At 46.7% G+C, this 72,089-nt stretch overlaps 2 protein-coding genes and 1 long non-coding RNA gene across 5 annotated transcripts; all 3 read left to right on the top strand.

Moving 5' to 3' along the window:
* The first annotated feature begins 42,699 nt into the window (after nt 1-42,699).
* On the top strand, nt 42,700-44,764 carry LOC141041581 (uncharacterized). Its single transcript, XR_012202121.1, has 5 exons — nt 42,700-43,107; nt 43,231-43,357; nt 43,708-43,854; nt 44,422-44,521; nt 44,634-44,764. It is a non-coding gene; the product is annotated as an uncharacterized lncRNA (long non-coding RNA).
* Nucleotides 44,765-44,851: 87 nt separating this feature from the next.
* On the top strand, nt 44,852-49,194 carry LOC141041580 (uncharacterized). Of its 2 annotated transcripts, none has more exons than XM_073508236.1 (2): nt 44,852-45,109; nt 47,765-48,933. In XM_073508236.1, exon 2 carries the CDS (start codon nt 47,771-47,773, stop codon nt 48,821-48,823), a length of 1,053 nt encoding a protein of 350 aa, XP_073364337.1. In that variant the 5' UTR covers nt 44,852-45,109; nt 47,765-47,770; the 3' UTR covers nt 48,824-48,933. The 2 variants fall into 2 exon arrangements, 1 of the variants encoding a protein (XP_073364337.1); XR_012202120.1 differs by lacking the exon at nt 47,765-48,933 and adding an exon at nt 48,998-49,194 and having other exon boundaries at nt 44,995-45,109.
* A 7,927-nt stretch (nt 49,195-57,121) lies between these two features.
* On the top strand, nt 57,122-60,513 carry LOC109731479 (MFP1 attachment factor 1). Of its 2 annotated transcripts, none has more exons than XM_040398496.2 (2): nt 57,122-57,743; nt 60,104-60,513. In XM_040398496.2, the coding sequence occupies exon 1, from the start codon at nt 57,248-57,250 to the stop codon at nt 57,740-57,742; it is 495 nt and encodes a 164-aa protein (XP_040254430.1). In that variant the 5' UTR covers nt 57,122-57,247; the 3' UTR covers nt 57,743; nt 60,104-60,513. The 2 variants fall into 2 exon arrangements, with proteins under 2 accessions (XP_040254430.1, XP_020146239.1); XM_020290650.4 differs by lacking the exon at nt 60,104-60,513 and adding an exon at nt 59,123-59,397 and having other exon boundaries at nt 57,123-57,743.
* Nucleotides 60,514-72,089: the final 11,576 nt, after the last annotated feature.

Genomic DNA, 72,089 nt, shown 5'->3' with positions numbered 1-72,089 from the left:
TCATGTAACAGTCATAACATAGGGTGACATAGAACTAGCTCCAATTCATCAATGTAATGTAGGCATGTATTCCGAATATAGTCATACGTGCTTATGGAAAAGAACTTGCACGACATCTTTTGTCCTACCCTCCCGTGGCAGCGGGGTCCTAATGGAAACTAAGGGATATTAAGGCCTCCTTTTAATAGAGTACCGGACCAAAGCATTAACACATAGTGAATACATGAACTCCTCAAACTACGGTCATCACCGGGAGTGGTCCCGATTATTGTCACTTCGGGGTTGCAGGATCATAACACATAGTAGGTGACTATAGACTTGCAAGATAGGATCAAGAACTCACATATATTCATGAAAACATAATAGGTTCAGATCTGAAATCATGGCACTCGGGCCCTAGTGACAAGCATTAAGCATAGCAAAGTCATAGCAAGATCAATATCAGAACATAATGGATACTAGGGATCAAACCCTAACAAAACTAACTCGATTACAGGACAAATCTCATCCAACACATCACCGTCCAGCAAGCCTACAATGGAATTACTCACGCACGGCGGTGAGCATCATGAAATTGATGATAGAGGATGGTTGTGATGACGACGGTGATGAATCCCCCTCTCCGGAGCCCCGAACGAACTCCAGATCAGCCCTCCCGAGAGGTTTTAGGGCTTGGCGGCCGCTCCGTATCATAAAACGCGATGAATCCTTCTCCTTGATTTTTTTCTCCCCGAAAGTGAATATATGGAGTTGAGGTCGATGGAGCGTCATGGGGCCCATGAGGTAGGGGGCGCGCCCTCCACCCTCGTGGACAGGGTGTGGGCCCCCTGACGTGGATTTTTCTTCCGGTATTTTTCTTATTTTCCAAATAGATGTTCCATGGAGTTTCAGGTCATTCCGAGAACTTTTGTTTCTGCACATAAATAACACCATGGAAAGTCTGCTGAAAACAGCGTCAATCCGGGTTAGTTCCATTCAAATCATGCAAGTTAGAGTCCAAAACAAGGGCAAAAGTGTTTGGAAAAGTAGATGCGACGGAGACGTATCAAGCACATGCTTTCCTTATTTTGAAAGAAAAACTTAGGGATGTTGTCTTCAGCCTCACGTCAGCGCCGTCGTCGATCTATCTCGTTTTGCTTTAGGGCCTTGGAAACACGGTAGATCCAAAACTTTGCCGACAAAAGGGCCCCGTTTTTAGGTGTGTTTTTTAGTTTAGTTAGGTTTGTGTCTTGCTCAGAAAGACGAGACGAAGGTTTTTCCTGTCTAAGCCCTGTCCCGGTGATGCATCTGGCATTGTCGGAGGGCATGTGTGTTATTGTAGAACTGCGCACTAGCCAGTTCAACCAAAAGCTCAAGCTATGGCATAGGGTCAGACATTATGCTCCAACACTCTCCTTCACGTCTATGCTCATTTGGAGTTTATGACATGGGCAGCGGGAGCAAGGGCAGGCCCCAATTATTTATTGCGTTTACTAGGTGTTGAACTCCGAATCTCTTAGTTGCAACTTTATGCACCTAATTAGTTCACCCATAAGCTCGAGCTGATGAGGAAAGGTAGGCTATGCATTTACACTTCAACACTTTCCCTCACGTCCCCCAGGCCTAAACGTGGACCGAAAGTGGGTTAATTTTTTTTAAATTGCGTCAGCCGGGTCTTGAACTCAAGACCTCTCGACTCCGATACCATATAGAGATGCACACACCAGAAAGTTAACCCAAAAACTCAAGCTATGGGAGAAGGTCAAACATTATACTCCAACAGTTACATTGTATGTGTGCGTGTGCGTTGTGTTGTACCCCTTCTGTCAGGAATTACTGGTCGCGGAAATGAATAGAAATGGATGTATCTAGAACTAAAACACGTTTAGATACATCCATTTCTACAACAAGTAATTTCGGACGGAGGGAGTACAAGGCTGGGATCAAGACTACCAACAACCTGCCGCACATTGTAATCTTGTCAATCTATTTAACACACACATGTCCGTGCTGGTGATGCATACGCCTCACGTATAGACTTTTACATGGTAATCAGAGCTAGCCTCGCAATCATCTATGGCTAGTTCTTCAAGTTCCTTCCCCTCCTCTCCATTTGCTCACATCAGAACCGAGAAGCTCACCAAGGGGAATCAAGTGTTGTGGCGGGTGACAGTCCTCTCTGGTATCAGAGGAGCGCATATGGCGAACTACCTCGACACCACGAAGAAGCCCCCTCCCAAGACCATTAACGCCACCTCCTCCGACGGCAAGACGATGTCCAAGGTGCCTAACCCCGACCTCCAAACGTGGTATGTGCAAGATCAACATGTTTTATCCTACTTGCTGACCACGATGCCACGAGAGATGGCGATCCAGGTGGCTTCCTGACACACGGCGGCAAAGATGTGGAACACCATGGAGGGCATGGTCACCTCCCAAACCCGCACAAGGACCATCAATGTCCGAATGGTGCTCGCAAACCTGTAGAAGGGCAATGCCTCCATCACAAAGTACGTGGGTAAGATCAAGTCTCTATGTGATGAACGGATGGCCGCGTGAAAGAAAGTAGAAGAGGAAGACATCGTGTCCCACATCGTCCTTGACGGGCTCGATGAAGAATTTGACCCGGTCGTCACCACCACGTGTTTGAGGGTGGAGCCAGTCATCGTCCCGGAGTTGTACTATTAGTTCCTCAACTTTGAGACGCGCATGAACCTCCGCGACAGGGGCTCTCAATCGTCCGCCAATGCCATTGCTCGCGGCCACTTCACCAAACAATCCAGCGTCGGCGGAAACGACAGTGGCCGTTGTCGCAACTTCTCCAAGCTAGGCGGCAGCGGTGGCAACGGCAGCGGTGTTGGAAACTACAACGACAGTGGTGGTAACTACTAAAACAATACCGTTGGAACCAAGGTCGTCTATCAAATTTGTGGCATGGGAGGAAATCTAGCATGGAAGTGCTGGAAAAGGTTCGACTCTTCCTACCAAAGAACGAAAGAAAGGTCAACCAATGTTGTTGCACCCTAGTACGGGGTAAATACCAACTGGTATAGGATAATGGGGCGACTGACCATATCACCGACAATTTGGAGAAGCTAACGGTCCATGACAAGTACACCGACGATTCACACATCAGGTGGTTCAGGTATGACTATCAATCATATTGGTCATTGAACTAGTCATGCCTCTGATTGTGATCTTCATCTAAACAACATACTTCATGTACCTAAGGCTACTAAGAGTTTGACTTTTGCCAGTCGCCTTGCCATTGATAATGATACTTTTTTTAAATTCACCCTTATTATTTTCTTGTAAAGGATCAGGGAACGAGGATGGTTATCCAATAAAAGCATCTTTACATTTGGTCCAAGAATCAATGCTATTTTTAGGTAAAGACACTAGCCATTCCTTAGTTTTGTCTCTTAAGAAAAAAGGAAATAATTTCAGTTTTATAATATCATTGTCCACATCTTTAGTTTTTTGCATATCACAAAGTTGAGGAAAAGTATTGAGATGAGAAGTAGCATCTTCATTGTAATTTCTAGATAATTGTTTTTTCATAACAAGATTTAACAAAGCAACTTTAATTTCATAAGACTCTGCACTAGTGGCGGGAGGAGCAATAGGAGTACTAATAAAATCATTATTATTAGTACTAGTGAAATCACATAACTTAGTATTATTAGTAGTAGACATGATTGCAACAAGACAAGAATAATAACAAAAGGTATTTTTGAAGATTTTTTGGCATGCAAAGATGCAAGCAAACAAAAGAGGCAAAAGTAACTAGGCAAGATAGATAAAAAGAATGCAGTGTGACGGTACGAAGGTGCCTATTCATTAAGTAGAAGACACGCCGACAACTATGCTAGAAATCTTGCTTGCTCCCGCAGAAGTTGGTGGGATTCCCCATGTGTAAGGGTGAAGCAGAACGGTAGCAAGTATTTCCCTCAGTTAGAGAACTAAGGTTATCAATCCAGTAGAAGTCTCACAAGCTTACAAAGTGAACATCACCTACACACACGACACAAACACACTGGTCCCCAACATGGCAATAGGGTTTTCAAGCTCCTTGTCTTGCTACCAACATCAGTTGTGTAGAAAAATTCAATAATGGAGAATAGACCCAAGGGACCATAGGTTCACTAGTGGCATCTCTCTTGAAAACAAGCAAATGACATGATAAACAAATTCCAGTTAGGCAGCTATTAAATTGCAATGTTAATGACTATGATCATTCATGCTATAATCTCATATAGTCATTATGTCCGTGATAAGTAGACTGTTAATCCAACTGTATCTACTACTATACTCCACCCCAAAACCGCTATCCAGCATTCAACTTGAGGTATTAAGTTCGCAAGAAACACATCATTGCAATAAGCAAGATGACATAATGTAGACAGAGTAACATCAATCAATATGACGAGACCCCGTCATTTTGTCCTTAGTGGCAACAATACAATATGTGTCTTCACCCTTATTGTCACTGGGTTAGAGCACCGCAAGATTGAACTCACTGCAAAGCACTACTTCATTTGAAGATAAATAAACCCATCGAACTTTGCCAAACAAGATAGATAGATCAAAGAGTATGCAGAGCTATTTAATTATACAGAAGGGGAAGTAGAAAGATTTAATTGATTTCAATAAACAATCTGATCATAAAGTGAAAATTCATCATATCCCAATAAGCACACCACTGATTACATTGAATTGATTCCGATCATATGAGGCGGCTCACGGGAACATTGTATTGAAGATCCAAAAGAGAGAGAGAACCATCTAGCTACATCAATGAACCCTAAGGTCCTAAAGGAACTACTCACACATGGTCATGGAGGAAGAAAGGTTGATGCAGAAGTCTTCGGCAATGGATTCCCCCTTTGGCAGAACTCCGGAACAGACCTGCAAATTGGATCTTCACGAAACAAGAACTTGCGGCGGCAGAAAAATTCTTCTAAAAATACGTTGGGAGGTTTCGGTATTTATAGGGATTTATGGCGGTGGAATCAACTTAAGGCGGTGCAGGTGGGCCCCACACGCCCTAGTGGCGCCCTAGGGCATGGGCATGCCACTTGGCCGTGTGGCTCCTCTCATTTCTTCCTGAAGCTTCCTGGGTCCTTCGTTGCCTGAAAAAATCGTGTAAATTTGGCACTGTATTTTGACCTTCCTAGATATTGATTTCCTATGAAACCAAAAACATAGAAAACATGAAGTTGCACTTGGCAATAAATTAATAGGTTAGTTCAGAAAAATAATATAAAATAGTATAGAAAGTTTATAAAAATAATATTATAATAGCATGAAACAATCAAAAATTATAGATACATTTGAGACTCACTCCGCCATAGTTGGTATTGCCCCCGCCACTATTACGTGGGGTATCCACCACATAGATGTCGTACATGGAGGTTGTTGTCCACTTGCCCGTGGGCGCGGTGGCCGTCGACAGGCTGCTCGAGGACTCTCCTATTTACTCATCCATATCCTCGATTGACTTCATTTGAGCTTCTTGTGAGGACCTTAGTTAGGTTTCCAACGCTAGCGACAAGGTCGATGGTGGGTGCATCGAAAACTTTGACATTCCCGGGTGAGTCCCGAACCCAATCATAGACAAAGGGCTGGTCATCTGATATTGCAAGCTTCTGAATTCGATATAACATCTTGTTTAGGAGGGATTTCTTGCACTCCTCCTGGGATCAATCTGACATCGATGCCAAGGGTAGTTTTCCAAGGATCCGGTCTGACATGGATCCAGGGTCTTCACACTACTACAGGATGCTACTAACGCGACACTACGATCAGAGACCCTTTGACAAAACTATGTGTGATGCATTAATCGCAAACGGGGACGTAAAAAACCGTCAAAAAAGATGCAAAGCGTTTGCGATGGCGGAGACATCAAACATGGTTCAGATTTTAGTTATGTGCACGATGGGGGGCATACGGTTGATCCAGAAGAACTATTTGTGATGAGTCAGAACAACAGAAATGGGCAGCCATATCAATGTGTGCGCGATATATGGCATACAGTTCACTCCGATGAACTGTGTGCTATTAGGGAATGCAACAGAAATGGTCAGCCAGATCAAGGTGTGTGTGATATACGGCATACGGTTCACTTGGACGAACTATTTTTGATTAGGGAAGAGAACAGAAACGGATCAACTTAACAAGATGTGTGTGATATGCGGCATACAGTTCACATAGATGAACTATTTGTGATGAGCCAAAAGAACACAAACGATTCGTGTAAACAAGATGTGTGTGATACGCAGCTGATACGTCCATTTTGCATCATGCTTTTATATCGATATTTATTGCATTATGGGATGTTATTACACGTTATGTCACAATACTTATGCTTATTCTCTCTTATTTTACAAGGTTTACATGAAGAGGGAGAATGCCGGCAGCTAGAATTCTGGGCTGGAAAAGGAGCAAATATGAGAGACCTATTCTGCACAACTCCAAAAGTCCTGAAACTTCACGGAGGCATGTTTTGGAATTAATAAAAAATACTGGCGAAAGAATCAACCAGAGGGGGCCCACACCCTGGCCACGAGGGTGGGGGGCGTGCCCTACCCCCTGGGCGCGCCCCCAATCTCGTGGGCCCCCTGGCAGGCCTCCGGTGTCCATCTTCTGCTATATGAAGTCTTTTACCCTAGAAAAAATTGTAAGCAAGCTTTCGGGATGAAACACCGCCGCCACGAGGCGGAACCAATCTAGGGCTCCGGCGGAGCTCTTCTGCCGGGGAAACATCCCTCCGGGAGGGGGAAATCATCACCATCGTCATCACCAATGATCCTCTCATCGGGAGGGGGTCAATCTCCATCAACATCTTCACCAGCAACATCTCATCTCAAACCCTAGTTCATCTCTTGTATCCAATCTTTGTATCAAAACCTCAGATAGGTACCTGTGGGTTGCTAGTAGTGTTGATTACTCCTTGTAGTTGATGCTAGTTGGTTTATTTGGTGGAAGATCATATGTTCAGATCCTTTATGCATATTAATACGCCTCTGATTATAAACATGAATATGATTTGTGAGTAGTTACATTTGTTCCCGAGGACATGGGAGAAGTCTTGCTATAAGTAGTCATGTGAATTTGGTATTCATTCGATATTTTGATGAGATGTATGTTGTCTTTCCTCTAGTGCTGTTATGTGAACATCGACTACATGACACTTCACCATTGTTTGGGCCTAGGGGAAGGCATTGGGAAGTAATAAGTAGATGATGGGTTGCTGGAGTGACAGAAGCTTAAACCCTAGTTTATGCGTTGCTTCGTAAGGGGCTGATTTGGATCCATATGTTTCATGCTATGGTTAGGTTTACCTTAATACTTCTTTTGTAGTTGCGGATGCTTGCAATAGGGGTTAATCATAAGTCAGATGCTTGTCCAAGGAAGGGCAGCACCCAAGCACCGGTCCACCCACATACCAAACTATCAAAGTAACAAACGTGAATCATATGAGCGTGATGAAAACTAGCTTGACGATAATTCCCATGTGTCCTCGGGAGCGTTTTCCTTTATATAAGAGTTTGTCCAGGCTTGTCCTTTGCTACAAAAAGGATTGGGCCACCTTGCTGCACCTTGTTTATTTTTATTACTTGCTACCCGTTACAAATTATCTTATCACAAAACTATCTGTTACCGATAATTTCAGTGCTTGCAGAGAATACCTTACTGAAAACCGCTTGTCATTTCCTTCTGCTCCTCGTTGGGTTTGACACTCTTACTTATCGAAAGGACTACGATAGATCCCCTATACTTGTGGGTCATCAACAGCAAACAACCCACTCGGATGAACTGTTTGCTATGAGAAATTATAACACAGGCGGTTACTATAGTTAGTTCGTGTGCGATTCTGTTCGTACAAAAAGCTTTGAAAAATGCAAACTAGTTGCTTGCGGAGGCTAGGAGTATCGCACATGATGCGTCTGCGAGTACTCGTGTGCGATGATTAGTAAGTTACACATATGTTTCCTTATGTTAACACGTGTGTGATAAATAACACGTGTCACCATACGGTATTCGGGTTGTGTGTGTGCTCCACTTAGTCTTCCCGTGCTCCAGCGAATGCTTCCCGTGCACCACATGGGTGAATTGTAAAACCCATGCCTCTTCCCTCATCGGTTTCCCGCCACCAGCTAATGGCTTGCTGCATATAACCCAGGCGGCAACGCACCGTCGCGACACTCTGCGCAGATCTAGTCCTCACCCATCTACCATTAGTTATTCCAAGCATGCCAGGCAACGACCAAAGCTTCGACGTCGACCCCTATACATGCGTTACATCTTCGGTGAGGAGAATTTGCCGGAGCAGGTCGGGGAGTAAGAGCTTCATCGGTCGGTGTAGGCACCATGGCCCATCGGCAGCAATATCGGCGTGACAGACCTTGGGCGCACAATCGACATATTGCAGAGGAGGTGTGATGAGTAGTTTGCCATCCACCGTGCAAAAGATCCAGAGCTGCTCGGCGGCATGATCGATGACCCACCCAAAGAGCCGCCGTCACCAGTGCTCATCGAGAGCCTTATGCCCAGCAAGGAATGGGCAGAGGACCTCTGCGATACAGTCAAGACACAGGCAGCCTGCGGCTTCATCATTGCACTTGGCGGCCGTGTCAACCTCGATCCCGATGATGTGGTGGCCAGGCTCGAGCGCATCCTTGGCGGATTTGACGTCCCCGATGAAGTAGAATATCGCCAACGTGATATCTTGAGGATGCAGGTGATGGACGAAATTTGCTATCAGGCCAGAGACATGGAAATGGAGCGGTTCCGCAAAGACATCATGCGCGCGATTACACGTTGTGAAGCTCTTCTGGAAGAGGCCCAGCAGCCCCAAGAGCCTCCCAGCGCTAGCAACACTGTAGGCGGAGGCGGGTCAGGACACTTGGAGTGAACGGCCGCAAGGGTGCTATGCTGATCATGGAATCCGAGAAGACCATCGTCGGAAGGCCGCCAGCTCAACCCTTTAGCCTATATTTTATTATAATTATATGCATATGTAGGTCGTGAGTGTTCTGGGCCTTGCGGCATGTGGCATTTTAAATTATCCTGAACGAGCTCTCATGGGCACGCGAGGGCTCTCACAAGCGCACTCGCCTCGTCGGCGATCACGATGAGCTGGCATTCCTGAAGTCCCTGGCCGGCGATGGTGACATTCTCACTGGCCTCATTAAGCAGCAGGAGTTGGTCAACAGCTTGATGAAGCTTCTCGAGATCAGCGATGCCTCAGTTGACAAGGCGACCGGCCTCGTCGAGCAACTCATGGGTGACAATGCGAAGCTTCTCAAGGCGCTCTCCGAGAAGGAGGAGGAGGACGCCGGCCGGAAGATGCTGCATGAGCAGAGCAATGCCTCAGGGATCACGCTGACAGCGGTCATCGAGGAACTGATGGGTGACTTGAGGAAGCTCCGGATTGAGTGCGAGCAGGAGGTGGAGGAATCCGTGGCTGCTTTCAAGAAAAGTCGTGAGGAATTGAAGAAGGAGCTGGAGGATGTCGTCGCCCGGCGATCCATCGACGAGTAGAGACCATAGCGACCCAGATCGTTGTCTGCGATTTCCTTCTTCTCTTGCCCCCGTGTCTTCCGGGCTTTGCCGCATGTGGCATTTTAAATTTTCCGGAATATGTAAGACAATTATTACCTGCGCCATTATAAATTTGTCATCGTATTATCCGTTGCCATTTTATTTGTCGTCATATTATCCGTTGCCCTATGTGGCAATTTAAATTAGGCCGGAATACTAGTTGAAAACACGAACAAAGCAAATGTTGCCATGGGATCACAAGCAAACACCCTCCATCCAGGTGCTTTAATTAACCCATTAATGGAGAAGTTGTGAGCGAGCCGGGCAGCGGCTGGTGCATGGAGGTCAAAGAGCTCGCTTCCCAGTGAGCATGGGTGGCCTTGCTGCTCGCACATGTCCCGTCGAGCCTGCGAGTTCGACATGATGCACGCGTCCCATCGAGCCTGCGCGGCGGACTGCTCGCACGCGTCCCGTCGAGCCTGCACGGCAGACTTCTCGCGCTCATCCCGTCTAATCAAACAGCTGCATGCACGCCACCGAGTATGGTTTAATTTTGACACGGTTCATATAATACAACCGTTTGCGATATTAACGTGTCAGCTATTTGTTTCAAAAAGGACTTCGTTGGCTATTAATGTGTGCGCCTTGTCTCAAACTGGACGATTTTTTTTACCACGGCATATATGTGCCATGTCATGAAACCATGCCAAGTTTCATGTTTTTTGGGTGAGTTTTTGATTTACTGGGATTTAAAAACCAAAATTCTTAATGTTTCAGGACGACGAGAAGTTTGTAATTCATTCCCATTCCTTTAATCAGACCTAAACATGCACCCAATGACACATGTATGATTTCCCACCCATTTTGCTTCACTGGAGCACGTGCTTGTAGTTCAAATTTGAATTATGGACTACATTAAATGCCTAGAAAACTTAATTAATATATACAATGGCCAAACGAACCCTGAACAGTTTCAAATTTTAGCACGACACTCATATTATTCTATGTTGCCTGTAGAAAACAAAGTTCAAGGCGAGAAGAGGCACCGATTATCGTTTCGCCCACAAGAGGGGCATGTTTCCCTACCGGAAGCACGAGGGTTGCGAGAAGCTTCGGTTTGTAAGAGGCTTGTAATATAGCTTTGCCCAAATTGGACAATTATATGTACCATGTAGTGACACCATGCCAAGTTTCATGATTTCCTAATGAGTTTTGGATTTACAGAGATTTAAAAACCGAGATTCGCAATGTTTGTGGCCAAGCCAGGACGGCGAGACGGTTGAATTCATTCCCATTCATTCCATGGGACCTAAACATGCACCCCAAGGACACATGTACGTTTTTTCTAACCATTTTGGTGCACTGGAGCATGTATTTGTAGTTCGGATTTGAATTATGGACATTAAATGCCTAGCAAAATCAATTAAGAATAAAAAAGGTCAAACGAACCCTGAATAATTTCAAAGTTCAGCGCGAATCTCCCGTTGTTCCGTGTTGCGTGTAGAAGAAAATACAAGGCTAGAAGAGGGAAAGATTATCATTTAGCCCACAAGGGGACACGTTTCCCTATCAAAACCACGAGGGTTCTTGCGACAGGCTCCGGTTTGTAAGAGGTTTGCAATAAAGCTTGGCCCAAATTGGCAATGTTTTTACCAGGACATATATGTGCCATGACGTGACACCATGCCACCTTTGATAACTTTCTGGTGAGTTTTGGATTTATGGGGATTTAAAAACCGAGATTCCAAATGTTTGAGGACGAGCTAGGACGCCGGTACGGTTGTAATTCATTCCCATTCCTGGCATGGGACGTAAGCATGCACCCAAGGACACATGTGTAATTTTTCTAGCCATTTTGGTGAACTGGAGCATGTATTTGTAGTTCAAATTTGAATTATGGACATTAAATGCCTAGGAAACTCAGTTAGTGTATAAAAAGGCCAAACAAACCCTGAATAAGTTTAAATATCAGCACGTATATCCTGTCGGTCCATGTTGCATGTAGAAAAAAATACAAGGCGAAAAGAGGCAGTGATTACATTTCGCCCACAAGGGGAACACGTTTCCCTATCGGAACCACGAGGCTTCTTTGAGAGAAGCTCCGGTTTGTAAGAGGTTTGTAAAGCTTGGCCCAAATTGGACAATGTTTTGACCACGACATATATGTGCCATGATGTGACACCATGCCACCTTTGATGACTTTCTGGTGAGTTTAGGATTTACAGGGATTTAAAAACCGAGATTCCAAACGTTTGAGGACGAGCCAGGACGCCGGTATGGTTGTAATTCGTTCCCATTCCTGGCATGGGACCTAAACATGCATCCAAGGACACATGTATAATTTTTCTAGCCATTTTTGTGAACTAGAGCATGTATTTGAAGTCCAGATTTGAATTATGGACATTAAATGCCTAGGAAGCTCAATTAGTGTATAAAAAGGCCAAACGAACCCTGAATAAGTTTAAATTTCAGCACAGATATCTTGTCGTCCATATTGCCCGTAGAAGAAAATACAAGGCAAAAAGAGGTAGTGATTAAGTTTCGCCCACAAGGGGGACACGTTTCCCTATCGAAACCACGAGGCTTCTTTGAGAGAAGCTCCGGTTTGTAAGAGGCTTGTAATAAAACTTGCGCCAAAATGGACGAAAAATTCCTCGACTTATGTGGCATGTCGTGACACCATGCCAAGTTTCACGATTTTTGGGTGAGTTTTGGATTTACGGGGATTTAAAAACCGAGATTTTTTCTCACGAAATGTTTTCAAATAGCAGGGTTCACTCACGAAAGTTGTGTGCCTACCAAACCGTGGCCAATGCCCCCTCCCCCTGCTGCGCGCGCGATCTGAGTCGTGCGTTCTGATTGGCCAGAACCCAAACCCCACGGATTGTACGTCTGCACCGTTGGATGCTCCCAGATCGAACGACAACCCTCAGCCCTTTCGACAGCACATGCAGTACATGGATAAGCACTGTGCGCATGCCTCGTGCTAGCTCACACTTCCTTCTCTACTACGTTTTCTAAACTGGCTACCGTTTTCCGCCACTCCTCTCATCGGTTTCCCGCCTCTTCTCCCATTGTTTTCCAGCTACCAGTGTCAGTGCTCATTGACGGCTAGGCGGCGACACACCGGCCATGTAAATATCGCACACAGTTTGTAAAAGCACAAATGTGCGTGATAGGAGGGAGTAGGTCCCATGGGGTGACCAGCGTGAAACGCCTTAAAGGCAAAGAGGCAATTCCTATCAGCAAGGGGCTGCTTTCCATCCGCTAGCCTAGTCAAATAGAACGTAGAAGTTAAGCGTGCTCGGGCTGGAGTAGTGATATGTCTCCAATGTATCTATAATTCTTGATTGTTCCGTGTTGTTTTATTATCAATCTTGGATGTTTTATAATCATTTTATAGTCATTTTATATCTTTTTTGGTACTAACCTATTGACATAGTGCCAAGTGCCAGTTGCTGTTTTTTCCATGTTTTTTACATCGCAGGAAATCAATATCAAACGGAGTCCAAATGCCCCGAAACTTTACGGAGAATTTTTATGGGCCAGTGATGACCCACAAGTATAGGGGATCTATCATAGTCCTTTCGATAAGTAAGAGTGTCGAACCCAACGAGGAGCAGAAGGAAATGACAAGTGGTTTTCAGCAAGGTATTTTCTTCAAGCACTGAAATTATAGGTAACAGATAGTTTTGTGATAAGATAATTTGTAACGAGCAACAAGTAACAAAAGTAAATAAAGTGCAGCAAGGTGGCCCAATCCTTTTTGTAGCAAAGGACAAGCCTGGACAAACTCTTATATGAAGGAAAACGCTCCCGAGGACACATGGGAATTATCGTCAAGCTAGTTTTCATCACGTTCATATGATTCGCGTTCGGTACTTTGATAATTTGATATGTGGGTGGACCGGTGCTTGGGTGCTGTCCTTACTTGGACAAGCATCCCACTTATGATTAACTCCTATTGCAAGCATCTGCAACTACAAAAGAAGTATTAAGGTAAACCTAACCATAGCATGAAACATATGGATCCAAATCAGCCCCTTACGAAGCAACGCATAAACTAGGGTTTAAGCTTCTGTCACTCTAGCAACCCATCATCTACTTATTACTTCCAAATGCCTTCCTCTAGGCCCAAATAATGGTGAAGTGTTATGTAGTCGACGTTCACATAACACCACTAGAGGAGAGACAACATACATCTCATCAAAATATCGAACGAATACCAAATTCACATGACTACTAATAGCAAGACTTCTCCCATGTCCTCAGGAACAAACGTAACTACTCACAAAGCATATTCATGTTCATAATCAAAGGGGTATTAATATGCATATAGGATCTGAACATATGATATTCCACCAAATAAACCAACTAGCATCAACTACAAGGAGTAATCAACACTACTAGCAACCTACAAGTACCAATCTCAGACTTAGAGACAAGAATTGGATACAAGAGATGAACTAGGGTTTGAGAGGAGATGGTGCTGGTGAAGATGTTGATGGAGATTGACCCCCTCCCGGAGGGAAGTGTCCCCGGCAGAACAGCTACGCTAGAGCCCTAGATTGGTTCCGCCAAGGTTCCGCCTCGTGGCGGCGGAGTCTCGTCCCGAAAGCTTGCCTATGATTTTTTTTTCTTGGACGAAAGACTTCATATAGCAGAAGATGGGCACCGGAGGGCCACCAGGGGGCCCACGAGGCAGGGGGCGCGCCCAGGGGGGTAGGGCGCCCCCCACCCTCGTGCCCAGGGTGTGGGTCCCCTCTTGTATTTCTTCCACTCAATATTTTTTTATTATTTCCAAAAATAACTTTCGTGGAGTTTCAGGACTTTTGGAGTTGTGCAGAATAGGTCTCTAATATTTGCTCCTTTTCCAACCCAGAATTCCAGCTGCCGGCATTCTCCCTCTTCATGTAAACCTTATAAAATAAGAGAGAATAGGCATAAGTATTGTGACATAATGTGTAATAACAACCCATAATGCAATAAATATCGATACAAAAGCATGATGCAAAATGGACGTATCAACTCCCCCAAGCTTAGACCTCGCTTGTCCTCAAGCGGAAGCCGATAACGATAAATATGACCACATGTTTAGAGGTAGAGGTGTCGATAAAATAAAATACGTACATGAGGGCATCATGATCATTCTTATAACAGCAACATATATGGATATTGTCATATGATTTCTTATGCTCAAGTAATAATCTATCCACAATGTCAAGTATGAATCAGAAACTTCATTGAGAACCAACAAACTATAATCTCAGTCATTGAAGCAATTGCAATTTATCATAACATCGGAAAGAGTCTATGTAAGAGCTTTTCAGCAAGTTCACATACTCAACTATCATTTAGTCTTTCACAATTGATAACACTCACGCGATACTTATGGTTCTGGAGTTTTAATCGGACACAGAGAAAGATAGGGGCTTATAATTACGCCTCCCAACCTTTTACCTCAAGGGTAATGTCAACAATAATAGTTCATGCTAACTTACATCCAATTAGATATATATATCAGGATCTTTCCAACACACTGTGCTTGCTAAAGGATAAAATGTAAAAAGGAAAGGTGAAGATCACCATGACTCTTGCATAAGGGTAAGAGATAAAAGTGAAAGATAGGCCCTTCGCAGAGGGAAGCAGAGGTTGTCATGCGCTTTCAGGGTTGGATGCACAAAATCTTAATGCGAAAGAACGTCACTTTATATTGCCACTTCTGATATGGACCTTTATTATGCAGTTCGTCGCTTTTATTTCTTCCACATCACAAGATCGTATAAAGCTTATTTTCTCCCACACTAATAAGTCATGCATATTTAGAGGGCAATTTTTATTGCTTGCACCGATGACAACTTACTTGAAGGATCTTACTCAATACATAGGTAGATATGGTGGACTCTCATGGCAAAACTGGGTTTAAGGTTATTTGGAAGCACAAGTAGTATCTCTACTTGGTGCAAGAATTTGGCTAGCAAGAGAGGGAAATGCAAGCTCAACATGTTGGATGATCCATGACAATATACTTTATTTCAGATATAAGAAAACATAACCCATTACGTTGTCTTCCTTGTCCAACATCAACTCTTTAGCATGTCATATTTTAATGAGTGCTCACAATCATAAAAGATGTCCAAGATAGTATATTTATATGTGAAACCTCTCTTTCTTTATTACTTCCTATTAATTCCAACGATTACCAAAGCTATGTTTGTCAACTCTCAACAACTTTTAATCATCATACTCTTTCTATGTGAAGTCATTACTCTCCATAAGATCAATATGATCTCTCTATTTCTTTTTAATCTTTCTCTTTCTTTTATTCCCTCAAGATCATAGCAGAATAATCAAGCCCTTGACTCAACACTAATCTTTATTATATAGCTCACGGACTCGATTACATAAAGGGATCATAAAGCAAAACTCAAAGCTAGATCATACTAAAAACTTTATTCTACTAGATCAAGATATTACTAAAAGGATCGAACTAAGAAAAAGGTAAAGGTAGGAGTGTGATGGTGATACGATACCGGGGCACCTCCCCCAAGCTTGGCAGTTGCCAAGGGGAGTGCCCATACCCATGTGATTATATCTCCTTTGCTGGTGAAGGGGTTGTTGATGACGTAGGCTTGTCGTCCATCTTCCAAGGCATAGGCTCACCATCATAGAAGGATGATCGAGTCTCCGGGATCCTTAAATCTGCAGCCAAACTCATCCTCTTGAATCTATATTCATACTCACAGTTTTGATTTTGCAGGTCATAGATTTGGGCTTGGAGGTGCTCGATTTTCTCGTGGAGCTTGAAGATGGCCTCCCCAATGTCCTTGGCATCCAGCTTGTGGTTGTTGGTGAACTCCGTGATCATTATGTGATTGGAGTCAAGTCCACGCTCCACCATCTCCTGGCACTTGAAAACTTGTTGCTCAATTGCCTCGAGCCTTGTCTCCACGCTTCTGGTCCTCCTTGGTCCCTCGACATCGCGGATGTGCAGAAACCCATCATGCATCTCAATGGTTTAAGGGTGTTGCAGCACCTTCGCGAGGTAAGGGTTGATGACCTTCTCGAAGAACTTGTCCTTGGGGGCGCTGGGAGACGTCATGATGATCCATTCCTGTCAGAAAAACAGCTCGAAACGAAAACAGAAGATATTTGCGTGATACAGGAGTCAAAACCTTCGGGAGATTATATAATGAATTTTTACCAACCAAAATACGTATCGTGCAAGAAAACGGAGTCCGGAGAGCGCACGAGGTGCCCACGAGGTAGGGGGCGCGCCCTCCACCCTCGTGGAGCCCTCGTGTCCTTCCCGAACTGCTTCTTATTTTTCTATTTTTCTAAATATTCCAAAATGGAGAAAAATTGCCATTAGAACTGTTTCGTAATTTTTACATAGGATTGACTTTGCATCATAGACAACTTCTGGATTTTGCCGCTAAAGGAAATTTTATTGAACTTGATGCAAACGCTGCCTATGAAATTTTGGAAGGAACTTTGGGAATATCTCCTCAAAAGAAGGGGTTTTCCTTTACCCCTGAGGGAGTTCAAATGTTGGACAAACTTGGTGATTTGCATAGGCATATGGTTGAAATACAGAAATATAATGAACCCCTCAAGCACCTCAATGGTAGTATCAATCGCATGAATACTTTGATTACTCTTTGCAACAAGCGATTGGATATTTTGGATCTTAAGATGGTTTCTTTTCTGGAGAATTTAGGGAAGCGTAAAGAGCCTCCCGTGTTTGAGAAAACCCTTACAAAAGTTGCCTAAACTTCGGAAGACAAAACTTAGATCCTTTCTTTATGCCTAGCTAAGGGCGTAAAACTATAGCGCTTGTTGGGAGGCAACCCAATGAATAAATTTTATTTTTGCTTTTTTTTCTTTCTGTTCTTGAGTATTTACACATTTATGCTACCGGTATGATTGTGTTTTTTATGTTTTAAATAGTGTTTGTGCCAGGTAAAGCCTTTAGGATCTTCTTGGGTGATATTTGTTTGATCTTGCTGAAAAACAGAAACTTTGGTGCTCACGAAAACAATTGTTAAAAATCACCAGAACTTGATAAAATGTCAATTCTTTTTGCAGAAGATCAATATATGAATTATCCTGGTCGTCCTAATTTTTCAGAATTTTTGGGGTTACAGAAGTATTCGAAAGTTCCAGATTACTACAGACTGTTCTGTTTTGACAGATTCTGTTTTCTTTGTGTTGTGTGCTTATTTTGATGGCTCTATGGTTTTCTTTGTGTTGTGTGCTTATTTTGATGGCTCTATGGTTTTCTTTGATGAGTTTTTGGCATAGAAAAGTTGGAATACAGTAGATATAATACAAAAACAAAATATGAATTGGCTTGATATAGCACTTATAGTAGTGGTTTGCTTTCTTTTACTAACGGATCTCGCAAAGGTTTTGTTGAGTTTTGTGTGATTGAAGTTTTTAAATTTTGGATTATCTTAAGATGGACGAAAGAAAGATAGAAGAGCCCTAAGCTTGGGGATGCCCCAGCATCCCAAGCTATTATCCAAGAATGAGCAACCAACTATGATTTGTGTCTTTGCTTGTTTTATTTTGTGTTTTAAGTCATCAATCCTTGATGGACACACCTATTTGAGAGAGCCAAAATTATATCATGACTTGTTAGAATTGCTCTCTGTGCTTCACTCAAATCTTTTATGAGCTAGGACTTGCTCTAGTGCTTCACTTATATCTTTTTGAGCACGGTGTGCTTAGTATTTTTTGAAGAAATGCTCTCTTGCTTCACTTAGATTTATTTGAGAGTTAGTAAAATTTTGAAGAAATTCTCTCTTGCTTCACTTAAATTATTTTGAGAGAAAGAAAATTTGTTATGCTCATGATCTTCACTTATATTTGTTTGAGCTTATGAAAAGCAAAGCATGAAAATTAGTCCCAAAGTGATAGATATAGATGTGTGCCATGCTAGACCAAATAAAGTTTGAGCGCATGCGTGGGACGACCCCCCCCCCCCCCCCCGCCGCCTGGATGTTGGGAAACCGACATCGTACGTATTGAACCAAGCTTGGAGTCATGTATGGTGTTCGGTTTGTAATGTAGTTGGTGGCCCATCGAAGTTGTGCATTCGGGATTTAAACACATCACACACCACCGTACCCATACATATTTTCGGGCCGCTTGCAGTGTATACGGGGTCTCTGATCGACCACGTCATCCTTGTGCAGTTTTTTGTGACAACACGCATATCTGTGGGCTCCCCGAGTATATATATATCATCCATTTGACCGATAACGAGGGGTATGTGCTGGCCATGAATGGATTCCTCCTAGTTTGTGTTAGGGCCCGTCACCGTCACATGTCGCTCAACCAAAGCTTGAGCTCATGCGTTGTCAGGATTCCCTCCCACATTCTCGGATTATTGGGTTTGACCTACATCGTACCCTGCGTATCTCGTTGAAAGGATCGATATAGTTGACTAGGGGGGGGTGAATAGGCAACTAACAATTTTTAGCTTTTCTTTACCAAATTAAACTTTGCATCAAAATAGGTTGTCTAGATATGTAACTAAGTGAGCAACCTATATGATGCAACGACAACAAGCACGCAAGCAAGTAAGAGATATAACACAAGTAAACTAGCTAAAGTAAAGGAACGAGATAACCAAGAGTGGAGCCGGTGAAGACGAGGATGTGTTACCGAAGTTCCTTCCTTTTGAGGGGAAGTACGTCTCCGTTGGAGCGGTGTGGAGGCACAATGCTCCCCAAGAAGCCACAAGGGCCACCATATTCTCCTCACGCCCTCACACAATGCGAGATGCCGTGATTCCACTATTGGTGCCCTTGAAGGCGCCGACCGGACCTTTACAAACAAGGTTGGGGCAATCTCCACAACTTAATTGGAGGCTCCCAACGACACCACAAAGCTTCACCACAATGGACTATGGCTCCGCGGTGACCTTAACCGTCTAGGGTGCTCAAACACCCAAGAGTAACAAGATCCGCTAGGGATAAGTGGGGGGAATCAAATTTCTCTTGGTGGAAGTGTAGATCGTGGCCTTCTCAACCAATCCCGAGCAAATCAACAAGTTTGATTGGCTAGGGAGAGAGATCGGGCGAAAATGGAGCCTGGAGCAACAATGGAGCTTTTGGGGGAAGAGGTAGGTCAACTTTGGGGAAGAAGACCCCTTTATATAGTGGGGGGAACAAACCAACCATTACCCCACTTCTGCCCCGAAGAGAGCGGTAGTACCGCTGTGCCAGCGGTACTACCGCTTGCCACTATAAGCGGTACTACCGCTCCTCATCGCGGTACTACCGCTTGGCCCACAGCGGTACTACCGCGGTGGGAGGGCGGTACTACCGCACAGGAGCGGTACTACGGCCCCCCACAGCCGCGGCCAGTACCGTAAAACCCGACACGAAAAAGGAGCCCTCGAATCGAGGCGGTACTAGCACGAGACCACCGCGGTACTATGGCTTGGGGCCACTAGCGGTACTACTGCTCTGGAGCGGTACTACCGCTCCAAGAGCGGTACTACCGCTTGTGGCACCCAAGCGGTACTACCGCTCCGTCCCGCGGTACTACCACTGGGACCAGAGTTAGTACACACATGGGGGCTACTAGCGGTACTACTGCTCTGGGCGGTACTACCGCTCCAGAGCGGTACTACCGCTTGTAGCACCCAAGCGGTACTACCGCTCTGGCCCGTGGTACTACCGCTGGGACCAGAAAGGGCACAACAAGAAGAGAAACAAGCCCATCATCGAAACGGAAAGGCTCGGAGGGAGGGGCAAAGGAAGTGTACGTGATGATTCCGCCCTAGCCTTTCCAAAACGGACCCCCTCTTGATAGTACGGTGATCCCTATGAAACTAGTCCACCAAACTAATCCGAAAGGACTACACCGTCTTCGCTGCAAGCTCCGAGGGGAGGAAATCGTCTCGTGCCAAAAGGATGAATCTCTGAAAAACACTCAACGCACACGATTAGTCCGCAAAAGCATTGTCATCAATCACCAAAACATCTTAGGGATAAATATGCCCTTACAATCTCCCCCTTTTTGGTGGATTGATGACAATACGGGATTTGCACAACTGGGAAAAGACAAAGGACATAAGCAAACCCCAAATCTCTAAAATATAGACGGGCTCCCCCTAGATGTGTGCCATCAAGATAAGTGCTTTGAACTGCACGACACACATACTAGAATCAACACTCCCCCTGTATTTTAGAGACCAACAACCTAAGCGAGATACAAGATAGCAGGATATATAACATAATGAAGCATATAACTCATGAGATATCAAATGACTAGAGACAAAGATAAAGATATGATAACATAATGAAGCATATAACTCATGAGATATCAAATGACTAGAGACAAAGATAAAGATATGATAAGGATAGGGTAGCATATGTCTCACACCATATGACTCGAACTAAAGTCTCACTGAACACAAAGCCAAGCAAAGCACAAGGTCCAAGCAAAGCACACAACGAAAGCACAAGTTAAAGACACACTCGCAACACAACGACGCAAATCCCTAAACTCTCTCCCCCTTTGGCATCGAGACACCAAAAGGGGCAAAGAGCTAACCTACGGCTCCAGGTGAGAACATGCTGAGGATCTCGAACATCAGGACTCTGCGTGATCATCTGCACTGCCGTCCTCGCCCGGAAACTGCTCGGCATCTGAGTCGGTCCACGGACAGTGCTGCTGGATCCACTCCTCCTCCTCAGTAATCTGACCCTCAGAGCCGCTGGTGACTATCGCACCCATCTGACGCATCAGCTCCTTGTGACGTCCTCTTGCCTTCTTCTTAGCCACATGAGTCATGTACTGACCATGAGACTCCATGCAGAACAGCTTCTTCATCTTGCGTTTGAGCTTCTTTGCCCAAGAGGGCTCTGCTGCAGAAGGCTCTGTCCCAGGAGGCACATAATCCTCATCATCATCACCGGCATCAGCCTTGTCCTCGGTCTCCATGGCAGCAGCAGAAGATGGAGCTCCAGATCTACCCCAATTATCCTTCTTCCTCAGACGCTTGATCTCATGAGAGACCAACTCTCCAGTTTCCAGCTGCTCCTCAGGATAGGTATGTCTCCAGGCCCTCTCAATAAGCAACATGATGAACGGACCATAAATTGGGCACTTGCGCTCAGAAACAGCCGCCAGAAGCTCAGACCACATGACGTGAGAGATGTCCATGGACTCGCCGGTGTTTGCGTCCTTCTCACCCTGGTAGAAGAGAAGCATGTCCACAAGGTAAGAGTGTACCATGTCCAGATTCCCAATACGAGGGAAGAGAGTCTCACGGAAGATACGGTGAAGGATGTCCAGATAGGTAGACAACTCATAGGTTTCCTTCCTGCTCTCAGGGTGGACCTTCCGAGTACAGTAGGGCCAGAGGGCTTGCTTGTGAGTGGAGGTGACATTTTGGTGAGGACGAAAACCAACTGGAGTCTCGAGCCCTTGATCTTCCACCTCAAGCAGCCCCATGAAGGCCTGCCACTTGACAGCTAGCACCTTTCCATTTGTCATCCAAGTCAGAGTCCTGTCTGCATCAGTTCCTAGGTGAACAGTGGCAAAGAACTGTGCCAGCAAATCTGCATCAAAGTCCTTGTTGAACTGCATGATCCTGAGAATGTTCAACTGAGAGCACATCTGTAGGGCATCACCAAAGTACTCAAGGTCCTTCTCCATAGCATCCGTGTTGATGGAATGAACATTGACAAAGAGATTCTTCTTAGCCTTGATCACATCAAAGTATGTGGCATACTGAAACCGGTTCTAGAACGGGCGATTGACAAGATTGGGTTCTTGGTCTTCCTCATAGGGGTTGCGCCGACGCCTGTCCCAGAATTCCTTGCTAGACATCTCAGTCACTTTCTTGCCACTTGGCTTCGGTCGGCTGGCAATCTTCTTCTTGCGAGGAGGATTAGCACTTGAGGAAGCACCCCCTGCCGGCTGTGGAGCACTGGAAGAACCACCTGCAGTCTCAGATGAGCGGTACCGCTTCGACGTTGAACGCCCGGGGTTGACACGGCGGACTTGCTGCTCAGGATGTTCATCACCTGGAACCAAACACACGGACACAAGAAACAACCAGAAGGAACGATCAAAACCAAATAAACACAACAAATATGGATCAACATGTGGTAGGAAACAATGGAACTGGGCATCCAGCGGTAGTACCGTGCCTGCTCAGCGGTAGTACCGCTTAGCCACATAAGCGGTAGTACCGCTCGGTGGAGCGGTAGTACCGCTCCAGCGGTAGTACCGTGCCAGATGGGTGGTAGTACCGCCCGAGACGGGGCACGGCGGATCCCTACTGCCGTGGTCAGATCCGGCACTACCGGGGATGCCAAATTCAAAAATAAACCTACCAAACATCAATCCAAATAGTCTAGTTGCCTTCTCCAACCTACTCAAGCCTAGATTTGGCCAAAAATCTAGAGATGCAACTACTATTGCCCCTAAAACGCGAGATCTGAAAACTAAACAAGAAGAGAAGAGGAACGGGGGCAATACCGGCATCCATGGCAAGAGGACGAGGTGGGGATCGACTCCACCGAAGGAAATGGAGAGGAACGGTCCGGAGACGGAGGGCCGCCGGAGCCTTCCCGCGGCGAGATGGCGCTGGAGAGAGAGGAAGAGGAACCAGGGGACGAAGCAAATGGGTATGGGGTGGAGGAAACCACCCCTGGCCACAACTTAACCCCCTGGCCCCGCCCCGCAGCGGTAGTACCGTGGTGAGGGGCGGTAGTACCGCTTAGCCGTATAAGCGGTAGTACCGCTCCGTGGAGCGGTAGTACCGCTCCAGTGGTAGTACCGCTCCTGCACAACGGTAGTACCGCCCAGCGCAACTCAAACCAAACTCAACACATATGGTGCAAAACGAAAGACAGGAAACAACGGCAAGAAGACCAACAAGAGCACTAGCAAGAGAACAAGAATCACACGCCTCTATACGAGAGGGCGGTGGCCGAGGCCACCTATGTTTGAGTCACTTGGTATGGCACCGTGAAGAATTATCCTTGGGCCCATGACCAAAGCTCGTCTTTGAAGCACAAGTACCATCAAAAATGGCTAATGTGAAAGAGTGAGATCAGTTTATGCATTGTGGGGGGAGGGAAAGTTCATTGAGAGAACAACACTCCCCCTACGTCCATGCCTACACCTAGACAAGAATGCACAATGAATGTGAGGGGTGTGCAAAGGTTCAAACCACATTGCTCGAATCAATGATATTTAGCTCATGCCTTAACTCGCGAAATCTTGCTTCATCCAATGGCTTCGTGAAAATATCTGCAAGGTTATCATGAGTGTTGACATAGTTGAGCTCGATCTCCCCTCGCCTAATATGATCCCGGATGAACCGAATCTCAATATGCTTTGTCTTGAAGTGTTGCACCGGGTTGAGAGAAATCTTGATAGCACTTTCATTGTCACACCAAAGAGGCACTTTGTCACAAATGACACCGTAATCCTTTAAAGTTTGCCTCATCCATAAGAGTTGTGCACAACAACTTCCGGCCGCCACATACTCCGCTTCGGTGGACGAGAGAGACACACAACTTTGCTTTTTAGAAGACCAACTTACCAAAGAGCAATCAAGAAATTGGCACCCTCCGGAAGTGGACTTCCTATCCACTTTGTCTCCCGCCCAATCGGAGTCCGAATAACCTACAAGCTTGAAGTTTGCTCCTCTTGGGTACCATAGGCCAAAGTTTGGGGTATGAGCCAAATATCGAAAGATTCGCTTGACCGCCACAAAGTGGCTTTCCTTAGGTGCGGCTTGAAACCGTGCACATATTCCCACACTCAACATGATATCCGGTCTAGATGCACAAAGGTAAAGCAAGGATCCAATCATAGAGCGATATACCTTTTGATCCACCGCTTTACCATTGGGATCAATGTCAAGTTGGCACTTGGTGGGCATTGGAGTGGAAGCCGGCTTGACATCACTTAGCTTGAATCTCTTTAGCATGTCTTGAGTGTATTTGGCTTGGTTGATGAAGGTTCCTTCTCTTCTTTGTTTGATTTCGAATCCGAGAAAGAACTTCAACTCTCCCATCATAGACATCTTAAACTTTGAGATCATGAGAGCGGAAAATTCTTCATTGAAGGCTTTGTTAGGGGAACCAAAAATAATATCATCAACATATAGTTGGCACACAAACAACTCCCCTTTGACCTTCTTAGTAAAAAGAGTGGGGTCGATTTTCCCGATTTCGAATCCACGATCTTGTAACAACTCCGTAAGATGCTCATACCACGCACGTGGGGCTTGTTTAAGGCCATAGAGCGCCTTATGGAGTTGATACACATGATCGGGGAAATAGGGATCTTCGAACCCGGGGGGTTGTTTGACATATACCAACTCATTTATGGGACCATTAAGAAAAGCACTTTCCACATCTATTTGTTGCAATGTGAAATTATGATGAGAAGCATAGGCAATCAACAAACGAATAGATTCAAGGCGAGCGACGGGGGCAAAGGTTTCACCGTAGTCGATACCCTCGACTTGGGAGTAGCCTTGTGCCACCAAACGAGCCTTGTTGCGAACAATAATTCCATGAGCGTCTTGCTTGTTCTTGAATATCCACTTGGTTCCAATGACATTATGATTCCCGGTTGTCCTTGGCACTAACTTCCACACTTGGTTATGTTCGAAGTTGTTGAGTTCTTCATGCATGGCGTTGAGCCAATCCGGGTCCTCAAGCGCTTCATAAACCTTTTGGGGTTCGACACAAGAAACAAACGCATGATGTTCACAATAGTTTGCTAATTGTCTACAAGTGCTTACCCCTTTCTTAGGCTTCCAACCACATTCTCCATGAGATGACCTTTGGTGGTGAGCTTGGAAGCGATCTTAGCGGCACGACGCTCCAATTCCTCCTCGGAAGTGAAGTGAGGAGGGGTTACTTGAACATCTTGAGCGTCGTCTTGAGCTTGTTCTTGATCTTGAACTAGCTCGAGGGGAAGAACTTGACCTTGGGCATCATTTGGTGGATCACCACCATCTTGAGGTTGATCTTGCCCTTGATCTTGTTCATGAGGTTGAGGGCCTTCACTTTGTTCTTCGGAAGCATGTGGGTCTTGGGTTGGTGATGGCTCCACTTGAGTGGGGCATTGTCCTTCTCCTTCGGCCACAAGGGGTTCCTCAATGGGTAGGATATATCCAATACCCATTCTTCTTATGGCTTGGGGAGGAATTTCATCACCTACATCACAAGTACCACTTTGCTCCACTTGGGAGCCGTTATTTTCATGAAACTCCACGTTACACGTCTCCTCAATTAGTCCCGTGGACTTATTGAGAACACGGTAAGCATGGGAGTTTGTAGCATAACCAACAAATATGCCCTCATGAGCTCTAGTCTCAAATTTAGACAAACGAACACCTTTCTTGAGAATGAAACACTTACACCCGAACACCCGAAAGTACTTGAGGTTGGGCTTGTTACCGGTGAGGATCTCATATGGAGTCTTGTTCAAGCCTTTGCGAAGATAGAGCCGATTTGAAGCATGACACGCGTTGTTGATGGGTTCGGCCCAAAAGTTGTATGGAGACTTGAACTCCGCCATCATGGTCCTTGCCGCATCCATCAACGTCCGGTTCTTCCTCTCCGCAACACCATTTTGTTGAGGGGTGTAAGGTGCGGAATATTGATGCTTGATCCCCTCATCACTGAGAAACTCATCCAAGGTGTAGTTCTTGAACTCGGTGCCGTTGTCACTTCTTATTGTCAAGATCTTTGCATTGTGTTGACGTTGGGCTTCATTTGCAAAGTCAATGACGGTTTGTTGGGTCTCACTTTTTCTCTTGAAGAAATACACCCACGTGTATCTAGAATAGTCATCCACGATTACCAAGCAATACTTTCTACCCCCAAGACTATCAAAGGATGGAGGCCCAAAGAGATCCAAATGAAGGAGCTCCAACGGCCTCTTCGAGTAAATAAGAGTCGTGGGAGGGTGAGCCTTCTCATAAAGCTTTCCTTCGATACAAGCACTGCAAGCACGATCTTTGGCAAAACTAACGTTCGTTAGTCCACGGACATGGTCCCCCTTGAGAAGACTTTGCAAAGATCTCATATTGACATGGGCTAAACGGCGATGCCAAAGCCATCCCACGTCAACTTTAGCCATTAGGCATGTCGCGGTCTTAGTGGGTCGCTCCGAAAAGTTAATCACATAGAGACCGTTCTCGACATGCCCAACAAAGGCTACCTTAAGAGTCTTGCTCCACAAGAGGGCCACGGTATCAATATCAAAGAAGGTGGCAAAGCCCATGATAGCAAGTTGACGAACGGAAAGTAAATTGTATGCAAGGGACTCAACTAGCATGACCTTCTCGATCGTGGGATCATGAGAAATGACAACTTTGCCGAGTCCCAATACCTTAGAAGACGAGGCATCACCCCACTCGACATTGGTGGGCATAGATGGAATCTTGTGCACGTCCACCACCAAGTCCTTGCTTCCGGTCATATGATTTGTAGCTCCACTATCGAGCAACCATGATCCCCCACCGGAAGCAAACACCTACAAGAGATCAATGCTTGGTTTTAGGTACCCATTTTGTAATGGGTCCTTTGATGTTAGTAACAAGGGTCTTAGGAACCCAAATAGAGCATTCAATGTACTCATGAGGAGAACCAACGAATTTGGCATAAACATGCCCATCACTAGCACGGCCAAGAAGGATTAAAGTCGCCGGCTTTGTTGGAAGGAGTGGCATTGCTCTTCTTGACACCGCCACCCTTCGCATTGTTCTTCTTCTCCTTGGAAGCACCCTCTCCCTCCTTCACAAAAGTTTGCTTGAGAGGAGGAGGTCGCTTGGTCTTGTCATTCTTCTTCTTGTTCTTGGGATTGGGTGCGAACCCAATCCCCTCCTTGGCCACAACTTCCTTTTGATTGCTCAAGAGGTCGTTGAGGTTCTTCTCACCTTGTATGCATGACACAAGGCCTTTCTCAAGTTGCTCCTTCAACTTAGCATTCTCCTCAACAAGATGCACATGCTCACAACACGGGTTAGTAGCATTTGCATTATCAATTAACACCATATGAGGAAAGGTGGCTTTCTCCTTTGTTAGCTTCACTTGGAGTTGATCATGAGACTCCTTGAGGCTAGCATGAACACCCTTCAAGACTTTGTGAGCCTTGTCGAGAATGCCAAACTCCTCTTTGAGTCTAGCAAGATCAACCCCAAGTTTTGCCTTCTTGGAGTTTAGCACACGAGACGCAACAAGAGCATGATCAAGATCTTTCTTTAACTTAGCATGATCATCGTTGTATGACTCCTCAAGAGCCAAACGAAGACCACGCTCTTCGTCAAGAGCATTGGAAAGATCCGAAATCTCATCGGCATAGTCACGACTATGCCCCTCCATCTTAGAGATGGTATCTTCGTGAGCCTCGATCATGTCATTGGCTTCACCAAGTTGTTCCAAGAGAGCAACGAAGTGCTTCTTGGATTTACCCTTGAGTTTACCCATAAAGATCTCAAACTCATTTTCCTCCACATTTGTCCCCTCATGTTCATCAATGCTATCCGTCGAAGAAGGATGATTAATGATGGTAGTTTTGATGTTGGAGGTTACCTTATTGGTGTCTTTAGCCATGAGGCACTTGGCGGTGATGTTCTCATTGGGTGAGTCGAAGAGAGACACCCGTGGAGTCTTCGCAATGGCAACGGAGGCCATGGCAACCGACTCACCATCTTCATCATCGTCATCATCCTCATTGTACTCTTCTTGAACCACCAACGCCTTGGGAGGAGTCTTCTTGGTGAAGTTGCTCTTGTTGGGGAACAACTTGGCCTTGTCTTTTCTAATGAGCTTGCCACCATTGTCTTCCCTCTTCTCGTAAGGGCACTCCGCAACAAAGTGGCTCACATTGCCACAATTGAAGCAAGTCCTCATCCGTTGCTTGCCCTTTGCGCCACTTGAGTTGCTTTTGTTGAAGTTTGGCCTCGTGTTCTTCTTGCTCCAAAATTGCCTTGAAGCAAGAGCCATGTGTTCATGATAGGCATACTTCGTATCTTCGAGGTTGCCCTCCTCTTCTTCCTCTTCTTCCTCTTCCTCCATACTAACCTTGGCCTTTAGAGCAAGGTTGGGCTTCTTAACTCTTTGAGAGCGAAGAATCGCATTGTCGGCGGTCTTGTCCAAGATGCTCATAGCCACAAACTCATCCAACACTTCACTTGAGGACAAGGTGTGAAAGTCCGGCCTTTGACGAATTACGGAGGACATTGCTTTGTGGTAGGGCATCATTGCCTTGAGGAATTTGCGCTTGATCCAATTGTCATCCGTGTCCTTACTTCCATGATCTCGGAGCGAGACCGCGAGTTTGGTTACTCTCCGAAAAAGCTCACGAGGTTCTTCATCTTCTTTCATTGCAAACTCGTCGGCTTCATCTTGCACCACTTCATAGTTGGAGCGTTGAATGCTTGCGCTTCCCCGATAAAGGGAAACAACTTGGAGCCACGCATCTTTGGCCACGGTGTAAGGCCGGAGATGAGGAAGATCTTCGGGTGGGATGGCTTCTTGGATGATGAAGAGAGCATTCTCATTGAATTGATGATCCACAACTTCTCTAGGAGTGAAGTTACTTCGGTCATGCGGATAAAAGCCTTCTTCAATGATTCTCCAAAGGTTAGTGTTCACATGATTTAAATGACGCTTAAAATGATAGACCCAATAATCCAAATCTACATTCTTCTCAATCTTAGGGGCCGGGCCGGCATGATTCAAATGAGTGGAAGGGAGCGGTCCACCATAGACGGGTGGAGGTTCCACATGGGCAAAGATGCCGGTCCCATTTTTATCACTAGAACAAGGAGCCTTCTCGCTCGAAGCTTCCCCCTTGTCGGAGGTAGCATCCGTCACCTTGTTAGCGGGATCACCCACTTTCAACGGTGCGGTGGTAAGTTTAAGCCCTTCTAAGAATTTATTCAACATGCTTTCGACCTTGGTCGTCATGGAGGTTTTCAATGTGTCCAACGCCACATTGAATTCCTCACGAGAGACCGCGGTTCCCCATCTCCCGTAGACGAGACTGGATTCTCACCGGAGTGCTCCTCCGCACCATCTACGACGTCAACCATACTCTTTGGACGGTAAAGTCCTTAATAAAGAGACAAGGCTCTGATACCAATTGAAAGGATCGATATAGTTGACTAGAGGGGGGTGAATAGGCAACTAACAATTTTTAGCTTTTCTTTACCAAATTAAACTTTGCATCAAAATAGGTTGTCTAGATATGCAACTAAGTGAGCAACCTATATGATGCAACGACAACAAGCACGCAAGCAAGTAAGAGATATAACACAAGTAAACTAGCTAAAGTAAAGGAACGAGATAACCAAGAGTGGAGCCGGTGAAGACGAGGATGTGTTACCGAAGTTCCTTCCTTTTGAGGGGAAGTACGTCTCCGTTGGAGCGGTGTGGAGGCACAATGCTCCCCAAGAAGCCACAAGGGCCACCGTATTCTCCTCATGCCCTCACACAATGCGAGATGCCGTGATTCCACTATTGGTGCCCTTGAAGGCGGCGACCGGACCTTTACAAACAAGGTTGGGGCAATCTCCACAACTTAATTGGAGGCTCCCAACGACACCACAAAGCTTCACCACAATGGACTATGGCTCCGCGGTGACCTCAACCGTCTAGGGTGATCAAACACCCAAGAGTAACAAGATCCGCTAGGGATAAGTGGGGGGAATCAAATTTCTCTTGGTGGAAGTGTAGATCGTGGCCTTCTCAACCAATCCCGAGCAAATCAACAAGTTTGATTGGCTAGGGAGAGAGATCGGGCGAAAATGGAGCCTGGAGCAACAATGGAGCTTTTGGGGGAAGAGGTAGGTCAACTTTGGGGAAGAAGACCCCTTTATATAGTGGGGGGGACAAACCAACCATTACCCCACTTCTGCCCCGAAGAGAGCGGTAGTACCGCTGTGCCAGCGGTACTACCGCTTGCCACTATAAGCGGTACTACCGCTCCTCATCGCGGTACTACCGCTTGGCCCACAGCGGTACTACCGCGGTGGGAGGGCGGTACTACCGCACAGGAGCGGTACCACGCCCCCCCACAGCCGCGGCCAGTACCGTAAAACCCGACACGAAAAAGGAGCCCTCGAATCGAGGCGGTACTAGCACGAGACCACCGCGGTAGTACGGCTTGGGGCCACTAGCGGTACTACTGCTCTGGAGCGGTACTACCGCTCCAAGAGCGTTACTACCGCTTGTGGCACCCAAGCGGTACTACCGCTCCGTCCCGCGGTACTACCGCTGGGACCAGAGTTAGTACACACATGGGGGCTACTAGCGGTACTACTGCTCTGGGCGGTACTACCGCTCCAGAGCGGTACTACCGCTTGTAGCACCCAAGCGGTACTACCGCTCTGGCCCGTGGTACTACCGTTGGGACCAGAGAGGGCACAACAAGAAGAGAAACAAGCCCATCATCGAAACGGAAAGGCTCGGAGGGAGGGGCAAAGGAAGTGTACGTGATGATTCCGCCCTAGCCTTTCCAAAACGGACCCCCTCTTGATAGTACGGTGATCCCTATGAAACTAGTCCACCAAACTAATCCGAAAGGACTACACCGTCTTCGCTTCAAGCTCCGAGGGGAGGAAATCGTCTCGTGCCAAAAGGATGAATCTATGAAAAACACTCAACGCACACGATTAGTCCGCAAAAGCATTGTCATCAATCACCAAAACATCTTAGGGATAAATATGCCCTTACACTCGTCCTTAACTACCTTGCCTTCATGGTTGTTGTCTGTATCGAGAGGTAGGCACCACATCTAAATTGTACATTATTCTATATTAAAAACACACATCACCCCTTCTCAACGTACATCATTTTAGGCCGCATGCAAGAGGTGCTGGTTTTATGGCCCCTCTCATGCGATTTTTATGATGGTTCAATCTATTGGCCCAAGCGGTTTATCGACAACAACAGTTGTCGTTTACACCAAATGATAGATTCATTGGTCCGTCTTATGGCAGGTCATCGCGACATGCATGTATGACCAAAGTATCATTACGTGCATCCGCCCCGCTGACACGAAGTGGGAGGTGGTGGGCCAAGCATCCTAGCTAGCTACGACATTATGTCATTATAGATATATCCAAGGGTGCTTTCGGGTTTGCGAGGCAGGTGCCACCAAAGTTGTGCATTGTGTATTTAAAGTTTTAAACATCACACTCAATATTCCTACATATATTTGGCCACTTTCGGGTGGTTCTTGACTTCTGGCCCCTCTCATCGATCTTTGACGACGCGCCCAACCGTGGACCCTTTTCACCGCACCACTTTTCCTTATTATCATACACGCATATTCTTATTGGACCGTGCACGATCTTGGGCACTCCCGCCCCGCATCAATTCCTTTACCCAAATTTTAGTAGCCGTCATACTTCAACCGTCGCCCACACTCCTCCAGCACCGACCTTATAGTAAAATTGCAGTAGCCGAGGCATTTGAACCGTCGCCCTCCCTCGTCCACCACCATCTCCACCCACCATTACTAAAATTTTCAGTAGCCGCGGCGTATCCTCAAACACCACCCCATCCACAGTCCCCCACCCAACCCCCTTGAACCCTGGCTCGCGGTCGCCGCCGCCAACCCCTGCCGGTCTGCCCGTTCCTCCTAGCTTAGATAATAAAGTTCAGGTTACCCAGCGATTCCCATACCGTCGCCCCACTCCCCTGAGTTTTTAGATGAGGCCTGCGTGTCCCTCCCTACCAGATCCACATCCCCTGCTCCAAAATTCAGCAGCCTAAGCTCGACCACGTCCCGGGGAGCCCGACGAGCGTTCGGCCAAGAAGAGGTTTATCATGGCCTCTCTGGCGGACGTTGGCAAGGTGGCCGCCGTTCGCCCCGACCTGTCGATCCCGGAGCAACACGTCGCCGTGGAAGCCGGCGAAGACGTTGACTACGTTGCCATGTCGAAGGCTTCATGTTAGCAGGCTAGCGTATTACTGTATCTCGGGAAAGCTGGCTACGACATCAAGCTCGTCGACAGCGACGGCTTCACGCGGGCAATGTCACAGGTTAAGTGGTCCATCCCCAACCCCTCTGGTTCAACCATCGTCGATCTCTTCGACGGCCCTGCCGCTGATCTCCTGCGCCAAGCGGTCAAGGATTTGCGATCCTTATTCGCCATGGAGCCCATTTTCTCATTTCTGAAGGACACGTTCTACGGCGGTTGTTCCTGCCAGCGTCATCGGTGAGGCGCTTGTTGAGGGCTAGAGCGAGCGCCTGCAGGCCGGACCCGGAGCTCACGGAGTGGGCTGGCAGATGATTAGCCTCGCCGTCCATTCAGATCCATCGGCGTAGTCTGGGAAAGAGGCGGACGGTGCGCAGCTTCAAGAATTTCATCTTGCGTGGTACTCCAGGGTTTGGGAGTTTTCTCCGCATGCTCAGGTCATCGCTATTTTTTTAAATAATACACTAGCAGATGTGCCCGTGCGTTGCAACGGTAAAGATATTCTTTTGAGAAGCAATGGAAGAGATAATTGATGTGTGCACCAAAAACGGTCTGCACAGCAGTGGGGCGACAGAGCGAGGAGCTTTGGTGGGGTTAGTCAGCGACCAACCAACTCGTGCTTTTTTTCCTTTGGGTTCGCCCTCGTGTCGAGCTTGTGGCTCCCTCCTCATTTGGTGGTTGCGCGGCGACCTTCAGGGCACGGGTGCTTCGCCACTCTCTCTCCTAGTACGCTGTAACTGGGTGGATTACTAATTTCAGTGCATAAATCAAGTTTCATTAGCATAACCCACGCATAACCAGGCAGTCATTTCTTTATCCGGGTTTATTCTTTTTGATTATATTAGCGGTCACCTGCCTACCTACCGTTCTTTTCGTTAGAGCCAATTAAGCATATTCTCTTTTATTGGTTTGTGCCCACAATTTCTTTCAGTTATACCCAAAAAAACATACTCTTTTATCGTAAAATAGCACATGGGACACACAATGGTTCGCGTCTAGGCCAGCCCACTGGCACACACCAAAAGGACCTGTGTTTGTAAGGCACGAGTATAAATCCAAAAAAATGACAAGTTGAAGGATCGAACCCATGACCTAAAAACTCGACCACTGGGTGCTGGCCAATCGAATAAACGGGTCCTGCTTACCAATGACCAGCGCGAGCGTTTAAGGACATACCGCATCCCCATATTCAAAACCTTTTTTTGTTTTTTTTCTGAAATTTTCCAAAAATAAATTAATATTTATGAATTGCACAATATTTTTAAAACATGAACAATTTTTTAAATCCTGAAAAGTTTTTCGAAAATTTTGTTCATTTTGGAAAAAGATGAACAACATTTGAAATAGGGAGATTTTTTTTAAAATTCACAAAAAAATTTATTGAAAACATGAACCTTTGAAAAAGCACCAACTTTTTTTGAATTTGGGAACAATTTTTTAAATAGGAACATGATATTGACGTTTATAATAATTTCTGAAAATGTGTTTATTTTAACCACGATCATTATTATGAATTTATGAACATTTCAGTAAACAAGCATATTTATAGAATCTGGTAAAATCCAATTTTATTTTGAAAATCCCAATTTGTTTTGGAGAACACACTTTTTTTAGAAAAAGTGGAACATTTTCTAAAATGCAATTTTATTTTGAATATCTCAACTTTTCTGGAAAACGCAATTTGTTTAAAAAAATTGGATTGTTTTTCTAATTTTGATTTTTTTTTGGAATGAGAACAAAAGTTTCAAGTTTCAAACATTTTTAAAACAGGAGCAAAATTTTGTAACTGCTGCAATCATTAGAAAAATGTTGTTGCTTCTTCCACCTTCGATGCAACCTGAGAAGTTCTTTCCGTATCTCCTCAAAGGTCCTTGCAGGACACCCGCACCTACTTAATGCGTGACCCAACTCATTCAGTATGGTGTCACTACTGATGAGTTCGTCCCATTGAACTATCCTATTGTCTATCTTGAAATTGTTGGCTAACCTCAGAAGACATTTCGGCATACTCGGATGGAAATTATGATCGAAAGGATAATCGGAGACTACAATGCACTGCTTACCAACCATTATGTATGTGTATGTGTGTGTGTGGGGGGGGGGGGGGTTATACGTCGAGAAGAGAAAGATGTCAGGAACAGAAGGGTTAGTGGAAAAGAAGATGGCGGAAAAGGGATGGTGGGAACAAAGTTGGCGGGAAAGGCAGGGTTGGTGGGAAAGAAGATGGCGGGAACATATTCTGAAAAAGTGTTGCGGAAAATTAGGCCATGACCAATCATCTTGAGGAAGGATAACTAATTCCAATCATCTTGAAGGAAGACGACTAGTTCTAATCATCTTGAGGGAGGACGACTAATGGTAATCATCTTGAGAGAGGACGACTAGGACTAATTATCTTACAGGATTAGTTCCTCGTCTTGCCCCAAGACGACACCGTATTATTTGTGTTATATATCTAAACCGTGCATTATTTCTGTAAATTAATAAAAAATATTATTTAAAAAAATTAGCCAGGTCATCGTTGCCCTCACCAAAATGAAAAATATTCATCCTGATCATTGGGCCATTGGCATGCGGCCGAGGCAATCCAGGCCGCTAAACCACTCGCCAATCTTACGAGTCATAAGATTACTCAAAAAAAAAACTTACGAGTCATAATCTTTTCTTAAAAAAGAAAAGGAAAACGATTAAAATCTACCGACTGATCCCACCAGCTCGTAAGCCGCCTCGTTCTATCGACACGCGTCCTTCGTAAGACAGCCATGGGTCACGCAGCACGCACGCCTTATCCTCTCGTTCCTGATTCTTCCTTGACTCTTCCTTCGTTCACCTCTCCCTCTCTCTCTCCCATGGCTGTCTGATTCACCGATACAAAAAGCTACCTGCGTGCATGGGGGACACCGGAGGCGATTCCCGGCCGCGCCCTGCTGCGAGCTCCCGCCTCCCGGTTGCTTCGATGCTGCGGGTAAAGCCGTTGTCACCGCTCGACTGCGCTGGCCGTGTCCTATGCAACACAGGGACCGGCTGCTACTAGCCCGCTCAAGCTGCTCCATGGGGCCGGTGACGCCTTATTTTCGCATAGCCTCGGCGTTGCAAGGTCACGACGAGCGCGCGCGATCAAGCTGCTGCAAATCCAGAAGACTCATGGTGCTGCCACCGCATAAAGCTTGCCGACACTTCAACCGGCACCGACGCTCTAACCGGGAGGTCTTGCCGGCGGCGGATGCTGCAACGAATCACTCGTGGGACTGCATAATCTCGTTGGCGCTGCAACCGATGGGGTTACGCTGTGGTGCTGCAACGATGGGGGCCACTGACGCTCCATCTGTGCATCAAGCGAGCGATGGGGTGCTCTGATGGAGCACCACCGGGTCACGCTATGCGCGATGGAGCTGCGATGGAGCACCGTCGACGCTGCGATGGAGCATTCGTCGGAGCACCGGAACATCGCCGGTGTTGCTCATCGGCGCTGCGATGGAGCACCGTCGGCGCTACGATGGAGCATTCGTCGGACCACCGGAACATCTCCGGTGCTGCTTATCGGCGCTGCGATGGAGCATTCGTCGGACCACCGAAACATCGCCGGGGCTGCTTGTAGGTGCTGCGATGGAGCATTCGTTGACCATCGAAACATCGCCGATGCTGCTCATCAGTGATGCAATGGCACATTGTGGGCCCACCGAAACATCGCCGATGCTGCTTGTAGGCGTTGTGATGGAGCATTCGTTGACCACCGGAACATCATTGCTCGTCAGTGATGCAATGGAACATTGTGGACCCGCCGGAACATCACCGGTGCGATGGAGCATTTGTCGGACCACCGGAACATCTCCGGTGCTGCTCATCGGCGCTGCGATGGAGCATTCGTCGGACCACCGAAACATCGCCGGTGCTGCTTGTAGGTGCTGCGATGGAGCATTCGTCGACCACCGGAACATCACCGATGCTGCTCATCAGTGATGCAATGGAACATTGTGTGCCCACCGGAACTTCGCCGGTGCTGCTTGTAGGCGCTGTGTTGGAGCATTCGTTGACCACAGGAACATCGTTGCTCGTCAGTGATGCAATGGAACATTGTGGGCCCGCCGGAACATCGCCGGTGCTGCTCATCGGCGCTGCGATGGAGCATTCGTCGGACCACCAGAACATCGCCGGTGCTGCTCATCGGCGCTGCGATGGAGCATTCGTCGGACCACCGAAACATCGCCGGTGCTGCTTGTAGGTGCTGCGATGGAGCATTCGTCGACCACCGGAACATCGCCGATGCTGCTCATCAGTGATGCAATGGAACATTGTGGGCCTGTAACATCCCAAAAATTCTAAATTTTGGAATGTTATATTAAATAAATAGTTTTGATTGATTGTTTGATTGTGGTGTGGTTGCTTGTGTGAAACTGGGTGAAATTTGAAACCTTTTGAAAGTTAAATGAGAGGGAATAAAAGGACTTTCCCAAACTTTCATCTTGCATTTATGATCTCCATGAATTCAAATTCATTTCATCACAAAACCCTAGAGTGAAGATGATATAACTTCTTCCATTTAAACAAATGAAAAGGGTTGTTGAAAATATTTTAATTTCATTTGGAAATATTTCAAATTCAGAAACTTAATGCAACTCAATGATTTTTGTGAGAGAAGATAAAATGACTTCTCCAAAACATATGAAATATGAGTTGGGAGTTTAAAAGAATCAAATTGAAAGTCCCTTTGAAATTATTTTCAATTTGGAGTTATTTGGTTTTTATTCAAATTATTTTTCTCCAAAAATAAATTATATGGAAAATAGGGTAAAATGATTCCCAACATCAGAAAATTGGGGAAAAATGAATTTGAAATCATTTTAGTATTTTAAAATAATTTTTATTTGGTTTTTAAATAACCAGTAGCATTGTTTGATTTATTTGAATTTTTTTGGAATTTATTTGAGGCTAGAAAACTGTTCATGTTGTAGAAAATCTTTTTCTGAAAATTTCGATATATTATATGCCTATAGTATATTTTTATTTTATTTTATTTTCTGTAAAAATTGTTTTAAAAAACAATTTTCCCTCCGCCGAACTGGGCCAGCCCAGCTCCAGCCAGGCCGCGGCCCAGCCCAGCCGCGCGTCGCCCCCACCGCCCCCGACTAGTCCCGAGCTCCGCCGATGCCGCCGAGCGCCTCCGTGCCGCCGTCGGACTTCTCCCCTACCCCTTCCCCAAGTTGCCGCCGCTCCCTCTCCGCCCCTTTATAAGCCCCGGACCCCGACCCCCTTCTCTCCTCCTCGGATCGTAGCCGCCACCGCCGCCGCCGCAATTGCTCGCCGTCGCTGCTGCTGCCTCGCCTAGCCGCCGTTGTCGCGCCGCCGCCGCTTGCAGCGCCGCCCACGCCGCACAACCCCGCCGCCGTCTTGCCGTTGCCGCCCCGCAACCGCCGAGCCGCCGGAGCCGAGACGCTGACGCCCGATCCGATCCGCCACCAACCCGCTTGAACCGGTATAAACCGCCCGGTTCGCCCGGTTTTCTTCCTAGTTGTTTTAGTTTGGTTTTTCGTTTCAAAACCGGTTTAGTTATTTAGTGAACGTTCATTAGTTTAGCTTCTTTAGCGAACAGTTTTCGCCCTTTAGCCTCTGTTAGCGAACGTTCGTTCGGTAAAAATTTTCTTTTCTTTTTAATTTCGGCTAGGGACCCGGATGCAATCAGTTTATTTACAGTTTAGCCCATTGTTTTCAAACGACCACAACTTTTTACTCGCTTGTCCAAATCCAACGAAACCAACGCCCACTTCTTCGTTATGATCCCCTCTATCCAGATAATCAACTTAAACATGTTTTTGAAAGTTTAAAATTTGATTTCAAACAGATTTGAATTCAAACTTCTTTTGTTCATAATTCGAGTTTTATAACTCCGATTTAATTGATTCTTTTTGCTAATTGAAACTCTTGACCTGAACTTTCTGATAAGACCAAATCCACCCAATTTTGTACTGTTAGAAATTGTTTTCTGTTGCAAAAGTTAATTGTTTGTTTTTGAAGTTTTCCGAGATCTTTTCTTCGATTCTTTTGCATGATTGCTTATGCGTGGTTACTATTGCTTGCTTACGATAGATTGACCAGAGTGTGATGAGTAGAACTATCGGGAGTTATGAGTGCGAATCATCTTCATCAACAGTACAAGGCAAGTTCACACTTTGATCATATCCATTTATTACCCAGTTTTTATGCATTAGTTTTACCCTCAAACATTGCATGAATTAAGAACAGTAAAACTGAGCCTAATCCGATCCCTCTCACGCATCCACACTCCTTGCCGTCGGATTCCGTGTCTTAATCATTTTTGGCCATCTGATACACCTCCTCCCGCGCATGGGCTACTCCTGGGCCAACTGTTCTGTGGGCAGCTGCTCCGGAAACCAAATCCAAGCCCTCTCGTTGTTTTTTACTCCCTCCGTCCCGAAAAACATGTCGCAGGGGGTTTCAAATTTGAACTATCGCACTTTTTACAAAAACAACCTTCCGCAACTTTGAATTCTCTAAAATCAACCCGCACGCAGGATCCAGGCGCGGGAAGATCCTGCCGCCGGCCAGGCTCCAGGCTGGTGGATCTCCTGCCGTTGGCCAAAACGGCTGCTGCCGGCCGGTCGCTGCTTCTCCCCTGCTGCTGGTCGCTGCTTCCGCACAGGAGCTCCCCCCACACTCCAAAAACGAGCTCGTCTCCTCCCACGCCGGCAGCGGCGTCAGCACAGGAGCTCGGCGACGTCGCACCTCCTTAGTCCTCCCCGAGCATACCAGGAGCTCCGCCTCGCCCAGACATACGTCCTCCTTGAGCCACGCTTGCTGGGAAGCCGTGGATCGACAGAATCGATCCCGTCTCCTCCCACTCCGGCCGCCGATTCCGCACATGAGCTCAACGCCATCGCTCCTCCTATGGCTTCCTCGAGCTGCTCAACAGCTTCAGGGTGATCTTCGGGTCCTCCAGGTCTCTTTTCCGCTGTCGTTTGGTTGCTGGTTCTCCTGGTCGTGGTGGTCTGCCGCTCGCCGCCATTGGAGCTCGTCAGTAGCTCCTCCGGTGACCAAAAACCGGCGCCGCCGCCACCCAAGCTCGGGTGCGTGCACGCTCGCCCATGCTCCATGCTTGCCGGTGGAGCTCGTGCTCGTGTTGCGCTGCTGTTCTTCGCTGCTGATCATCTCTGAAGAAGAAGGTACAGTGTAATCTCTGACCTGTAGATTGATCTGTAGCAACTGCTGTTGTTCCTTGTTGTAATCTCTTAGTGATGTTGTTGTTGCAAGCATAAGGAGTAGACATCCAGTGTAATCTCTTCGTGCCGCTGTTGCTTCCTGTAATAATGATCATTAATACAGTACTCATTCAGAGATGACATTAAGATGGTATTCAGATTGAAGCAGAAACATAATGGAAAACAGTCCACTCTCAAAAAATGGCCTATAATTTTGTCATTTACTCCCAATCAAAATTACAAAGAAAAGAGAGGGCACCCATATGTCCAAATCATGAATCACAACTCTAAAGTTGAATGATGTGAAGTGAATGAACTAAAGAGGGACTAAGCATGTTGTGTGTTGTATGTCAGGTTTCAGGATTCAGTTAATCTGTACTCCAGTAAGCCAATCATCTAACTGAAACAAAATTGCAGTATATAATCTGGTCAAACTGTACTTGCAAGATAAATTGAACTATTTGACACTTGTCATGTCATAGTCTTTGCCAGTTTAGTTAACTGAAAACAGTAGTGTAAACCTGGGCACACCATTCTTGTTTGCAGTAAGATGAATGTATTACAGCTAACTTGGGCAATTTACTGCATAAGCAAGTTTTAGGCTCTCAGACATCAGCTACACATGTTCCCTTTTGCCTCCTCTTTTCCAGTTTAAAGAATTGTTGTACAGACAGAGAGAAGTACTGCAAATAAACAAGTTAATCTGAGGAAGGTTTCCTTGAGTAAAATAGCTAGTTAATTACTCCTACAAGATGTTTGATCAGTTCTGTGTTATCTTTCAGGCAATAAACAGTTGTCCTCAGAAACAACTGCACAGAGTATAATTCACAAGTTGACATCACACTTTACAAAAGCACATCTCAGTTTACAGGAGTACATCTCACATTCACTAAAATTCAGTAGACAGAGAATAAGTGGTTCAGAGAATACACACATTCAGTAAATTCAGTAAAGATGAAGTAGAGAAGAGAGGTTCATACCCAGGTTGTAAGAGTATATAAGGGGTATTTTCACCAACTTACAGAGAGTATTTGAAAATTTGGTCACTACAGGACCACTACACTACTCCATGTCACTACTGTTCAGAAACAAACTTGGCTGAAAATTCAGTCATTCTAAAATTCTAAAATGCATTAACAACATTTAAATTCAGTTAACTGTTTTTTCAGAAACACAGACAACATAGGATGTGAAGATGACCTGACTATTTTTCAGAAACAGAATTCAGAGTGGTTCAAAAAGATCCATTCCACTGACAAAATTCAGTTAACTGTTTCAAGCTGAGACTAGTTCACTGAAACCTGTGCACACCATTTAAAATGATTTGTCAATTAAACATTTAAATAAAAAACTACAGTACATCATGACTCAATAGCTAGACTAGTTCACTGAAAGAAAAAGAAAATGCACAAGATCAGGACTCAAGCTGAGACTAGTTTCTGATTTACTCATGATTGAAAATGTCAAATTGCTTTGCTTTACAACCAATGAGGAGGCCCACATCAGGGAGTACTTTACTCTTTGTTAATTACTGTTACTTTACTCTTTCTTAGTCACAAACAAGCATGTAGAATGGTCTCGATTTGTTTACATGATAAGAGTAGCAGATAATTAAGCCGAACAAATAATTCAGGCAAGCTTAGCTTCTAGCTAGCTGCACCACAAGTGCTAGTGCAGCAGCAACTACAGTCACGAAGTTTCTATAGTAAGCCCGCCGTAGCACCGTCAAAAAAAGAAATAAAGTGTCTATAGTCCCCTATTACGGAAAGCCGCACTACAAACCAAATGAAAAAGAATTAGCAGCATTCACTTGAACCTGGTTAGATTTGCTTAATTACCCGACAGCATGCCGATAAAAGAACTCTAACACCGAGACGTGATGTCACCGCCTTAATTTAACCCAACTAGAGGAGACCTCTGCATCAGCACTACAATGTAAGCTACCATGCCAGCATGACCTATGTCCCTGGATCTAAAGAAAAGGGTGTGAAACCAGATACAAGTTGTAGAAGAACTAGTTTCTATCTCATCTTGTTTTACATCTCTCTCTCTCTCCCAATCATGTCCAGATCGAAAGCATCAAACTTTAGCGGCAATCAGTAAACAAACGTCGATGAATTATTGACGCGTTACGTTGGCTCTAGATGTGCGAATGGGTCGCTTAATCTTCTGAATCTCTGGATCAAACTAGAAATGCCCACATCAAGGAGCAAATTGACAGTTTTGACAGTGAACTTTAGTCTGAATCTTAGCATCAAGTAGTTTCAGTACTCACCTCTGAATCTGAAATCTTGAACAGGAGTGGACGGCCTTGAGGTGCTGGACGATGGTGCCGTGGCTGAACAGGAGTGGACGGCGTCGTCTACCTGCTGGCGACGGCGACACGAGGTGGAAGGCGGCGTCGGCTTGCTGGCGAAGGAGCTGCGGCGTGGCGGGGCCGCCGGCCGAAGATGACGCGGGAGCGGCGGGGTGCAGCTGTGGGGGGAAGGGATGAGGTCGACGGAGACTAGCCGGTTATCCCGACGCGCAGGTGAACCAGGCGGCGGCAAAAATCGAACCTTGCCGCCTGCTCTGTTTTGGCAGGGGAACGAGCCGGCGGCGTGGGGGGGCGGCGTGGGGGGAGAGGCGACGGCTACGTGGTGCGGCGAAGAGGTGGGTGGGGGAAGCAAGGTGGCGTGGGGGGAGCAAGGTGGCGTGGGGCGTGGGGCGGAGGGTCGGAGGCAGCGCCGTCGCCGGAGTGGGGGAGCGACGAAGAGAGCGAGGAAGGAGACGGGGTGGACAGCGGGGGTTTGGTCGGGAAAGTTCGAAGGACTAAATTGCGAAAAAGCCCTTGCGACATGTTTTTCGGGACGGAGGGAGTACTATGTGTCGTCCGATCCCGGATGAACGGTGGTCGTTCGCTTCCTCCGATTCCAGGCTGACTTCTCGTCCCTCCCCTTCAATTCCTACCCTCATCTCTCCTCTCTCTCACCCACGACACATGCGCCGCCGCCACCATCATCGTGGCGTAGTCAGAGGATGAACGGATCCAGCCGAGGCGCGCGTGGGGATCTAGCGGACGCGCTCCAGCCGAAGCGCCATGAGAGGATCGGCAAGGGGATCCAGCGCGAGGGGATAGTCGAGCGGACCCATCCCTCCCAAGTAATCCTGCCGACCTCTCGTCTCTGGCACCGGCTCGCGACTTGGCCGCCGGTGTGCAAGCCTAACGGAGCCGGCGGTGGCGGATGCCCCTCTGACAGGCGACGATAACGGCGTGGCGAAAAACATGACGGTGTCATAGGCGTGGAGGAGCCGTGCGGAGTGTAGGTGGCACTGCAGCCTGCGGTTCCTGCCGTTCCTGCTTCCCGTGGCCAGCCTCCTCATCTTTATCCAAAGGCAAGGGTAAGGTTCTCATCACCTATCCTCTTGAGTCTTGACCTATGAACTGAAGTATATTGCCTAATGTTTCACTGTAGTTTGAGCCAAAGAAGATTAATGAGACACCTTTTGATGATAACCATGCAGGAATGATCGGTTGTACTGAAGCATGAAGTCATGGGCAAACCATACTCAGAGTTGGAAACTTTTGGCATCAGACCTGACAAGAGAACATACCCTGAATCTCTTCCTATGGTCTTATTCAACTTGTGAGGTGAACTGACAGATTATGCTTAAAATTAGTTCGGTGTTAATTTTGTGAACCTTTACATTAAATAAGCTTTACATCAGTTATCGCAAAATACTACATGGATGTGAATTTCGCAGCAATAGAGAAGTATGCTTCTTAGTAGGACTATGCTTACATGAAGAATGCAGACACTTAATATTTTGCAGTGCAAATATAATTCTACATCTACATACCTTATTGTTTCTGTGAAGTGTTTTTAGTTAGTTATTATTGCAATATGAAACTTTGCATCTTCAGAATATGGTCTCATATATATTTTGTACTTGCATCATGGAAGTTGACATGTATTTCCTTGTCATCCACGATCTTAATAGAAGTGTCACCCATGCTCGACCATATTCTTACAATTTCTCGGCACCAGCGTGGAAAAATAATATATCTTCCTGATTCTACTCAACTACTCTCTGCATTAATGCTACCGAGTCCTGAACAACGAACGAGTCTACTCCACATCCCTACAGGTTAGACAAGCTTCCTGCCCAGTTTAATCAGCACTTCGTGCATACACGTTCAATCTTATGTGAACAGAATCAGCTGTTTCAATCCATATGGCACAAGCTCCTAATAAAACAACTAAAGCAGTTATACCCAAATTCTGAAGGATTTACCTAGATATTTGCCTTTTAGCTTGAAATCGCCCAACCCATTAAAGTCAGGTCTAAAACCTTCGTATATATCTTTTCCTTCAGTTAAGCAAGTTTGTGCATGATGTACCATCGGAACATCAACTTTTTAAAAAAAATCTAGCCACTTCTCTTTAGCCTGGAATCATCCAAGCCATTAGGCTCGACACTATATATTTGCTTTTACAACTATCTGTGTGTGTAGACTATGACTAATGATATTGTTGTTTCTTCATGTGCCCACTACTCACAGATATTTCTGAGAGGCTGAAGATAGTTCAAATCCTATAGTAAAGAATGTAAATAATAGAATAAATGGATCATGTTCTTTTTAAGACCAATGAACATATTTTTGCATACATTCCCTTTTGTCCTCCATATTGACATGATTTCTGGATGCAATAGCAAGCCAACTTTGCAACAATGGGAAGCAACTCCAGTGACACCAATGATAGCTGCTGCTTTCAAGAAGTTCTTGAATTTCTCAATAAAGCAACCAGTGAGGGTAGGCCATAAGTTCTACCTCGATGAGCGGCGATGGGTCCCAAAAATTCTTGCTGGTTCGATTTTGTAGTTTGTGGTGTGAGGATTTGATCTGGTTCCTTCTTGTTTTGTAGGTTTTGTGATTACCATCGGAAGTGGTATGTCAAGTTTGATACCATTCTAGGGTGAGCTGGTAGAGATTTCCTCCCCTTATAGCTCAACCTTGTTATGAAAATTGAGTATTTTCGTGTGAACTGTTTCTCAGGTTTATTTCAATGGCTTTGCATATTGGTTCTTACTACAAAAAATAGATAATGCTTAATTAAGGCATTGGCAATGTTCTGAACTTCAGATTCATCGAGGCATCGGAGCAAGAAAGGACCGTCTCTTGCATTTTCTTAGTGAGTGTATGATTCTCTCCCCCGATGATGACAAGTTTCAACCTAGCTGTTTGCTGCTGTCATTTAACGCTTTATGGTAAGTTGCATTAACTAGATGGACTATGTCAATTCATGGTGTTCCCTTCAGTGCGCCAGCTAGCTGGTCGAACAAGTCAGTGCTGATGGTGTAAAAATATTCGGAACATGCCAGCTTTGGTTCTTCATTGAAGGTTGGATTTAACCTCATTATATAACTTTTATATGAGTTTCATCATGATAAAAGAGTCTGTGCTCTGGAAATGTTGAAGGGGTAATCTGTTTCATATATTGTGCTATTAGATGATTCCTGAACCAACAGCTTAAAAAGAGCCCCAAAAGGATTTTTGATAGGGTTGTAAATCTTGAAGGCATCTTGTGCATCGAGAATTAAACCTTCTAAATCACATTCTTTGTAAAGAACTCGCTAACTTCAGATATATGTTTTGTCAAGTATAATGTGTAAGTTGTAAAGCATCTTGTGAGGCATGGGTCCTTTTTGTATGCTAGGGCTAAAAAAAAGTAAGTGTTATGTCATGAGATTCTTTTAATGACCCAGCTTGCATGCTTTATTCTTAAATTAACGATTAGGACGGCCAATGATGAAATTGAATAGCCTTAAGTTTTATTTTTTTTCTTCAAATAATTGTGAAAATTCCTATCAATCCATAGCAAAAATAGACGGGCGCAGCAACGCACGCCTTCAATGATCTAGTAGGTTTTGATAACATGTGGGTATTGGGAAGTAGTTGATGAGGTAGGAACCTATTGTCTTGCATTCAAACCCAGAGTATTATTGCGTTATGCTTGCACTACTTTGCTATGCTCGTAGACATGGATTGGTATTGTTAAGATTAAACTATAATCTGTAATTAAGGGAAATCTCCCCTTGCCCATCGAACGAGTTGCACCCGTACGGACGCCTGTGTCCGTTGCAACCGTCGCCTCTCTCCCGTCCTCCTGGAACCGATGCATCTCTTCGGGATCGTCGCGTCTCTCCAGGGGATATATATACTCTCTGTAACCATTGACAAAGGATCAATCACTTTCGATTCAAAACACGTTATCACGCACGTAGAACAGCCAGCGAGAGCGAAAGGCAACAGAGAAAGGAGAAGAGAGGAAGTACTCGCCGCCGGTGAGATGACAGGCCTTGTCTCCTTCCTCCGTCTGATCCGCGAGGACGGTCGCCGCTACCGCCTCATTGCCCTTCGCCGCCATGGAGTTGGTGGCCACCGCTGTTTCCGTCGCCGGATGCAAGCCATCCGTCGATTCGGCCGCGGCGCCGCTGGACGTGGCGCTCCTGGCCGCCACCGCGTCGCTGGACGAGGTGCTCCTGGCCGCCACCGCGCCGCTGGACGCGCCCCCCGCGGTGCTCCCCTCGCCCCTGGACGCAACCACGATGGTGCTCCCTGCGCCCGTGGCCAGGCGCCCATGGGGTTCGACCCCTGGCTAGTGGCCGGCCCGAGCACCCCCATGGTGCACAGGGCTGCAGCCGCGCCTGCACCCCCTCCTGGATCTCCGCCTCCACCACCTCCTCCGCCGGCCGCGTGGCTCACGCCGTTGACGCCAACGCCCGCAGCCGAGGCCGCCGGCCCGCCCGGATACTGCCCTGTGCCGATGCGCGCCGTCGTGAACGAGGAGGCGCTCGCCTTCGTCTCCGCGCTGACCGGTGCCTCCGGAGTGGTCCGCCTTGGAGCCGGCATGGAGAGCGCTGACGCCACCGCCACGCCTCAGCAGGAGACGGCTGCGGGCTCGAGCAGCCGAGCCGCACAGCGCTTCGGGCGTCTCTTCGGGCGCGCCGTCGCCGCCATCGACTGCCGCCCCAGCCGCCGCCCCGGTTCGTGGGCTCCGGCGAGCCTCGGCCTCGCCAGCGCCGCGCCAGAGGGTGCTCGCCCGGACCCTGTCGTCATCGTGTCTTTCTTCGGACGAGGAAGGCTCGTCGGTGTTGCGCCGGTGACCTCCGGCGTCGCGAGGGGCTGCGGCGGCCACTCCAGTCGCCGGCGCCGTGCGGGGAAGGGGATCGAGCGGGTGGTGCGACTTCGGGTCTCAGACCCTTATCCGTAACCGCCGCTTCCTCCCTCTCTTATGCGGTGGGGCTGCGGGTGGGCTGGCCAAAGGCCATGGAGGCCCAGGCCCAGGCGCCTGCTGTGTCCTCCAGCCGCCTCCTTCTGGCCTGGATTCATACTTTGTTTTCTCTCTATTTTATTAACAGTAGTACTAATGTTTGTATTTATGCAGTTTTACTCTGTTTAGTACTGTTTAGTACCTAGTTTGAGTGCTACTTACATTCTAGTCCTGTTCTAGATTACATCTGACTAGGACTAGTGTAATTATTAGTGTGTTTATATTATGTAATGGATTGATAATATAAATAAAGTACCGGATTTCATCTGGGAAGAATGACATGTTCCATGTGTTTACCACATATCAAGTTCTCTTGAACATGTTTTAGCGATCGAGATCATCTTCTCTCGCACACCAAACTTGCAAATTTTTGAATATTTCTCCCTCACTATATTTGGAATCACAAGGTAATGAGTTGGGATCTACTGCTCATTTGCAGATTATCCCCTCTTACCGTGAGGTCTACGCTTTGTCATTCTCGACAAGCGATTACCTCCAACGTGTATTCCTTATATCTGAATTGTAGCATACACAAGGTAGTGGCGATGTAGCCTATTACTGTGAGATCTAAGTGATCTTCAAAGTGTTATGTTCACACAATTGAGGTTGAGAATTTTTCAAGTTTACACTTGAGTATCAAAAAATTTGCATTCTTATTACAGAACCATGATGGTTTTTAATTTACCACCTGTAAATTAATTATCTCTGGTTTTCCCATGTAGGCAAAGATGACTGCCAAAGAGTTTGAGGAGTTTGCCCTCAACGGCCACAATTACCCTACATGGGCTATGGACATCAAGATCAGTCTTGCGTCCCGTGGGATAGCGCGTGCAATACAACCCCCGGAGACTCCTCTTCCGGATGGGGCCACGCCGCTGACAGAACAGCAGAACTATGCTGCCTTATTCATCATAAGGCACCATATTCATCCAGATCTCAAGTCTGAGTATTTACAGGAGGAATCTCCTAGTACTCTGTTTCTGGCCCTCAAAACAAGGTATGAACAGCAGAAGGCAGTAGTCCTGCCCGAAGCACTCCATGATTGGACTCGTCTCCGTCTTCAGGATTTCAAGTCCATCGGTGAGTACAATCATGCTGTTCATAAGATATGTTCCAAACTGCGCTTTTGTGAGAAGGAACCTACTGAGGGGGAGAAGATAGAGAAAACTTTGTCTACTATGCTCCCTTCAGATAGGATCCTCCACCAACAATACCGTGCTTGTAACTACACTGTCTATTCCGAGCTTATTCACATGTTACTTCAGGCTGAAAAGCATGATGAGCTACTTGCTAAGAATGGCTCTCAGCGCCCAGTTGGGGCACAACCTTTACCTGAAGTCCATCTGAATGTTGCAAATAGACAAAAGTTTAATGGTACCCCTCGGGGTAAACAATCCAATTTCGAGCATAAGCGAAAGCGCAATGGGAACAAGAGATCTAGATACCCAGGCAAGGGAAAAGGCACTTCAAAGCCCAGGCTTGATAAATCTAAGCTTTGCAACAAGTGTGGATGCTCCACGCATTCTACTGAAAAGTGCACAATGCCCAAGCATCTGGTTATGCTGTACCAGCAATCTCAGGGACGCAAAGCACCTCAAGGGAAAAGGTTTGAAGCCAACTTCAACCTTCATCCGGATAGCGCAAAAGGAGCTGGTGGTTCACACGATGTTCCTCCTGGACCGAGCAACGCCGTGGTTCCTTATCTGCCTGAGGCTACTACTGAAATGGAGAACACGTTGATTGAGTACACCGCAAACAACGTGTTTGGCGACTTCGACTAGTCCCTCAATCTCCTAGTGATCTACTTAATTATGTCCATTTGTGATGATTGTAATAAGAACATAAGTTTGTTGTTGTCTTTATATTGTATTGTATCAACACATTTGATATAATAAAGATTGTATTCTATATATTACTATGAGGTTTTCTTATTGAAAATTCTTTGTTTTATATAGTTTTCTACGGGGACAATCCGATGGAAGAGGAATTATGCCTTGTGGACAGTGGTGCCACAAACTCCATACTGAGGGAGATGAAATATTTCCAAACTCTGAAAAAGACGAATGGAGATATTCTAACTATCGCTGGACACGATACTGTGATTGTTGGTACTGGACGTGCCATATTCACCCTCCCAAGTGGTACATATGTGACAATTGAGGATGCTTTACTATATCCCGATTCTGCACGTACCCTGATCAGTTATCGAGATATCTGTAAAAATGGTTTTCATATTGAAACCCATGAAGACAACAAAGAGGAGTATCTACTCTTTACTAAAGATGACGGATATGGCAAAAAGGTACATGAGAAAATTCCTTCTCTATCGTCTGGTTTGTACTATACGTACATCAAACCCGTGGAACATGTTGCATACAAAGTAATTTTTCAGAATGTTAACGCATTCCAAACCTGGCATGATCGCCTAGGCCATCCTGGAATAGGGATGATGAGAAAAATTACTAGCAATTCCATTGGTCATAATTTGCTTGAGTCGAAATTTCCTCAATCTCTGATTTTGTGTGCACATCTTGTGCCACGGGAAAGCTAATTTTGAGGCCCTCACACCTCAAAATACAAGCTGAACCACTTCAGTTCCTTGAACGTATTCATGGAGACATTTGTGGTCCCATTCAGCCATTATCTGGACCTTTCCGGTATTTCATGGTTCTGATTGACGCATCTACACGATGGTCACATGTGTGTCTTCTATCCACACGAAACCATGCATTTGCCAAGATAATGAGGCAAGTCATTAAGTTGCAAGCCCATTATCCTGAAAGTCGGATTAAATCAATTCGAATGGACAATGCTGCAGAATTCTCCTCACGTGCTTTCAATGATTATTGCATGGCTTTGGGGATTGAAGTTCAGCACTCTGTTCCATATGTCCATACACAAAATGGTTTGGCTGAAGCGTTGATTAAGAGGATCAAACTCATTGCAAGACCTTTGTTGACGAATTGCAACTTGCCAACCTCTTGTTGGGGTCACGCTGTTTTACACGCTGCTGACTTGATACAATTGAGGCCAACTGCATATCACAGTTCTTCCCCTCTGGAATTGGTACGTGCAAATCCTCCAAGCATTTCCCATTTGCGTAAGTTCGGATGTGCTGCATACATCCCGATCTCACCACCACAGCGGACATCTATGGGCCCACACAGAAAGTTGGGGATCTATGTGGGGTACAAATCGCCGTCGATTATTAAGTACCTGGAACCCCTAACTGGGGATCTGTTCACAGCCCGTCACGCTGATTGCATATTTAATGAGGAACATTTTCCGGCATTAGGGGGAGATTTCAAGTACCAGAAAGAATGCCCGGAAATTGATTGGAATGCTCATTCCATTTCATCCTCTGATCCACGTACCCAAGAGACCGAACTTCAAGTTCAGAAGATCATTAATTTGCAACATCTTGCAAATAATCTGCCAGATTCATTTATTGATTTGAAAGGTGTTACAAAATCCTTAAACCCGGCCAGAAACGCGCCAGAAAGAGTGGAGGTACCAATAAAAACCACTCAACTCCCTATTCCTAAAAAGAGGGGGAGTAGTACGGCCTCTGACCCGGAGCATGCTTCTAGCAAGCTGCAAAGGAAATCGAGGAGAAAAACCTCGGAGTCAGTAAATGCAGGTCAACTCAACGTTGACAAACACCTGATGGGTAGTATACACCCAGTCGAAGGGCAACCTCCACAACCCAGTTCCAGTATGCACAAACTGACTGGGACATCGGAACACCCAGACTCGATCGTATTGGGAAATCACGAAGAGTCACTAGGGGTGCAGGAAATTTCCATCAACTATGTTGATTCTGGAGAATCATTTAACCATAAGACTACGACTGTCGACATATATTTTGCTGAAAAGATTGCAGATACCCTTCTCACTGATCATGATCCAAGGTCTATCGTTGAGTGCCAAAAGCGCTCCGACTGGCCTAAATGGAAGGATGCAATCCAAGCAGAAATTGCCTCGCTTAACAAAAGAAAGGTATTCACTGAAGCAATACCTACACCTCCCAGTGTTTTCCCTGTGGGATTCAAATGGGTTTTTCTCCGGAAACGGAATGAGAACAATGAGGTGGTGAGATATAAAGCAAGGCTCGTAGCACAAGGTTTCACGCAAAAACCCGGCATTGATTTCACTGAAACATATTCTCCAGTAATGAGTGCAACCACTTTCCGATATCTTATATCCTTGGCAGTGCAAAATCGTCTATCTATGCAGTTGATGGACGTCGTGACCGCATATCTTTATGGGTCACTAGATTCGGACATATATATGAAGGTTCCTGATGGAATCTCTGTCCCGAATAAAAATGCAAAACGCAACATGTATTGTGTAAAGCTGAATAAGTCATTATATGGCTTAAGGCAGTCGGGACGGATGTGGTACAACCGACTCAGTGAGTTCCTTCTTCAGAAAGGTTACTCCAATAGTGCTGATTGCCCATGTGTTTTCATCAAGAAGTCATCTACAGGATTTTGCATCATTTCTGTGTATGTTGACGATCTCAACATCATCGGCAGCACACCAGACATTGATGAAGCACGCAATCACCTAAAGATGGAATTTGAGATGAAGGATTTGGGTAAAACCAAATTTTGCTTAGGTATTCAACTTGAGCATCTTCCCTCAGGAATCATGGTACACCAATCTGCCTATATCCAGAAAATATTGGAGAAATTCAATATGGACAAATCCTATCCATCTAAAACTCCCATGGTGGTTCGATCTCTAGACATAGAGAAAGATCCGTTCAGACCAAGGGATGATGGAGAAGAGGTGTTGGGACCTGAAGTTCCATACCTTAGTGTTGTTGGGGCGCTTATGTATCTTGCAAATTGCACAAGACCTGATATTGCATTTGCAGTGAATCTACTTGCTAGACATAGCGCAGCTCCCACCAAACGTCATTGGTCTGGAGTGAAGAATATCTTTCGATATCTCCAAGGTACAAAGGATCTTGGCCTATTTTTCCAGTTCCAGAAAAATCAGGACTCTGATATGATTGGATATGCAGATGCCGGTTATTTGTCTGATCCCCATAATGCCAGATCTCAGACCGGCTTCGTGTTCCTACATGGTGGCACTGCTATATCATGGAAGTCTTCGAAACAGACTCTGGTGGCAACATCTACCAATCATTCTGAAATAATTTCATTATTTGAAGCAACATGTAAATGTGTATGGCTTCGCAGAATGATAAACCACATACAACAGTCATGTGGAATGGGTTCGATAAAATCGCCTACCATTATCTATGAAGATAATGTGGCATGTGTTGCGCAGATGCAAACAGGATACATCAAGAGTAATATCACCAATCATATTTCTCCTAAATGGTTTTTCCCCCATAATCTTCAGAAAAGCGGGGAAATAAGCATTCTGCAAGTCAAATCATGCGACAACCTTGCTGATTTATTTACCAAGTCTCTACCAAATTCTACATTCCAGAAATGTGTTCATGGAATTGGTATGCGAAGACTTAGGGACTTGCAGGTGTTAGGGGGAGTCTCTTCTTGAGATATCCTTATTTTAATGACATCACATTATGCTATCTTTCTTTGTGAGTATATGTTTCAGGATCTCATCAAAGATTTTATGAAGAACTTTTGAAGGAGAATCTTTTGAGATGATAGAGCTTCCCGGACAATCGTGAAGATGATTCTACATGGTCAAGCGTAAATTAGGGGGAGTGTTAAGATTAAACTATAATCTGTAATTAAGGGAAATCTCCCCTTGCCCATCGAACGAGTTGCACCCGTACGGACGCCTGTATCCGTTGCAACCGTCGCCTCTCTCCCGTCCTCCTGGAACCGATGCATCTCTTCGGGATCGTCGCGTCTCTCCAGGGGATATATATACTCTCTGTAACCATTGACAAAGGATCAAGCACTTTCGATTCAAAACAGGTATGTGAGATTTCATGAAAGATGTGAGAGTTATATTAACTAAGGGAAACTTAAGGTGTCTACTTTAATACACATCTGGGCGGATTGGTTGGGGCACCCTGGGGATACCAGTGGCTTGCCCGGGCACCTGGGGAATCCAGTGTTGTCCTAGGAGATCCCGGGGTACCCGTGTGATCATCCTATGGTTCACCACCCAGGCTCAAAGGGATCATTATGTTATTCATGCTGGAAACTTCCGTGTGCAGCCACAAGACATTATGGGCTCTGGCATAGTTGAGTATGTTGTGTGACCTCTTACAGTGGTAGACTAGTAGATGTAGGGGATGTAGGTGGTACTGTCTACCCGTCGTAACGAGCTAACGCTTCTGAAAGATTGTGTCTCAGTCATCCGTTTCTCAAACATCATGCAGTGCGAGAAGTATAACGGAGGAGATCGAGTCTTGTGGGGAAAAGTGCGCAAACCTCTGCAGAGCGTATAAACTAATCATGATTAGCCGTGTCCCCGGTTATGGACATCTTGAGTATCTGGTGCTTGAATTATTATGTTGATCTCATCACTTTACCTAATTAATTTGTTGGGTTGTTAACTTTTAATTGGGATTGAGTTGGGGTTACCTTCTCAATGTTTTCAACAAACTTTGTAGTTAAATAAAATATATTTCTTTGTTGTAGGGAAAAATTGGCTTTATGCAAAAATAAACTTAGAGCCTCCACCAGCCAAATATGCATGTAGTGATAGCTATTATTCATCATTGCTCTATGGTGTGAATTTGCCAGTACATTCAATGTGCTGACCTACATGCCTGCAACGTCTCATGTTGCAAGAACCTTACGATGAGTAAGTGATACGTTAGGGTTACGATGTCTACACTCAACTTTGTCGTTGGTGTTGTTGGGAACTCCAAAACTTTGTTGTTAATTCCGCTATATGGATTGAGGTAATAGTATTTACGTTACTTTATACATGTGATTTACCTCTGTTATAAATCCTCGAGTACTGTGTGTGTCAGCATACCGATCCAGGGATGACACTTAAGCACAGAGACTTGATCCATTTGGGTCGGGTCGCTACAGTGCCCACCGGAACATCGCCGGTGCTGCTTGTAGGCGCTGTGATGGAGCATTTGTTGACCACCGGAACATCGTTGCTCGTCAGTGATGCAATGGAACATTGTGGGCCCGCCGGAACATCGCCGGTGTTGCTCATCGGCGCTGCGATGGAGTATTCGCCGGACCACTGGAACATCGCCGGTGCTGCTCATCGGCGCTGCGAAGGAGCATTCGTCGGACCACCGAAACATCGTCGGGGCTGCTTGTAGGTGCTGCGATGGAGCATTCGTCGACCAACGGAACATCGCCGATGCTGCTTATCAGTGATGCAATGGAACATTGTGGGCCCACTGGAACATTGCCGGTGCTGCTTGTAGGCGCTGTGATGGAGCACTCATTGACCGCTGGAACATCATTGCTCGTCAGTGATGCAATGGAACATTGTGGGCTCGCCGGAACGTCGCGACGCTGCAATGGAGCATCGTAGGGCTTCCGGAACATCACCGGTGCTGCAACGGAGCATCGCCAAGCCATTGGAGCATTGCCGGTACTGCAATGGAGTGTCCCCAATCCGTCGGAGCATCGCCCGTGCTACAATGGAGCGTCGCCAAGCCATCGGAGCATCTCCTGCGTTGCAATAGAGCATAGCCAGGCGGCCGAAGCATCACCAGTAGCGACGTGCTGCAACCCCATAGCTCGCCGAGGCTGCTGCGGTGGCGGTGCGTGGGAAGCTCATCGGCCGTTTTTGTGAGGGGGTGGGAAACCTGGCTGCTGCAACCCGAGGGCTGCAGCTTGTGAGGCTCTCACAGGAGTTACGCCACGCGACGCCGGGATGCCGCCGTTGCTGGTTGGATACGTTGTGGATAGACATGTGCACAAGATGGAAGTTATGTCGGGGTCACTTAATTAATCGGAGGGTCACAGTCCATTGCATCCGATGGTGGGCGAGGCGGTTTAAAATTGGCTGGCATCAGCCGGCTTAGGCGTAGCAGACGCCAAAAGAAAACCTTATGAGTCATAATCTTTATACTAAAAAAAGTTATGAGTCATAATCTCTTGTACCCAGGTCGAGGGATAGCGATCAAACACGCACCCCCGCCCGCGAAATATTCCTCTGATTTGTTTCTTTCATATTTATTTTTCTTTTTTTACTCCCTCCGTCCTACAATATAAAATGTTTTTACAAGTTATGTTAGCTTGCAAAAATGTCTTATATTATGGGACAGATGAAGTACATTTTTAATTTCATGATTTTTTAAAATCTGAACCTTTTTTAATTTCATGAAAAAAAACTGAGTACTTTTTAAAATTCAAGAATAATTTTTGAAATAAGGTTATATTTTCTCAAATTTTTGAACTTGTTTCCAAATTTGGAACAATTTTTAAATTCATGAAACTATTGCCAATTTGTTACCATTTTTGAAATCCAGAACATTCATCTCAAATTCGTGAATATTATTTCTAAAATTTGGAATATTTTTATATTCACAACGTTTTTTGAAATTCAAGAACATTTTTTAAATTCATAATTATTTGATATTTTATTTTTTCCAAAATTGTGAATATGTTTTGAAATTCGGAAACATTATCAAATTTGTGAACATTTTTAAATTTTTTGGAAATAAAATTAAATTCTTGAACAATTTTAAATGGGAAATGATCCAAATCACCAGGTCAAAAACAACACTCACGTCCATCGCCTTCCACGTGTCATGTGGGGGCATGCTGACACTTACCCGCGATGTGCGGGATGCAGCAGGCATGCTATCGGCCACGTGCACTGTTTGACGCATGCATGCCATGGGACGAAGCACTATGGCACGAGTTTTTGCAACAAGGCCTTTGTTCCAAATAAGAAAAAAAATCAGCAACAAGACTTTGTTGCAAAAAAATAAATAATCTAAAACAAGACCTGTGTTGCAATGGTGGATGATGCCTCGACTGTTCAATGCGCGAGATCTGATGGCTCGCGAGCCAGCCAATCTTTTAAAATTTGGAATGTGTTTTTAAATCCAAGAACAGTCTCCAAATTCCATTTTTTTTTCAAATTCACGAACATTTTTTGAATTCGTTGTCTTTTTGGAAATTTGAAAAAAAATCGCGAACCTTTTGTGCAGAATTTGGGATTCATGAACATTTGGTAAAGTTTTAAAAGCAAAAAGAAATTGAAAAAGAAATGAGAAACAACAATGGAAATAAAAAAAGAACAGGGCGCCCCACCCCCAACATGGGCCGGCCCAAAGCATTTTGAAAAACGAAAATCACCTATGGTGTGACGTGAAACCTCTCGGGCCTCATTAATCTAGTTTTGCAAGGTTTAGGGTGTACATGAATATGGTGTTAGAGATCGAGAGGACATGAGACATCAACATGGTTTTGTTTTGAGAAAAGACACCGAAAGGGCATACATATATGATATTTATCATGAAAAATAGTAGACAGTACAATCAAGAACAACAAGACACAAGCCGACATGTAAAAAATAAAATTACAACGAACATTCGCTTGCTCATCATAACCTGTAGCTTAAGGAAACATTAAATAGAATCTTTAGGGAAAAAGATTGAATAGGAAATAGAGGATAGGATCATTGCCAACACCATCACCGTGGAAAGCAGTGAAGACCGCAGTGCAGTCAAAACTATGCTTTCTTCCGAAAAAACACAGGCCCTGATAAATGTCACATGTGTGACCCAAACACATGGCAACTCCAAACTTTTTTATGACAAGTTTACTGACACGAGGATGTCACGTATGACAAATTATTATTTTTGGATGGGAAGTTTTAGTTTATTTTTTTTTCTTTTCAGATGGAAACTTTAGTTGTATATAAAACGTCAAGGCAGGAGTGCTTCGTGGCACGCGTGTCGTACTTATCATTTGACAAAAACAAAGGCAAATGTTTTTTTAAATCTTGTTTAGTCTTTTTTTTTGAGAAAAAAAATCTTTTTTAGTCAACAAAATGGCAAATGCTTTTGGGAGTGAGAGAGCATCGGTCGGCCCTGCAGCCCATATACCGGCCCGATAGTAAAACCCATGGGCGCACGGCGCACGCGGCACGCTGGTCGTCTTCACGTGACGTGACACGTGAGCAGTCTCCCTCACCCGTGACGCGAACCAAACCAGACCCAACCTTCCAAGTCTCCAACCCACAGAACGACACCTCGCTCTCCTCCCACTCCACGCCACAGATCTCTCCCTCTCCGCCCCCTTCCCCTAGCTCTGCACGCCATGGCCGAGGACGCCCCCAACGCCGGCGCTGAGGACATCCACCCCGCGCCTACCGAAGCCTCCGCCGACGCCGCTACACCTCCGGCGTCGGCAGAGAAGTCCTCGTCGGAGACGCTGCTCCCGTCGCTCAGCATCTGGCCGCCGTCGCAGCGCACGCGCGACGCCGTAGTGCGGCGCGTCGTGCAGACCCTGTCCGCGCCCAGCGTCCTCTCCCAGCGCTACGGCGCCATCCCTGAGCCCGAGGCCGAGGGCGCCGCAGCCGCCGTCGAGGCCGAGGCCTTCGCCGCCGCCTCGGAGTCCGCCGCCGCCTCCCCCACCTCCCTGGAGGACGGGATCGAGGTCCTCCAGGCCTACTCCAAGGAGGTCAGCCGCCGCCTCCTCGAGCTCGCCAAGTCGCGCGCCGCTGCCGCCGCCGCAACAGAGACCCCCGCGGAACCGAGCGCTGAAGAGTCGGAGGGTTCGTCGGTGACTGCTCCGCCCCCAACGGAGGAGTAAGGTGCTGACCCCGAGCCTTGATCCACCGAGGAGTGCTGCTATTTTGGCATTTCGTTGGGGATTATCTATTGTTATTACTACTACTTTATTAGAGATGCCTATGAGATGGGGAATTGATGTTTGTTTCATGAACCTGGTGCCTTGCTACAAACTTTAAGCTATATCAGCCTATCAGGGGTGCATCATTGTCCTTAAGGTGTGCATGAATGATTCATCAGGTCATCTGTACTGGCTGCAGTAGATTGCAAGCAGATTGTACCAATGAATATTCGTAGCAATGGTGCCAATTGTATGCTTGTTCCTTCTGTGTTGAGTTTGTTCTCGTTTGGCTGGTGTAGCAGTGTTTGCTTGGTCCATTTTGACCTTATGCACTTGGATTGCGTTAGTTCTTAGGTAGGTTTCATTCTGTTGAATAAGTACGTTTCTAGTAATATTTATGTACAGAGAGGATAGTATATTGCTGAGCTGATTAAGTAAATACTACGTACGTACTATCTATTTTGGGTTGAAAATAGGCACATATTGTTTTCCAAAAGGCCACATGCATAAATTTGTAAGTGCTTTTAGGTGTTTATGTAACATGTACTGCTAGTAGTTGGCACTCCAGTGAAGACTACCCGATTGCAATGCTAGGTGTGCACTATGCAGCTACGTCTGCATACAGAATTAAGTCATTTTAAATTAGTTGGTCATGTGTTGCTAGATGAGAAGTATAGTTTACCAAATACTAAATTTTGAAGCTTCAGTTTCTTCTACCTATGCTTCATGCTAGCTGTCAAGAATATTCTTTTCATCTAGAAAGATGGCTGAGGATGCATTAGGAAAAGAGTGCTGCTGTGCACACGATGGTTTCCAGACGATTTCTGCACGACAGTGCACATCCGTTCGTTCATCCGTATCATCAAAGGGTAGCAGACGGCCAGCACTCCCGTCGTGCAGCTGTCGTGCATGCAGTGGCGGAGCTAAACACGCTTCACTGGGCGGGCCAAAACAAATTAGCTTAAGAAACACGTCTGTAATTTTTCTCTTATGGCCCAAATTCAGCACCAATCTACACCGAATCCTTGTTTGGCTGGGCGGGCCACGGCCCGGTTTTGCCCAGCCTTAGCTCCACCATTGCGTGCATGCCTTTGTCGTCTGCAAAGCAGTTTCGTTAGGAAAACCAGCATGGCGTTTATATGAATGAAGAAGGTTTAGCTGTGCTTCAAAGCTGGGTGAATGTAATAGTTTATTAGATTGAAAATGGTACTAAATTTGGCAGGCTTTGCTTCAATGCTTATTTTACAACAACATACAAGACTCACCAATATTTACATTTTATAACATAGTCATGTTTGTCTTCTTTTTGTGAATTTTCTGATATCCTTCCACGCGACGCAGCGACGGATAGGCCAGGGCTACCAGCAATGTATGTTGACGGTGTTTGTTGGCTTGTGGCTGTCCATGACATTGAAGCTAGCTACGGTTGATGTTGTTGATGTTTCTTACTTAGTTTCCACAGTCAGTAGGTGCTACTGTTCTTTCATGGTGGATTGTTTTCTGGTACTTCTGCATACCTGGATCTGTGTCATATTCATGCATAATGGTTGGGTGATAACTAACAATATGGAGCTAGAAGGACATACAAAAATAGAGGCTTACCATTGCACTGAGAAGATAGTTTTATTTTTACGATATTGTTTAAATCCTGCTTTTGTAAATTTGTGTTGAATCAATTTCTGTTTCTCATCGGAAGGTTTGCTCGAACTTTCCAAAAGACCAGAGTGGTTCTGTGGGTAACAGGTATAGCATCACAAACCTGAGCTTGGCAGTTAAGATTGTGCATTTGTTAGGCGTGCTGTTCAACATACTGTTATGACCTTCCCTGACAAAGAAACCAAGTGGTTTTTTTCCCCTCATGGCTGGTACTGAAAGATCAAGTTGCTGGTTCATGTGTTTCTAAATTCTTGCTGTTGCAGAGACTTTATGAAGTGCATGTTTGATTTCAGTTACCTCGTGACTTCATTTTGTACATTCTCTGGACTAAATAAGCAAAGAATATGGTCATGGCATAGATGACCGACGGCAGTTGTATTAGGTTTTAGTAGCTAAGTACCCGTGGTTTGCTACCAAAAAATACCCATAACTGATCATGCTAAGCCATTGTGAAGGGCTCATGTTTCTTGCTGTGCTGTCACATTATGTTCTGACCTATGGCATTACACCTCTAGAGTCACACTTGCCGTGCTTCCTCGCGAACTCTGACGTGGTCCTTTTTGGTACAGATAGATGATCAACGGCAGTTAGATTAGCCTTATAACTAGCTAAATACCCATGACTTGCTATGGAAACTTGACGCTTAATTTTTGAAATTGATTCCAGGGGTTAGGCATTTGCAGAATTAGTCTATCTGAACTATAGACTCACTTCTCAGATCAGTGACAGCCTCTCCACCGGAGCTGGGCCGTTGAAGCGATAAGAGCCAGGAAAGAAAAAAGAATGAACAAAAAAGATGTCTCTTTGCTCTTCAGACAGTAAGTCTGAAAGCAAGTTAGTTGTAAAAACACAGTACTACAAATGATCATGTTAAGCCATTGTTATCATGTTTGCTCCACTCTTAGTTGGTTATATCATGCTCGAACGGCCTACCACATTACACCTCTATAGCTACGCCTAGTCGAGTAGTCGTGCTTCTTTGTGGCCTTTCTTGTGATGTGATCCATTCTTGTTATAGATATTTTAGGAACTAATTAAATTAGTTTGTTCAATGGAGTTTCTCTATATTTCGGTTAGTAGAGCATTTTCAGCTGGGCTAGGCTAATTTGGCCCCTCATTTGTCTGTGGACATTGGCATTATGTGTCCGCTCCGGACGCTCATTTATCTATGCACACAATGGTGTCCCCCAAAATTGTCCGGACATGTGCATATAATTGGTGGAGATGAAGTGAGAGACAAAGAAAGAGCCAAAGTGGTCTGGGGTGGACTGTGTTCGACGTGGCTGGCTGAACATGCGTGTGATAGATGCTCTGGATCGTGTAGGCTAGGATTCCGGCAACTGATGGTAGGCATTACCTTCTCCTTGTGGCTCGAGGAGCCACCGGTGCCGGCCATGGTGACGGTGGCCGGTGATGGCAGAGAGTAGTGGGCGAAGTGGTGGCGGTGCTTCCCATCAGCACTGCACTAACCCTAGATCGGTAGGGGATTAGGTGGGATGTACGCGTTGCGACGAACCTCGTGATGCGAGCCGTCGGCCCCCACCTCTTTATATAATACAGGTGACAGGGGCCCGTCACCCATAATGGGTTGAGCGCCCCCGATCAGGGCGCAGATCTAAGGGCCCGGTGGGCCGTTGGGCCCAGACGGTGGAGATCATCCTAACATTCTCCCCCTTGATCTCAACTTTTACTTTTGACCTTATACTTATACTTTACTCGTTTCATAACAGATCAATACATAGAACATGTTTCATCGTCACAACACAATTGCCGATAGAATCAGACAGCCACAACGTACCTCTCTGTTTTGAAACAAATTCTTTAACCTTGGGCCCTTTTATTGTCCGAAATGTTAGACTATACCATAAAACCCATGTCGACTGTGTTCTTCGAACACACTGGGCGGTAAGCCTTTAATAAGCAGATCTGCAAACACTTGTCTGTTGCTTTTATGCTTCAAGCATTTCTACATAATTCCGGACTTTCTCCTTTACAACGCATAACTCTGTGTCAATGTGTTTGACATCAACACTTGACTCGTTGTTATAGGAGCGAAAAACTTAAAATGGTTATCGCCGTTGTCAACCATTATCAACACCGGGTACAGGTCTCCTTAACCATTTTGCCTGTCACTCAGCCTCATATCAAGCTATAAAATATCTTTGCATCACATTGATGATAATTGTTTCATTCTTTGGAGCTTTTCCACACAAAAAGCTCCAAGTATGAAAGTTAGCGACAATTATGGATTTCGCTACACATTTCACAAGTCCTGTCTTTGTACTCACAATCTTTTGAGAGCACTTATTTCTTTCAGCATGAGGCCGATATCTTTGACTCCATCCCAGTGATCTATATATGGACTGGACATTGCCAAAACAACCTGGATACATGAACTATGTCAGGGTAATATATTGAGCTTCCAACAGCTGAAGCATATGGTACCATAGCCGTTTTCAATCTTTTCTCATCAACTTTTGGAACACCATAGTTTCCAGTTCCATTACCCTTGACTATAAGAACAGGCGTAGGTTTTCTCGCATGCATACTTTAGAGACCTTTGTTAGCATGTCCATGCGGCATTCCTAATACCCCATTTTATTCTTTTCTTGGTGAATCTCGATATTTATAACGAGAGACAATTCGAGAAATGCAATTTTGAACTTTGAGGACAAGAACTTCTTTTCTCCTCCTGAAGTAGATTGACATCACCACTAGCAAGTAGGACGTCATCCACATGCACAGGATTGGGAAATGAATTTCCCATTCTATAACTTTGCATGAATACAATTGTCCTTCCATTTTCTTTAACCCAAAATATCATCTGATTCTTTAAACTTTAAATGCAACTATCTAGAGACTTGCTCTAGTCCATAAAAAAATTCTTGAAGCAGTATCCCTTGTGTTCTTTACTTTCATCTGATGTAACTCAGATCATGATGTCAGTCATGATGTGCCACTAACACTCATTGTAATTTGTTCATTCTCTTTGCACAAAATCTTTCGATTCAAGTCGCGCTTTACACCTTTACATATTTCCTTTGGAGTCACATTGACCTTGTAGACCTTTTACAGCCTACTGTTTATGCTCCATTGAAAATTACTTATGAGTCCCAAACATTGTCGGGATTCACCAATTTTATTTCATCTCACATAGTCTCTTATCATTTAAACAATCAGACACTTCTCTAAGCTCGATTGAGCGCTTTAAATGAGGTGTGATCAACCTCGATTTGAATTTCACTAACATAGACTTTATAGTAATCAGAAGTATCTGATTTTCTCATTCCTTGAGACCATCTGTGTCTCAGGTACTGGCACTTCTTTCATATGGGGCTGTTGTTACTCTGTCATTGCCAAGAGGCAATTAATTCTATAGTCTTTTATTTCCAAGAGGCAATAGGTTTTACAGGGACATATGTCACAAGATCCATGTGTACTCATTCATCCTTTATAGAGCTAACATCAGGTGTTGTATAGGTCATAGAACATGCTCCCCCAGATTACTCCATCTTCACTAAAAATGGCGTATCTTTAAACTTTATAATTTGGGTTTATTTTGTTAAAACTTTCTTCTTTATGGCACTTTAAGCACCGTCTTAGTATTCCTTAGTCTGCTTTCGGAACTGTAAAAGATCCAGGAATACAACTATTTCTTTTCTTTAGGGGTATTATTATGACCGTCGTACTAGCCCAGACGATCACATTCTTCATTAATGGATCACTTTAGATGCATAATGTGCATCACATTATCGACAGTATAGAGGAGTTTCATCATTCTTAATTTATCTCATATTTCTTTCTCCCCCTCGAAATGTGGCAAGAACTTTTCTGCCACAATTTCAAAAACCATTCATAACTTTTGTGAATTGAGGAAACTTCAATTATCTATTTCATTCATCTGACTACTCGAAGTTCATCTGACTACTCGAAGTTAACTTTTGTGAATTGAGGAAACTTCAAAGAGCTAGACTTTCCCCGCCATGCGGGTTTTATCATAATCCTCTTTTCCCGCTATGCGGGTAATTCCCTGTAAGGAACATAAATGCCAGAATTGGCTCTTTTGACTGCATATGCAATCATGAAATTCAGAAATAAATCCGAACGCTCTTTGACACACATGCTTAATCCGACGTTGGTCAAATTAAACACGCATGTTGCTTGTTTCATCTCAAATCGTGTTGACTGAAAAATCTTCTTCATATAGAATACATGAAAGACATTCGTCAACCAAGACTCTCAATGATCTATTTGTTTTCTTTTCTTGGATTAATATCCAAGAATTATTTTCTTTTAAAGCCATTCTTTAGAGAGAACATACTCCCTCACGTTATGACCTTTCTTGGTCATCTTTCGGGTAACAAGTACCCAGCCATTCGCTTTCACGAATGAAAGAATGGAAAACTTTTAGTCTGAGAAAACTTAGCCAATAATCAACAATAATGAGCATAAAAAATAACCCTACGTTGGTCTGGTTAAAAAATATGCACATTAAACTTTTTAAAACTTTCTTTTTATACTCTAAATCACCGTTGTGGTAGAATTAGAATAAAACTCATTCTTCTACATTAATTCCATATCACCGTTGGGCGGAAATGGAAATAATGCATATAACTCATAAACAATGTAATGATAGTATTTCTATTAAACAACTTTGCTAAGAAATAATCATCATTATCAACTTTATTGCAGCGGAAACAAGAAATATGCATTTCTCTAGTTCAAGAGCATTTCTTCATCTTTAACTGTTCTCTGAAAATTGATCACTTTGACACAAAATTTATCAGAGTTTAAGCTTTGAACATAAGACTCATAGAATTATAGTATTGTTATCATCAACGTTAGTCAGAAAATAACAATACCATATTTTAACTTTAAAACAAATATCTTTCTTTTGTCATAGCGGAAACTATCTGCATCTTATTTCACCCACAGGGGAAAAACATTGCTAAGAACCATTCTTCCAATTAAATTTTCCCGTTGGTTCCAATTTAATTGGCGGATAAAATTGTTAATTTGCAGCGGAAACTTTACAATATTCTATTTAGAAACAATTCCGTACTCTTTTTCTCTCTAAGCAATTTTAACCGGTTGGTTCAAAAATGCATTAGAGAAGCAACAATTTAATCTTTTACTTTAATTCTATTCTCTTTTTAAAAAAGCACTTTATTTTTATTTGCAGCGGAAAACATGAATAAAAATTCATGAACTTTTTATTCTTTTCATAAACTTTTCTTTGACTTTTCTATTTTCTAGACAAATTTTTGTTGGATTAATTTGAATAAAATTTGCCCAAACTGGAAAAAAAACAAAAAAGAAAACTGCAGCGCAGCTACAGCCTCGGCCTGACGCGTGAGGCCCGCAGCGGAAAAAGCCGGTCCACTGCCTGCTCCCCGCGCCGCGCCGCGCGAGCCGGCCTGGCCTCTTCTGCTTTCGGCCTAGAAGGCCCGCCAGGGCCAGCAGCCCAGCTCCTCTCTGGCCCAAGGCCTGCAGCAGGTTAGGGTTTCAATCCGGGCCATCGATCACGATCCGACGGTCACCCGCGATTTTCTCTCGAACAAAACCGGGCGAGTTCCCCCGACCCCGATCCAGTTCCTCTCCTCGACCCCGCGTCTCCCCGGACTGCGCCGTGGCGTACCACGCCGGCCGCCGGCCGCCGGAGAGGGCTGATAGCCACCGTTCCCCCGAGCTCTTCTCCCTCCCCCCATCCTTTTCCTCTGTTCATGCTTCTGTGGCAGAGAGAGAGAGAGGGTCGCGCTTGCGCCCTCGTCTGCTCCCCTGAAGACGACCACGGGAGCTTTTCTATGTGGCGGGTTAGAGCCACACCGGCCGCCGGCCACGGCGTCAAGCCGCGCCGCGCGAGCCCCCTTCCCTTTCTTCACTTCACCCATCCACCATCCTCCTGTACGCGAGAGAGAGAGAGAGAGCAGAGAGGTGCCGCGGCCTTCCGATGCGGCGTCCCGCTGACCCCTTTGCCGGCGTGCGCGAGCACCTCGAGGGTGAACGCGCCGCCGTCAAACGGCTTGGTGGTGGTGCCCTTTGCCCCGTGTGGGGTTGGTTCTTCGTCCCCGCACCTCGGCTTGCCGATGCGTGTGGGGATCGAGAGGAACAGGCGCGGCCGAGTGGCGGCGCACTTTGCCGGCGGCCCAAGGCCTTCTCCGGTGTACTTTTGTGTTCTTTTGTTTGCTTTTCTCTGCCCTGTTAGGGTTCTTTGGGGAGGAGAGGATTTCCTTTTCTTTTCTGTACCAAAAATCCTAAACCAATCTCTGGCTGATACCATTGATAGATGCCATGGTGACGGTGGCCGGTGATGGCAGAGAGTAGTGGGCGAAGTGGTGGCGGCGCTTCCCATCAGCACTGCACTAACCCTAGATCGGTAGGGGATTAGGTGAGGTGTACGGCGTTGCGACGAACTTCGTGATGCGAGCCGTCGGCCCCCACCTCTTTATATAGTGCAGGTGACAGGGGCCCGTCACCCATTGTGGGTTGAACGCCCCCGATCAGGGCGCAGATCTAAGGCCCGGTGGGCCGTTGGGCCCAGACGGTGGAGATCATCCTAACAGCGTGGACACCCCATTTCCTCCCCACATAAGGGCTGCGTTTGGGGATTTTTGCATACGTGATACTCCCTCCGTTCCTAAATATTTGTCTTTCTGGAGATTTCAAATGGTCACCACATACGGATGTATATAGACATATTTTAGAATGTAGATTCGCTCATTTTGCTCTGTATGTAGTCACCATTTGAAACCTCTAAAAAAACAAATATTTAGGAACGGAGGAGGTACATTTGAACAAATGAGGGGGAGACGAAGAAATTTAGGTGTCTTGATGACAGCAGCACCAAAAGAGTCCATCACCCGTGAGGCCGTGACGACAAAGGAAAATTAATCAAAGCAGGGCGGACCAAACAACACGAACTGGAATGCACAAGCTAGCGCGCATACGCAAGATCACTTACTGCCAAATTCAACAATCAAACACACACAACCTTACGATTAGCGTTGATGGTCGGCTCCACCACTTCGTCACGAGACAGCCCGCACGCTGACCCGATGCACCCCAGCATGCCGCCGCCTTTCTTCTGCGCACCACCGGACTTGGCCGCCGTCTTCCCGGCGCCGTCCGCCGCGAAGCTGACACGCTTCTTGCTCCCGGCCGTGCCACCCACGGATGAGCCCAGCACCGGCGACGCGGCCTGGCTGCAGCCCGCCGGTGACCGCACGGCGGGGAACTGGTGCGCCCGGAGCTGGCCGTCCGAGAACACCATGCTGGCGGGCGACGCCGAGCTGTTGCTGATCACGGCGCTGAACTCGAAGCTGGCGTCCGTCTCCGTCGATGGCGCGGGCGGGATCTGCGGCGCCACCACCGGCACCGTCTGTCGGCTGCGGCCGTAGCTCGCACGGCGTCGGGATACCAAGTTAGCCCCGTCGCCCTCCGCGGCCACAGGGCTGGCGTCCACGGCCGCCATCAGCTCGAGGAGTGGCTTGCTCATGGTTGCAGAAAACCGAGGGATACCTGCTGTGCTACCTCGACTGGTACTTCTTGCTCCTACTACTTGATTGTCGAAGCTCATGTGTGCAGTGTTACAGATTAATCGCGGGTATATAAATAATGGGCGTCGCGAGCAGAAGCATACAAAGATGTGTGTGGTTTTAGCGGCAAGGGCGGTGATAGAAACAAAGAGGTCATGATGTCGGGGCGTTGGTATAAACGATGGCGTATGTCAAAGTTTGGAACGAGGCATGGCCGCCGCCGTCTTTTGCGGTTGTCGCGGGAGAAGTGGACCGAGTGCTGCTGTGGCCGGCTTTTCAAGAAAGCGGTTTAGTCTTGTAGACACATCGTAAGTTCAGCAGTTCCACTAAAATTTATTCCCTATATCTCAAAATCGGAGACTCCCTTAAAAGCATCTACAACCAGGCGCTCCAAACCTGTCTCATACGCCTGGGCAGGTCGCCCGGTCACGATTTTTGACCTAGACGGCCCTTCAAACATGCCTCAAACGCCCGAACTGATCGGCACCTCTCATATCCAACCTAAATATGAGTCGGATATTGGGGCGCACGGGCGCGCCTGCCACATAGACGAAGGGGTCTCACACGGACTTGCCCGAAAACCTGGCGATCCGACGGGCGCCTCCTTCGTCGCTGTGTTGTGAACGCCGCGTGGCGCCGCTCCGGTTCGTCGCCCGAGACCAAATTCGCCTAATTTAACCTGGGCAGCGCCCCACAACCCTAGCCCATCCACCTCCCCCTCTCCGCGCCGCCAATCCGAGCCCATCCACCTCCTCCCTCTCCCACTCCGGTGCTCCGCCATGGTTCAGAGCAAGATCACATACTACGCAATTAATGCTCACGCCGGAGCGCCGGTACGAGATCCAAGATCCGGATCCATCCACTTGAATCTAATCCACGTTTTTTTCACCCACTGATATAATAACTCATCATGATCATAATAACAACTCATCATCATCATCATAACAAGTCCTACTTATCATTATCATAGTCATATAACAACTCATCATTCTAGCACATAACTCATCATCATAATAATAATAATAACAACTCCTCCTCATCATCATAGTCATAACCAACACTAGTTAATTGTTCTTAGCACATGATGAGTACTACCTAGGACCTCCTACTCTCTCTAAGGTAAAATAGCATAAAACAAGATAGCGCCTCACTCTCCATTATGGAGAATGAAGATCCACATGTGTCGTGGTAGTCTCATGGGGGCTTGCGAGTCGACATATGCCACAAGGGCTTAATGTGAGGGTAAGACTGCTGCTGATAGGCCCGGGAGCGGGTATGCGAGTAGCACGCGCTAGTTTACCCAGGTTCGGAGCTCTCCGGAGAGATAATACTCCTACTCCTGCATGTCTGAGTATATCTGGTATATCTGGTACATAGTGCTCCTGGAGCTGTATCATTGGTCAGTGCCATAGGCATCTGACTTTGTATATGCGGGTGGCCGGATGACCATGCATGCTCTTGTGGCCGAGTGGTTATGACCGTGGGTGCTCATGCGTGAGTGCATGTGTGTGCCCATGGGAGTGGATGGATGGATGTGTGCCTTATATAGGCATGGCTAGCTTAGCATGTAAGCTATGTGGTGGCATGGAAGCAAGGGGGTATGGTGGGGTGTCATGCTTGTCCCCTGGGTCACTTCATAAATAGTGCCAGGGGACAAGTGACACTATACATGATGGCATCGAGGTACAGCCGTCTCGTCCGCGGTATGGCCGCCACGTCGGGGTCTTGTCGATGTCGGGTCGGGCTGCAGTCGGCAGCCGGCTGGTCGGCGCAGTCAGCAGTCTGCAGCCGGCCGGATGAGCAGTCAGACGGGGAGCCGCCAGGAGCGGCCGGGCAGTCGGACTGAGGGGCTTTGCTAGCCCCGATGTCTTGAATTATTGTCTCGCCGTCTTCGGGGTATCCGTGGCCAATTACTCCGACAATAGCCCCCAAGCCTCCGGGCAACTTGGCAAAGTTGGGCGGAGGTTTTTTGGCGGGTGTTTCATGGAAATGATCATGCAAAAGACAAAGTTAGTCCACGCAGATATATCAAATGATTGGTTTTAGCACTGCAAGTTTTATGCGGAGGGTGCTGACTCGGTTTCGTCCGAGCCCCCTTCAATCTCTTTCATGTTCCCTCCGCTCTTTGGCTTGTGCTCTCGCTTGCCGGACAGCCGCTCTGCGGTCTGTGGCTGAGAGTGGGCCGCGGAGTGGAGTGTACAATACTCAGACTCTGGGAGCGAATTTAACCGAGCAGATACTCATAAAGAAAACGGTCGGGTCGCCCGAACCGCTTTTCTTCCCGGACGTTTTTCGCGTGGGTGGCCTCCAGCGTTCACTCTTGCTAGCCGGACAGCCGCTCTGCGGTCTGTGACTAAGAGTGGGCCTTTGGTACCGCGCACGCTACTAAGCCGTCTGCGGGAACAAACGTCTCAGGCCAAGCGTTCAGCCCCCGGGCCAACTCTGGCTAGCGCCGGGGCGAACAGTGCTGCAATTGTAATAAAATGCGGAGATAGCCCCCGAGCATCGCTCGGGGTATCCGTGCTCTCGCGGTGAAAAAATATGCGGGTGAGGAGCTCACATTGATTTTCGTGTAGCCGAGGCGGAGGTCGTCGAAGATAGCCGGCGCGGCTCGGCGCTCGCGGAGCGCGTCGGCGCACCCGCTGGGTGTAGCCCTCGAGCCTCTAGGCGCTCGAGGAGGGTCCAGCCGGTCGGGCCTGACCGGCCAGGCGGCAAGCAGAACGCAGCCGAGCCGGCCTGGCACAACCGGCCAGGTGGCGAGGCGTCTGACAGCGCCCTTTTTCTTCTTGTTTTTCTCTTCTGCCGGCTGCTGGCAGCCGAACAAAACTCTTCTCTTGTCTGCAGTCTTTCATGGGGCGCGCAAGCGCACTCACTGGATGTAGCCCCCGAGATTTGGGCCGACTGCTGAGCAGTCGGGCCGGATCTTCCGGCAACTACTTTGTCTTCTTCTTCGCGGGGGCGCGTCAGCGCACCCGCTGGGTGTAGCCCCCGGGATTCGGGACGACTGCTGAGCAGTCGGGCCGGATCTCCCGGCGACTACTTTGTCTTCTTTCTCGCGGGGCGCGTCAGCGCACCCGCTGGGTGTAGCCCCCGAGATTCGGGCCGACTGCTGAGCAGTCGGACCGGATCTCCCGGCAACTACTTTGTCTTCTTCTTCTTCTCTTTGTCCGGCGGTGGGCAGTCGGACGCACATTTGTTTTTCATCCGGCTGGGTAGTCGGACTTTTTTTTCACAGCCGGCGTACTGCGTTGACCCGGCCGGCCTCCCTCTTTTCTCCTTTTCTCTTCGGTCGGGCAGCCGAACATTTTTTTCTTAGCCAGCTGGCTGGGCACACAACCCTTGACTTCTCTCTTTTTTACCAGTCAGCTAGCAGGCAGTCAGCCTCTTCTCTTTTTTTTGGACAGCCGGCCGCTGACTTTTCTAGCCAGCTGTGGGTAGCCGGACTCATTTCTTTTGCACGAGCAGCCGGCCACAGCGACAAAACGACCCTTTTTCTTTGCCCGAACAGCCGGCCGCGGGAGCCAGCGCTCACGAGCTGGCAGGCGGAGGAGTGGTCAGGCGGAGCCGGCGCGCGGGAGGCGGTAGCGGCGACCCGGCCAGCGCGGCAAGGCGGAGCCAGCGCGCAGAGGCGGCAGCGGCGACCCGGCCGGCTGGCGGGGCGGACCGGAGGAGCGGCCAGCCGGCAGCCGGCCAAGGGCAGCGCGGGCGCCGAGTCGGCCCGGAGTAGTGGCGGAGCAGGCGGCCGGGGCGGCAGCCGGCGTGGCGCGAGGCGGCCCGCCCAGCCCCCGGGTGTGGAGACCGAGCGCGGGGCGATGGCCGAACTGCGGGAAGGCGGCAGCCGGGCACGAGGAGCAGCCGGCAGTAGGCCGGCGGTCGCGGAGGCGCTGAGCCGGTGCGCACGGGGGCGCAGCCGCCGGCTTGAGCGGAGGAGAGGCGAGGCACGCGAGGCCGCGCGAGGCCGTACGCGGCCGAGGCCGGCCTGGCGGAGGAAGACACGGGCGCGCGAGGCCGGCCGCAGACGGGCGCGAGGACGACCGGAGCCGGCCGGGCGCTGGAGCCGGGGCGAGTTGGCGGCCGGCGCAGGGGACGAAGCACCGCGGGGGGCGTTGGATGACGCACAGCAGCAGCGGGCTGAGGGGAAGTCGGTCGTGCGTGAGACCAGCGGCGAGGCGGGGTCGGCACGACGCGGTGGGAGGACTCGCCGCGGGAGGCGCTCGGGGGAGCAGCCGCGCGTTGCAGCAGGCAGAGCCGCCGGGACGCGGCCGTGCCAGCGCGGGCGCAAGGCCGGCGAGTGCGCAGGCGGCCAGCCAGAGGCCGTTGGCAGCGCAGCTCGGTGTCGTAGTGGAGGAGATCGCACGGACGGAGCCGACCCGTGGACTGAATCAGCGGGGCTGTGGGGAGGAGCAGTGGTCCAGAATGAAGCAAGACCAAGGAGGCGGCTCGGTGGGTGCACGCTGTGCTTCACGTGCAACGGCTGGAGATGGTGGTGGAGATGGCTGGGCATGAGCGCGCGGCGGACGGAGCAGAGCGATGTAGAGCAGCGCGCGCTGGCGGCGCAGCCGGCCGAAGCGAGCTAGCGCACGGGCGGTGTGCGTCTTGTATCCAGCCAATGTACGGGCCAACTACAACCATTGTCTGACTATCACCCGACTAGCATCTGGCTAGTGTATGGGGATTGTGTGGGTAGTATTTGTGTAGTGTATAGGCAATGTCTGGCTTGTGTATGGCTATGCTTTGACCATTGTTTGACTCGCATCTAGCTAGCTAGCATAGATGAAATATGAAGGAGTGAGCGCGCGTTTTGGCCGGAGCAAGGCGCAACACGGAGGGGAGCAGACGCGAGCAGCGCGTGGACGGATGCGGCCGACCGAAGCGAAGCCCCGCGCGCGGCGCGCGTGCGGTTGGATGGCTGGCGTCGCAAGGGTGGTGGTGACGAAGAAGGCGAGGCCGACGGCGAGGACGTGCCGCCCCTCGCGGCCATTCCGGGGGCATGTCGATGTAGAGCCCCCGACCACTATCGGAGAGACGGCGCGACGCTGTTGGGGAACGTAGTAATTTCAAAAAATTTCCTACGCACGCGCAAGATCATGGTGATGCATAGCAACGAGAGGGGAGAG

Source organism: Aegilops tauschii, chromosome 2, assembly GCF_002575655.3.
Source record: "Aegilops tauschii subsp. strangulata cultivar AL8/78 chromosome 2, Aet v6.0, whole genome shotgun sequence".
NCBI classification, from domain to species: Eukaryota; Viridiplantae; Streptophyta; class Magnoliopsida; order Poales; family Poaceae; genus Aegilops; species Aegilops tauschii.
The sequence above is the reverse complement of the archived record's forward strand: the minus strand, read 5'-3'. Positions and strand labels throughout refer to the sequence as shown.

Excerpts from the sequence above, each read along its gene's own strand:
- LOC141041580 (XM_073508236.1), top strand. The coding sequence starts at position 47,771 with ATGACTGCCAAAGAGTTTGAGGAGTTTGCCCTCAACGGCCACAATTAC.
- LOC109731479 (XM_040398496.2), top strand. The coding sequence starts at position 57,248 with ATGGCCGAGGACGCCCCCAACGCCGGCGCTGAGGACATCCACCCCGCG.